The sequence below is a fragment of the Haliotis cracherodii genome, unplaced genomic scaffold (assembly GCF_022045235.1).
Source record: "Haliotis cracherodii isolate W230 unplaced genomic scaffold, xgHalCrac1.p SCAF_9, whole genome shotgun sequence".
NCBI lineage: Eukaryota > Metazoa > Mollusca > Gastropoda > Lepetellida > Haliotidae > Haliotis > Haliotis cracherodii.
The window spans coordinates 17,115,403-17,180,191 of NW_027266343.1; the positions used below are offsets into that span (position 1 = coordinate 17,115,403).

Below are 64,789 nucleotides of genomic sequence, written 5' to 3' on the forward strand. Positions count from 1 at the left end.
GACTGATTTGGACAGAGTTACTGCCCCTGTTTTACGGAGCTTCATTTGCCTTATTGTAAGAGAGGGTACTTAGCTTGTGAAATCAACTCCTCCTACAGTTTCCAGACAATATCCCTGACACTCTACACACAAGATGTCGACATGTTGATGATACGCATGTCGCAGTCCAGTTACGTTTCGACTAATTTTGACAGAGTTACTGCCCCTGTTTTACGGAGCTTCATTTGCCTTATTGTGAGAGAGGGTACTTACAATGTAGCTTGTGAAATCAACTCCTCCTACAGTTTCCAGACAATATCCCTGACACTCTACACACAGGATGTCGACATGTTGATGATACGCATATCGCAGTCCCGTTACGTTTCGACTAAGTTTGACAGAGTTACTGCCCCTGTTTTACGGAGCTTCATTTGCCTTATTGTGAGAGATGGTACTTAGCTTGTGAAATCAACTCCTCCTACAGTTTCCAGACAATATCCCTGACACTCTACACACAGGATGTCCACATGTTGATGATACGCATATCGCAGTCCCGTTACATTTCGACTAATTTTGACAGAGTTACTGCCCCTGTTTTTACGGAGCTTCATTTGCCTTATTGTGAGAGATGGTACTTAGCTTGTGAAATCAACTCCTCCTACAGTTTCCAGACAATATCCCTGACACTCTGCACACAAGATGTCGACATGTTGATGATACGCATATCGCAGTCCCGTTACGTTTCGACTAATTTGGACAGAGTTACTGCCCCTGTTTTACGGAGCTTCATTTGCCTTATTGTGAGTGATGGTACTTAGCTTGTGAAATCAACTCCTCCTACAGTTTCCAGAGAATATCCCTGAAACTCTACACACAGGATGTCGACATGTTGATAATCCGCATATCGCAGTCCCGTTACGTTTCGACTAAGTTTGACAGAGTTACTGCCCCTGTTTAACGGAGCTTCATTTGCCTTATTGTGAGAGATGGTACTTAGCTTGTGAAATCAACTCCTCCTACAGTTTCCAGAGAATATCCCTGAAACTCTACACACAAGATGTCGACATGTTGATGATACGCATATCGCAGTCCCGTTACGTTTCGACTAATTTGGACAGAGTTACTGCCCCTGTTTAACGGAGCTTCATTTGCCTTATTGTGAGAGAGTGTACTTAGCTTGGGAAATCAACTCCTCCTACAGTTTCCAGACAATATCCCTGAAACTCTACACACAAGATATCGACATGTTGGTGATACGCATATCGCAGTCCAGTTACGTTTCGACTAATTTGGACAGAGTTACTGCCCCTGTTTTACGGAGCTTCATTTGCCTTATTGTGAGAGAGGGTACTTAGCTTGTGAAATCAACTCCTCCTACAGTTTCAAGACAATATCCCTGACAGTCTACACACAAGATGTCGACATGTTGATGATACGCATATCGCAGTCCCGTTACGTTTCGACTAATTTGGACAGAGTTACTGCCCCTGTTTTACGGAGCTTCATTTGCCTTATTGTAAGAGAGGGTACTAAGTTTGTGAAATCAACTCCTCCTACAGTTTCCAAAGAATATCCCTGAAACTCTACACACAAGATGTTGACATGTTGATGATACGCATATCACAGTCCTGTTTCACTTCGACTAATTTTGACAGAGTAACTGACCCTGTATTACGGAGCTTCATTTGACTCATTAGAAAATTTCATGCGGGGGGATGCTGTGCTCTCAGAGCGCTCTTGTTCTTGTGTATATGTTTGAGTCAATATCTATAATCAGACACTATGTATATTGACTGATTCAGTCAGGCAATGTACATATGGACTGAAATTGTCAGTCACTATACATATTGTCTGAGAAATGAGACTGGATTTTGGACAGATTGACTGAAATGAATAAGACTCCTTAATTTAATCTTTTCATTCTAATTTGGTTCAGAATGAAGTTTACACAATATATTGGAATCCATCTGATGTATACAAATATCAAAACATCACGTATTACGTTTGTTTCCTTAAAAAATGTGTTTGTTTGTTGTATAACGCCGCACTCAGCAATATTCCAGCTATATGACGGCGGTCTGTAAATAATCGAGTCTGGACCAGATAATCCAGTGATTGATATCATGAGCATCGATCCACGCAATTGGGATACGATGACATGCATCAACCAAGTCAGCGAACCTGACCACCCGATCCCGTTAGTCGCCTTTTACGACAAGCATAGTCACCTTTTACGGCAAGCATGGGTTGCTGCTCAAAGACCTATTCTAACCCGGAATCTTCACGGGTCACATCACATCACCGGGAAAGCATCAGTAAAATGTTCATTGAATTTAACAACACAGTTAACATTGTCATAGAGAGATTGGATGGCATCGAATATTTTGCCTCTTATACCAAGTTGGAACAATTTAAAGCACAGGCATTCTCGATTAACAATGTCGAATGTTTTAAAAAATCAACAAAGCAAACAAAAGTGGAATCTTTTTTGGCTTCTCTTGTCTGAATTAAAGACGATAAAACATAAAGATAATCAATACAATCTCTCTTAGAACGGAACCCAGTCTGTTCATTGACTAAAATGTCATTTTCTCCAACCAATTGCTCAAACGAGTGTTCAGAATATCTGCATAAATCTTGCCTGGAATCGATATAAGGGTTATGCCTTGATATTCAAGTGGGTTACGGGGAGCACTCACACCGGATGTAGGTATGGGGCTAACAATACTTTCATTCCAATTGGGACCCGTGAAGATTCCGGGGTAGAATAGGTCTTCAGCAACCCATGTGTGCCCTCAAAGGCGACTATGCTTGTCGTAAAAGGCGACTAACGGGATCGGGTGGTCAGGCTCGCTGACTTGGTTGATGCATGTCATCGATCCCAATTGCGTGGATTGATGCTCATGATATTAATCAATGAATTGTCTGGCCCAGACTCGATTATTTACAGACCGCCGTCATATAGCTGGAATATTGCTGAGTGCGGCGTTAAACAACAAACCAAACCAAAAAATCATTCCAATTGGGGACCGCCTCCGTGGTCTAGTGGTAGAGCGTCCGCCCGCAGAGCGGAAGGTCCGGGGTTGGATCCCCGACCGCGTCATACCAAAAGACGTTAAAAGATGGTACTTGTTGTTACCCTGTCTGGCGGTCGGTATTAAGGGCCTAAAACAAGGACTGGTCGGCTCGGGGTCAGTATACTGTGTCTGAGTGGGGTATTCATGTTAAACTGCAGCATGGTATCTCAGTGAGCTAGCACTATAAATCGGCATCAGTCCGGACTAGTACAAGCAGCCACACACCTACATGCACGTCGCTATATAAGTGCAATAATCTTGGACGCGACGTTAAACCCCATTTCACCTCACCTCATTCCACTTGGAGGGGACTATTCCGTTATTAAAACAATGTTTGATGATTCTATACAGTAAATCAACACAGGCGGAATGTCTAAGAACCTCAGAGGGTATACCATCAAGGCCACACACACGCCTTATCACGTTTAGCATTAAAAACAGCTTTATCGACTAACAACCTGTCGGCCGGTTTACTTTAGGCAGACATATCTATATTTCTGTTGGTTATAGGGTAACGATCTTTCATAAAAGTAAAAACTTCACTTTGTGAATCTTGTGGGGAGTTATATAAGCGATGATAAGCGTATTTCCACTTATCAAGAACAACATTGTTATAAAAAGCATTGCTGTTATCATGTATACTTCACGGGGAATTCTTTGCTTTCTGTCATTTGCCAGACCTAATTTGCCAATATATTTCCAAAAGTCTTTCCTGTTATACCCTTAATTTAACGTATCAAGTCTATTTTGCTCTTCCAGAGAATATGCACGTTTTGTCCTTCGGTTCATTTTGTCAAAGTCTTTCCCGCACTCTCTGTAAACAGCACGTAAATGTCGTTTAGTTAAAGCAGTTTTACTTTTCAACCACCCCCTTTCAAGGTTACCAAGTAATTCCCACTTGTCTTGAAGTTTATTGTTCCAAGTTCATTGTAAGCTTTAGATCTGACCTTTTTGTTATTTGTATTACTTTTTTGTTTTTACCTTGTTTAGTTTAGTTTCGGTTTCATCAATAATAAGACTATGGAACGCACTATATGCATCATTGGCATTATTGTCCTCGTAAAAATCATTTTCTAACTTGTCAATAGCTTCTAAGACAAGTTGAAGTGACCGTTCGTCATTCAGGAATGATGCGAAACTATGTTTTTTTTGCATTTGTATACTCCTTATTTTCTAAATCATTAGTAGTATCAGTATAAAAAAACGTACAGTTGTTTCTAATAAAGAATTTCCGGGTATCTTTTGACTCCCGTATTGTTTGGTCATATTTACAACATCTGACATTTTATCAACTTCGAAATCAACAACATGACACAGCTGTTCGTTGGGTACAAAAACATAAGCATAGTCGCGTTTTACGGCAAGCATGGGTTACTGAAGACCTATTCTACCCAGATCTACAGAAGGAAGTTGAAATGCTCATGATGTCAATCACTGGTCCAGACTCAATTATTTACAGACCGCCGTCATATAGCTGGAATATTGCTGAGTGCGGCGCTGAACAACAAAACAACCAATCAAATTACAACGCATGGCATTGGACAGCGAGATATTATCAATACTCATAATAATTTATCAGCATAAAAGTTGAATTTTTAAAGCCTTTTTACGAACAACGAGCCTGATAATCACGCTTTTGAATTTAAAAAATCCAAAATTTCACTGAGGTGAAATGTGGGTCTGCCCAGGGCAGTTAACGAGTGTCCTTGACCCAAGGACATGTCAAAAAACGCGTAAAGGGGAAAAGACGTTTTTAAATCATATTTCACCTCATCCTATAGAATCTATTCTAACAAAAACAAATTAATTGAAAACTCTCCTTTTACCAGAGAGGTCTTATAGTTATGTTTGTTTGTTGTTAAACGCCGTTCTCGGCAATATTCCAGCTATATGACGGTGGTCTTAAAATAATCGAGTCTGGACCAGACATTCCAGTGATTGATATCATGAGCATCGATCCACGCAACTGGGATCGATGACATTCATCAACCAAGTCAGCGAGTCTGACCACCCGATCCCGTTAGTCGCCTCTTATGACAAGCATAGTCGCCCTGTATGGCAAGCATAGGTTGATGAAGACCTATTCTATCCCGGATCTTCTAGGGTCTTATAGTTATGTAGAGTCATGTCATTTTTACTACGGCAATGGTCGCCATATCCGGAATGTACAAATATTATGTTGTTTAGCCCGCCCTATAATGTCATGTGTGCGTAACATTCTCGTAAACAGGTTGTTAGTAAATAATGAGGAATATATCTAAGTATTTCGCAGTATTTTGATCACAGATATTGACACCTCTACAAGCTAATGTCATTGGATATTGTGCTCGCAGATCCGATTAATAGAGCGCTGTATTCATGGGTAATGAAAAACCTATTAGACACATCCTCACAGACCCGCAAATCAATGGGGCTTTTTCATATCGAATTCAGCAAAACTGACACACTTCCGTGTTTCAAAGTTCATTACACGTAAAAAGGAAAATCAATGGACTGATGAAAGAAACTGGACCACCTGAGCCGTTTTCCAATTGAGAAACTTTTAAGGACGATCCATTGTACATCGAAAGCTTTTCTAACATTGTGCCGTTCTTATACGCGAGTGTGGACGTTACAGGATTGTGTGTGTAAAGATTACATTAAAACGGAAATTAATATCGGTGATTTTGGCTTCAGGTTGACTTGATTATTGTTCTATAGTGTTTGTCTGGTGGCTAATTTGATGTAGTTCATGGCTGAGGGGATGTGTTTGTATGTGGAAATATCCAGTTTGTCTTCATATAAGAATGACATTGACAAAATGTACAAAATAACCAAATACTGTCAGCAGCTGAATACGTTTTGTTTACAGTCTCAAAAATGTCATATTTGATGATATGAAAATGAAATGATTGGGTGAGTGTTTGTTTGTTGTTTAACGGCGGTCTGTTAATAATCGAGTCTGGACCAGACAATCCAGATCTTGAGCATCGATCTACGCAATTGGGATGCATCATGCATCAACCAAGTCAGCGATTGGAATAGTATATCATCAGTTATATCACAGCTTGTCAGCTTGATGTGGTAGGAAAGTGAAGTGATGCAGATCTCAGACGTTTACCAATTTGGTTAAACCGGTGAGGTGCGTGCGTGCGTGGCTGTATTTATTAGTCCGGACTAACGGCGATTTTATAGTGCTAACCCACTGAGATACATTGCCGCAGTTTAACATCAATACCCTACTCCGACACAGTATACTGGCACCGAACCGAAGAGTCCTTGTTTAAGCCGCTTCATGCCAAGCGCCAGGGTAACAACAAGTATCATGTTTTATCTTTCGCTATGACGACGCCGGTGATCGAACCCCGGACCTTCCGCTCTGCGGGCGGACGATCTACCACTAGACCACGGAGGCTGTCTTGGAGAAACCGATGCACACGGGTATGGTGCTGACACGCCGAAACAAAATCGTGACCCGTGAAGATCCGGGGGTAGAATAGGTCTCCAGCAATCCATGCAATGATAAATCCACATTGCGAATACTTATACTACTTCTCAATATTTAAGACATGAACGATGTGCGAGAATTGTTTATTTCTTTTATTAGATATCAGCATCATGTACAGCCTCTTTAAGGATGTGGCCCGTGAAGATCCGGGGTAGAATAGGTCTTCAGCAATCCATGCTTGCCGTCAAAGGCGACTACGCTTGTAGAAGGCGAGCAATGGGATCGGGTGGTCAGTCTTGCTGACTTGGTAGATGCATGCCGTCGTATTCCAATTGCTTGGATCGATGCTCATGATGTCAATCACTGGATTGTCTTGTCCAGACTGGTTTCTGGAAACCTATTCTCTCCCGGATCTTCACGGGTCGTAGGTTTACTAAAGCAGAGTGAATACACTCATATCATGGCGTGTAGTGCCGATGTAAAATCACCATACTTTATTCAAAGGGTCAATCGATAATAGTTGATTGATTTCTCATTGTAATCTAATTCAATGGATTTATTTTTTTAAGAACCATGGACATTATGAAAATAGTTCTCACGTGGGCTTTCTCAGCTGACCTTTGAGATTTGACCCCTATGTGTCACCTATGCTGCACATGCGTGTAACACGGGACCGGGTTTCAGTTGAAGTTGGCAAATATATCAAATGAATAGTGAGCTAAATCAAAACAGTGAGATGTGAATCTCGAGTTAATGAGCCGCCATTGACCTGTGTTCACCAGACCATGAACACAAGGTCGGCTCGTCTTAATTAGTGTTCGGTTACTGGACTTTTATGGCATGAACCAATCCACATGGGTCAAGTCTGGCCATTGTGGCTACCCGACAGTAGAACAGTAGTGAATTTAGAAGCGAGGTTATTGCTAGGGGAACCCCCGAGATGACACGATTGTCGCGGGTTGGCAAATGTTCGCCATTAATGAAGTGATTGATTGTGGAATGCGGACATATGCGTTTAAAAGGGGCACTGATCTAAAGCAAGTCCCCATGAGTACCTGGATGATCCATGCAGAAATTTTAGAAAATTCTAAAATATTTTGGTTTCATCTTAGACTATGGTACCCGTTTCTGTCAGAATATCTATTCACGTCTCAAGTAATAGAATGCAGTGATTTAAATGCACACAAATATCATACTCATATTCAAAACTACCTGCTCCTGTGAAAATTCCGGGTTAGAATAGGTCTTCAGCAATCCATACTTGCCGTAAAAGACGGTTGAAACATGTCATCGATCCTAATTGCGTGGATCGATTCTCATGATGTCAATCACTGGATTGTCTGGCCCAGACTCGATTATTTTACAGACCGCCGTCATATAGCTGAAAAATTGCTGAGTGCGGCGTTAAACAACAAACAAACAAACTAATTTAATGTTTTATGTATAATAAAAAGATGAGAATACAAAACGTAAAGGGAGTGAGTTTGGTTTAACGCCGCTTCAAACAGTGTTTCAGTTATAGCACGGAATGTCAGCCTAATGTGGGAGGAAACCCCGACGTGATGCGGGTCGCCCATGTGAAACTGTGAGCTTGCATATGGTGCTGACAAACCGATTGATTTAAATATTAATGATGTCGATAACAATGGTCTATTAGTTTGTTATACGTCGGAGAAAAGCTTTGTAAATTGCTTCATACAACTCTGTTTGCAAGGTAAATTCTATCGGGAAATGATTGTTGTAAAGTCACGACACGCAACATGACGTTTTCGAAAAGAGCCTCGCTTGAAATAAATGTCCTTATTGTCTACGCAAGTAATGTGATGACAACACAGTGCAGGTGTACATGGTGGGAGCAGACATTATTCCACAGAGTTCTCGAAACTTGGAGCGTTTGCAGTCAATCTACAAAACAGATACAAATTAATTCCCCAAAGAGAACATGATCGTAATTAGGTCGTACGTTTTTAAAAAAGCTGTGTGAATAGAGGTGTGAACGTACTTGACATACCTGTTGTGCATCAAATTGGTACGCTTGTTGATATTCTGGCAAAGAAAATAGGTCCCCAGCATCCAATGCTTGTCTGGCCGTGGGGACTAGGGGTAAGAATACATGTCCCCAGCAACCTATGGTTGTTGGAAACTACTGGTGTGATCGAGTGGTCAAGCTCCGTGACTTGCAAGTGGTTGATTGCCTGTGATCATGGAACGATGCTCATGATATCAATCATCGGAATACATGGTCCATTATCGATTATTGAGAGACCGCCGTTAAATAGCTGAAATACTGCTGAATGCGGCATTAAACAACTAACAAAGAAACAACTATAAGAACCTGGTTGAGATTCGAAGTGGCACTGACGTAGCCTAGTGGTTAATATTGCGCGGGAATATTGCTAAAAGCGGCGTCAAACCAAACTTACTCACTCACTCAATATAATTTGAAACGTTAAGGCGAAGCTGCAGAAAGAAGCTTTTTGAAGAACCATTTGAATTTGGTATGAATCTATAGAATGGTCTTTAAATGTTCAAACAAACCAGTTGTCTCGTCAGTGCGACCATCCGATCCTCAGCTTAGTCGGCAAGCATTATGCAATCTGCGCCAGAATCTCTGTCAACGCATGGTTAGACTGCTATACCCCCAGGTCGCCATGGTTGCCGGGTGCGGTGTAAAACAACACTCACCCATTGCATTCGTAAACCGAGTTCGTCACGACGCAAAGTTTTATACTCTCTAAATATGTATGACCCAAAATTAATATTTTTCGTGTGAAGGTAACAATGAATGACGGTTTAAACTTAGTCCTTTGTAAAAAGACAAACGTAAACTCCATGTGGCTGGTAAACCTTTTTTTTAAAATGAACGCTCACACAGGTTTTAACACATAGTGAATTTCATAACGTTACAAGTACAAAAGTATAGCAACGTGAACTGTTTTGACACGTGAAAAGGTTTATTCATTACTTTCTACACAGAAGCTGATTGGCAATGATAAATCCACATTGCGAAAACTTATACCACTTCTCAATATTTAAGACATGAACGATGTGCGGGAATTGTTTATTTCTCTTATGAGATATCAGCACCATGTACAGCCTCTTTAAGGTTGTCACCCGTGAAGATTCTGGGGTAGAATAGGTCTTCAGCAACCCATGCTTGCCGTAAGAGGTGATTATGCATGTCGTACAAAGCGACTAACGGGATCGGGTTGTCAGACTCGCTGACTTGGTTGATGCATGTCATCGATCCCAATTGCGTGGATCGGTGCTCATGAAATCAATCACTGGATTGTCTAGTCCAGACTCGATTATTTACAGACCGCCGTCATATAGCTGGAATATTGCTGAGTGCGGCGTTAAACAACAAACCAACCAACTTTAAGGATGTTGATAAAATGTAAAAGCTTTAAAATATTCACCCAAATTTTAATACAGATGACACCATGAATAGAATCATGGAAATGTCGGACCAGTCCATTTTACGAACAGGTGGGTTAGGTTTGGTATATCCCGCATATTCTCACAATCCTCACGTCCACTATTTGTACCTTTTCCCCTAATACCCATTGTTATATATCTCATATGACCACTGCGTTTATCTGCGTAGCCCAGCTACATCTATGGGGAACAACTTTCCAGACACTTCCCTATCAGAAATACTGTCGTCCTGCAATATTCCAGCTATATGACGGCGGTCTGTAAATAATCGAGCCTGGACCAGACAATCCAGGGACTGATATCATGAGCATCGATCCACGCAATTTGCATCGATGACATGCATCAATCAAGTCAGCGAGCCTGACCACCCGATCCCTTTAGTCGCGTCTTACGACAAGCACTGTCGCCTTTTACGGCACGCATGGGTTGCTGAAGACCTATTCTACCCCGGCTCTTCACTGGTCGCCATCACAAATAAACATTAGCGTACAATATAATCCATCTTGTAAACAGCTCCATACAGCTTCCACACTGACTAGCTGCATGCAAGGGTCGATAGCTACTTTCTTATTGGCTCTGGTTTGCCGTGCTCTATCCCTGGGTATTTGATTGACAGGTTTGATTGACGCCTCCGTAATGCATAATGTTATCTTCGGCAAGGCGTCTTTATCCACATATTGTATCATTATCCACACCCCCGTCGTACAGCGATCGAGTCGCAATAACATACATTGATGTTGATCCCATACGTTTAGAGGATGACTTTTGGTTTAATATAGTGTCAATAGTTTCGTGCCAGAGGCCTTGTCAACAGGGATACGCAGACCAAGGATGACAATCCCAGACTGGGCTCACAGAGTGTCGTCCTGTAGACTTTGAGACCAGAGAATGGTAAAATAGTGGCCTCCTGACTATACGTTCCACAAGGTTCATTGATTAACGTGTATTCGTTCTTGACTGTCATAGTCCATGGACAGTCATTAACCCCCTCATCAACGCGGAATCCAAGAATCCAAATCCAAGACTGTTGATATTCCAGTATTTCATTCTCGAGTATGATATATGTCAGAGAGACTGCTGTCGACTTGTACAGTTAAAGGACACAACAAGTGATCGTATCACTTAACCATCAGCCTGGAATGTAAGAGTCATCATATAAGTCCAGTATTCTAAAAAAAGGGATTCATACTTATCAACAATGCTTATATTTGGACTATTTCTCCAAGCTGTGTTTTCCCAATCAGATTCACAAAGCATTGAAATTCCTACGACAGGTAAGTGTTTCTTATAAAGTATATATTTTTCTTATGAAATATACAGATCCTTGAAGATCCGGGATAGAATAGGTCTTCAGCAACCCATGCTTGCCGTAAGAGGCGACTGTGCTTGTCGTAAGAGGCTACTAACGGGATCGGGTGGTCAGGATCGCTGACTTGGTTGATGCATGTCATCGTATCCCAGCTGCGTGGATCGATGCTCATTATGTCAATCACTGGATTGTCTGGTCCAGACTCGTAATTTACAGACCGCCGTCATAAAGCTGGAATATTGCTGAGTGTGGCGTCAAACAAACAACGAAGCATACAAAAATGGGTAAACTTGATGACTGTTAGCCCTGCTCAATGTGTATCCTATGGATGAGGGGGCACGGGTGGCCCAGTCGTCTAAGGCGCCGCGATTCGCTGTGCAGAGTTGCGTCCCTTGGGCACGCCAGAAACCTATGATTGTGGGTTCGAATCCCGGTTCGCCCCGATTATGTCTCTAGGTTTGTCAGCACCATACCCGTGATCATGGGACTCACCGAAGTGGTAAACGTCTGAGACCTGCATTACTTCGGCCGTTCCTGCCACATTAAGCTGACACGCCGTGATATAACTGGAATAATGTTAAAAGCGGCGTTAAACCCAACTCACTCACTCCTACAGATCCTACAGATGAAGCGGCTAGACACGTTATTTCCTCGTGCAAAGTTTAATGTTTAAATCCTTTGAGAAGATAACAGTGTATTTGGCTTCGTATTCTTCGTACAGCTTAAAGGTGAAAATGGGCAGACAAGTCATATAACTCGTGCACCCGGTTTAGAGTTTTATCTCTTCAAGAAGAGAACAGAAAATTAAGGTCCCGTATTCTAGGAACATCTTAGAGATGTTTGTTGTTTAACACCGCACTCAGCAGTATTCCAGCTACAGTCATGTGCAACTTATATTGGCCCACCTTCAAAATGGCTGTGCATTGTTTACATTAACAACCTCGTCTTTCAAAGTCAATAACTTAAAATCTATTTGTCACATGACTTAAATATTTTGTGAGATGACATTTCATCTTTATAACATGCAAAATACGGTTCGGAATCGTCGAATATAATACTTGAACATACTCAAGCGGTATATTTTGCCAAAATGCTTGGATCTCGTTGAAAAGTTTATCAGGTGTAGTGACGTCATTGATATGGGATATATCGTCTTGGAAGACATAATCTCCATCGGGAAAATGACGGGCAATAACTGGTCACAAATTAGTGTCAATTACATCCATATATTTGTCAGCATTCATATTTCCTTCTACGGGAACTAAAGTCCCGACACCCTTAAAAGTGACGCAACCCCATATCATCAAAGACACCTTACGTCACTTATGTGGGCACACACATTAATATTCTGGCCATTCGTCACCACTCGCCCCTTTCCGTAACCTGCAAGAAGACTCGTCCCCCTATCGATGAATGTTATGTGCGAAAACACGACAAACCAATCAGAATGCGCGTATGATTTCAAGTTCTTCGTCAAAGAATCCCTCAGATATAATTTGTGATTTTACATATGTCTTGCATCTAAAAATATACCCAAGACACAGTTAAATGTGTTCAATCATACTGTATAATACCTTAAGTTCCGATGTGTCTTAAATAGCATCTGGGATGTATATGACATATGGGACATTTACGTGAATCATTACGCAGCGACGGAACCCAGTCGCAAAAAATGGCTACGAGAGGGGCACTAGTCGCTATTCGGCTTGTCCCGGAATAACACGAGTTGGTCACGAATGACATTCTGGCCTGTATGCTTCATCGGACTTCCTCCATACATACACACGGTTGTCAGTACCAATAACAATTTTACTTTCGTCTGAAAATATCACCTTTTTCCAGAAATTATCTACACTTTCTTTTCTCCGCTCTTTACACCATGAAACGCGTTTAATTCTATTCACCTGGCGCACAACCATTTTTTTCTTATCAATTCGTCTAAAATATCTTTCAGAGTGAAATGCATGCTGCATGATGCTGGACACTTCGTTCGGAAAAAACTTGATCCTTATTTGAATTAAATTCACTGGTAATTTCCTTCGTCATTCGTCATTCGTCGATTATTTTTCGCGAGTCCAATTGACGAGGTGCTATCACGCCCATCAATGGATTTTTTTCGTGCTCTCCGAGGTAGATTTTCGGCGAATCCAGTGCGGCAATATTTATGAACAATATATCTAACTGTAGATCGAGGAATCTTCAAGAGATCAGCAATTTGTCTCTGACTTCTACCGCTTTCAAAATTTTCTGCAATTATGACTTTGAGAGGCACGCCTAGCTCATTACTTTTTCGACCCATCTCGGCTTTTCGGTCACTCAGTCGACAAAAGCAGCAGACGACAAGTTTAGAACGTGTCACGTGACAGCCACGTGATGTGAGACGTAATGCACCCACTAACATAATTATAAGACGTCCGGTTGCAATACGCGAGCGCTTCAAAGAAGCGAGTTGAGCGTTACACGAACCACGTAATTGCTGGGTAGACCAATATTAGTTGCACATGACTGTATATGACGGCGGTCTGTAAATAAACGAGTATGGACCAGACAATCCAGTTAATGACAACATGAACATCGATCCACGCAATTGGGATACAATGACACGCGTCAACCATTTCATCGAACCTGACCACCCGATCCCGTTAGTCGCCTCTTACGACAAACATGGGTTGCTGAATACCTATTCTACCCCGGATCTTCACGGGTCGTGAAGATCCGGGGTAGTATAGGTAGAATAGGTATTCAGCAACCCATGCTTGCCGTAAAAGGCGACTATGCTTGTCTAAAGGGGCAACTAACGAGATGGGGTGGTCAGGCTTGCTGACTTGTTTGATGCAAATGCGTGGATCGATGCTCATGAGATTAATCACTGGATTGTCTAGTCTAGACTCGATTATTTACAGGCCGCCGTCATATAGCTGGAATATTGCTGAGTGCGGCGTTAAACAACAAACAAACAAAATAGTATTCGTCCAGGAGATCAGGTTCACAGCAGGATGAAGGTACATCTGTTTGAACAGTACGGTATAGAGTCAGTCGGTTTTGGTTTGGTTTGGTTTGTTGTTTAACGCCGCACTCAGCAATATACCAGCTGTATGACGGCGGTCTGTAAAATAATCAAGTCTGGATCAGACAGTGCAGTGATTAATATCATAAGCATCGATCCACGCAATTTGGATCAATGACATGTATCAACCAAGTCAGCGAGCCTGACCACCCGATCCCGTTAGTCGCCTTTTTCGACAAGCAATGTCACCTTTTACGGCAAGCATGGGTTGCTGAAGACCTATTCTACCCCGGAATCTTCACGGGTCCTTTACTATATACATTCTATATGCATTCTATATGCATTCTTAGAGTTGCCATCTCAGAAGACCCAGAAATCAACAGCATTCTTAGAGTTGCCATCTTGGAAGACCCAGAAATCAACAGTATTCTTAGAGTTGTCACCTTGGAAGGCCCAGAAATCAACAGTTATTTGACTTGCCATCCTGGAAGTTGAAGTCATATGGTCGTAAATGTTTCAGTACCAGAGTTCCCTTTACATATCGATCCACGCAATTGGGATCAATGACATGTATCAACCAAGTCAGCGAGCCTGACCACCCGATCCCGTTAGTCGCCTTTTTCGACAAGCAATGTCACCTTTTATGGCAAGCATGGGTTGCTGAAGACCTTTTCTACCCCGGAATCCTCACAGGTCCTTTACTATATACATGTACAGATTGAACTACTTACTTCAAGAGTTCTTTATAAGACTAACCATCCAGAAGGACCTTCATACTCATACAAGATAATTAGACCTCTTTGGTAGTACCATCAAATACATTGAAGACCTTTGCCATCCAGGAATTGCCTCCTCGCTGGGCCATTTGTAAGACAATACAATCCGATCGCATGACTCGGATGATTGCCTCAGGCATACTCTCAAAGCTCTTATCCGTTAGCCATCTTTTGTTAGCGTTCTAGTGCATTCTGGTACAGCTAGCGTGAGAAAGCCGTGGTAAAGTTAGAGCATTTAAACAATGTGACGTTGGTACAAGTATAGTGTGTGCGTGTGCATTCATGAAACATTCTGTCGCAATTCATGTGGATGTTCAGAGAACATTATCTGTCTTTAGAATATAAAATATATCATAAGTAGTTTTCAGCTCTTATCACCCTAATAGTTCATGTTATGTAAAGTAAGTACCTTTTTTACTTTATTCATGTGTAAAGAACACGCGAGTGGTTTGCATAGAATGTAGCATTGAATATAAAAACATACAGTCAGAACGAAAGTCTAACACACTTCAGAAAGCCATATGTTGAAGACCCTTGAAGATCCGGGGTAGAATAGGTCTTCAGCAACTCATGCTTGTCTAAAAATGTGACTATGCTTGTCGTAAGAGGCGACTAACGGGATGGAGTGGTGAGGCTCGCTGACTTGGTTGATGCATGTCATCGATCCCAATTGCGTGGATCGATATGTAAAGGGAACTCTGGTACTGAAACATTTACGACCATATGACTTCAACTTCCAGGATGGCAAGTCAAATAACTGTTGATTTCTGGGCCTTCCAAGGTGACAACTCTAAGAATACTGTCGCGTTCTGGGTCCTCCGAGAGGGCAACTCTAAGAATGCTGTTTATTTCTGGGTCTTCCGAGATGGCAACTCTAAGAATGCTGTTGATATCTGGGTCTTCCAAGATGGCAACTCTAAGAATGCTGTTGATTTCTGGGTCTTCCGAGATGCCGAGATGGCAACTCTAAGAATGCTGTTGATTTCTGGGTCTTCCGAGATGGCAACTCTAAGAATGCTGTTGATTTCTGGGTCTTCCGAGATGGCAACTCTTAGAATGCTGTTGATTTCTGGGTCTTCCGAGATGGCAACTCTAAGAATGCTGTTGATTTCTGGGTCTTCCAAGATGGCAACTCTAAAACTCGTATTCGACTTGTGGGGCTTGTATAGTCCTATGAGCACACAGAGGTATCCTGGAGCTGTCCCGTTCTGGTACTGATACTGCATGGACATTATCTTGAATCCAAGCTTCGTTTTGACCTCGATTAAAATGGCACGACTCTTAAAATAACGGTCCAATTAAATTATATGTAATGCGGTAAATGGTTCCAGGCTATTTTTCAAAATAGAATGGAGCACAATGATAAAAATAGCTGCCCGATACATTTTGACGAGAGAGAGAAATTCTTTGCTTCGCAAGAGATACGGTCGATTGAGATGGTGACGTCGACGTCACTTCCGAAAGGAAGCTATGACGGCCAATGGGTCCAGGGTATCTATCGCTATTGAATGAGGTAATACCTCCCTGGATAATCCAGGATGATGCAGGGCAGGTCTTAAAGCGTTTGTGAAACCGAAAAGAAATTGTCCCTGTGGACATTAATGTCTCATTGTTGTGATGAGTGAGTGAGTATGGTTTTACGCCGCTTTTAGCAATATTCCAGCATATCACGGCGGGGGACACCAGAAATGGGCTTCACACATTGTACCCATGTCGGGAATCGGTCACGGGTCTTCGGCGTGTTGTGATGAGTTCCCTGTAAGAGCGATCAGTTAATGTAAGCCTCATCTACATGAATGAACAAATCTAAAGAGAGCTGAAAAGCCTCAGATAACGACAATCATTCATTGGCGCCGTTGGCTAATTAGTGCAAGGTTTTGATCCAGCTTCAGAGAACTGTTTACCTTGCTGTACTTGTTTTTGTGGAAATACCGTAGGGTTTAGGTCAATACAAGTAGGCGCTTTTAGTGCGATCTATAGACATGTCACTTGGCGACATTGTACATCGTATGTACACATTTAGCTAAACAAATGGCTTCAGGTGAAGTAGACCAACACTACCCAGTGCATCCAGGTGCGAAATCACTGTTGACTTGAACCTTTTGTATAGTATTTCAAGTGCATCACGACGGTTTCGCATATTGTGTGAGGAAATGCACATTTGAACACGTACACTGAATGTAGGTGAAGTGTCGTTTTAAAGAACAGATCATGGTTTGCTTTAGATCCATGTTAAGCTAACTTCACCTGTGCTTCTGGGTGTTGTTCAATGGTCCGACGGCGCCAGGAACTCATTGATGCGGAGTTGAAGTGACCTTTCACTGTGATTGACTTTATCATCTTACTCTTATCTTGTTAACATTTATCAGTACATCAAAGCGTAAAGACGCTAGTGGAGCGTCAACCGATTGAAACTGTGTCTTTATCTCTGATGCCCTAGTATAGGGCCGTCTAAACCCTGACTGGTTAAAGACTGTGTGAACGACTATGTGTATTGCTGTAAAATTTACCTTACTGACCCGTGAATGTCCGTGGTAGAATAGGTCTTCAGCAACCCATGCTTCCCGTAAAAGGCGACTATGCTTGTCGTAAGAGGCGACTAATGGGATCGGGTGGTCAGGGTTGCTGACTTGGTCGATGCATGTCATCGATCCCAATTGCGTGGATCGATGCGCATGATATCAATCAATGTATTTTCTGGTCCAGACTCGACTTACAGACATATTTACAGACCGCCGTCATATGAGTGGAATATTGCTGAGTGTGGCGTTAAACAACAAACCAACCAACATACTTGATTCTAATTGGTATATTTTGTGCTGATTATTTCGTTGGCGTTATAACGCACTGCTGTGAACATTGTACGAGATCGTCGATCTGAAATTGTACCATACATGTAAGTGACCCAACGCCTTATTCTTTACTGAATCTTCTTCACATCAGATATCAATTGACGCCATGGCGACACAAATGAATTGTAGACGTGTTAATTAATTTATACTCTCGTCTTGGTGCTTTGCAAGAACTTAACATCTCTTGGGGTTCTTATTATACGCTTTGTAACGTTTGTAACGATAGCTGAATAAGATGGACCAGAAGCAATTATTGATCTGTGTAAAAAAAAGGCTTTACATTGCAAGAACAACCAACGGATGAATATTTATTGGTTTTTGTATCCAGTGCAATTCTCCTGACATAACGTCGAAGGTGTGTGTAATCATCTTAATTAGGACAGGTATTATCAGCTATTATTGATAGGCATCATATCCATCTGGTTGCTATGTTTAAACTGTGGGACTAACATGGTGACAAGACGCAAACAAATGATAGCGAAAGATGTACAAACAATAAAATAAGATGGAACAATTCTACCAGAGGCGAAACAGTTCAGAGTTAATCAATTTAAGTGAAGGCAGTGAAAGAAAGTGTTCACAAAGTAGAACATTGGTAATTTGAAACCACAATACTATGTCGATAAGGAGCGTTAAGAATGATATGAGTACACTGCCGGGCAAAAGAAGGTTTACACTTGAAAATTGGATTTGGCCAAATAATTTCAAACATTATCAACACGTTACGTGCTGAAAACAGTCGCAAAAAAAACACTGCAAACTTAAGGTTTAAAAAACAACTATGATACCTGTATTGAATACGTCATCATTGCACGGACATTTCATTTAATGCCTAAAACATTAGTGTATACTTAAAATCTTGACATTTATGCGAGTGAAATTAATGCGGAAAATGCGAGTGGTCTTTGCTCGCATTAATTAACATAAATGTGACATTTGCGATAAAACGTCAAGTTTACTATTTAAATAATGTTCCTCAACTAGGCATTGTTTAATATGCAGGACTGACTGCTATAGCCGGATATTTTGTACGTATGGAGCAGTTTGACTCGTCACCGTTAAAGCTTCGCGCGAAAACAGCATGTTGTCAAATAATATGGCATACAGTAGTTGAACTACAACAAATATAACACATTTTAACGAGTGAAAGCATGGCATTTATGATATATGTATCCATTCTCTGTCAACTAAGGTTCGTTTCAAGGCGTCAGTAGCGGTAGTCTGATCGTGATTGTTGTTATTAACGGTGAGTTGGTGCCTATCAGTTCACAAACGATTTCGACGAAATTAATTAAATTAATTTGGAATGAAATACGAAACACATTTGTGAAAACGGAAATACCAACTTCGATACAAACAACTATTTATTCCATATCACGGTATACTGAGCAGCAGTTGTAACAAGACCCGATCAGATCCGGGGTAGAAAATGTCTTCAGCACCCAATGGTGGCCGTAAAAGTCGATTGACTATGCTTGTGGTAAGAGGCGACTAACGGGATCGGGTGATCAGGCTAGCTGACTTGGTTGAAGCATGTCATCGTGTCCAAATTACGTGGATCCATCCTCATGATGTCAACCACTGGATTGTCTGGTCCAGACTCGATTATTTACAGACCGCCGAAATATTTCCTCGAACATTGGACCCATCTCGGGTTAACTTCCTGGAAGCATTTTTTTTTCTCTCTAAAATTACTCTAGGGTTGGGACTTCGCATTAACATTGAGTCGCATTTTTGACTAGGGGTCAGCATTCGCATCAATTTAGAGACGCATTATATAAGGACATGACCCAAATTAGGCCAGATTCCAGCTAGCGCTGCCAGGCAAGTGCTATTGACAAATATTGATCGAGGGCAACTGTTGTTGCCAACTGACCATCCTCTGTAAACGTAAATGGAGTGAGTGAGTATGGTTTTATGCCGCTTTTAGTAATATTCAAGCAATATCACGGCGGGGGACACCAGAATTGGCTTCACACATTGTACCCATGAAGGGAATCGAACCCGGGTAGCTGTATGACGCCCCGTATCACACTAGCTGCCAATCCACCAAAGAGCTCAATATAAATTACTCACTCTTTACAATAGTTTGGCTCCTGCATACTTGCAGGAACTGATAGTACCATTCGAGCCTGCACATTCTCTCCTATCAAACGATTAACATGTGCTAGTGGTTCCAAAGTCTCGTACCAAAACATATGGTGAAACGTCATTTCAACATGCTGGCCCACTCTGCCACAAGAAATCCGCAATTGAGCACTTGTTAATTGGAAAATGCGCTATACAAATTTAAAATTTAACTTAATTTGATACTTTCTCTGCGCCCACTCAAAATGAAAAATTTATAAAACATGAAATTTATTGAAATTGTTCATATGACTGATAATGTGTAAGAGTATTTTAGTCATATCACAATGCGTCAGCTTCATGTGGATGGAAAACGCAAAGTTTGTCAGAGCCAACTTCTACGACTTACTAGTACTAGTGCTGATGACCGCCTCCTCTAGTGGTAGAGCGTCCGCCCAGAGAGCGGAAGGTCCGGGGTTTGATCCCCGGCCGCGTCATACCAAAAGACGTTAAAAGATGGTAATTATTGTTACCCTGTCTGGCGCTGGACATAAGGGGCTAAAACAAGGACTGGTCGGCTCAGAGTCAGTATACTGTTTCTGAGTACTAGGGTATTCATGTTAAACTGCGGCATGGTATCTCAGTGAGCTAGCACTATAAATCGTCATCAGTCCGGACTAGTACAAGCAGCCATACACAAACACACACACACACACACACACACACACACAAACACACACACACACACACACACACACACGTGCATGTACGTCGCTATATAAGTGCAATAATCTTGGACGCGACGTTAAACCCCATTTCACCTCACTTCACCTCACTAGTGCTGATAAATCAAGGGTCTTAATCAGGTGCAATGATGGAATCGACCCCGCGACCTGCAGATCCTTTGTAGGGGACGTAAGGGACGATACCCAGCCAAGCCAAGCCAAGCCAATGCAGTGGAATGCAATACTCTGTCCTGTTGAATAACATGTGATACTGATCATGTAGTTTGTACATACGGTCCGTGCTATGCAATATAAAACTTTTAAAAAATGGACGTTACATGCAGAAGTATATATAAAGTGGTTCATGTTGATTGACGGTGCAAAACAATGTAATATAATACAAACAGGCTGCAGTCCTAGATGCCGCGCCAGTTAAACATACCTACGGCTCAGTGAAGTTATGATCGATATGTGAGCAACAATGAGTGACACACATTTTCGTTTTCCTTTTTGAAGTTATGTGCCATTAATGCCCTTTCTTGTAATTTCATCATCCGTGAAATGTATTTCATTAAGAAAATAGCATTGGAAATCGTGTAAAATCTTTTTTCTTGGATAGGAACATATTATCGACTCAGATGCATTGAAGTTTTATCGATTAAAGAAAATAAACATGTGCCAATCTATCGCCATTCAGCAAGTGTCGTTACATAAAAAGTACTTTAGCACACGTCGATATTGTATAGGATTATATTGAATTTTTTTTAAGTGTATATCAAAAGAATATGCATAACGATATGGAATGTTGTAATTGCCAATCCATAAAATCGGTCTGGAAGGTAACACATTGTGGAATGTATACCAATATCAATCATAATAATAAAATTTTGAATCCCATATCAATATAGTCGAGAGGGTGGAGTACGATTGCATTTTTTGTGAAAATATGTTTGTGAGACTTGATGCACGTTTGAGTTTAAGAGTGTTTTTAACCTTTCCATATCTATGCGGGATAAGAATAGGTCTTCAGCAACCCATGCTTCCCGTAAAAGGCGACTATGCTTGTACGAGGCGACTAACGGGATCATGTGGTCAGGCTCGCTGACTTGGTTCATGCATGTCATCGATCCCAATTGCGTGGATCGATGCTCATGATATCAATCACTGGCTTGTCTGGTCTAGACTTGATTATTTACAGACCGCCGTCATTTAGCTGGAATATTGCTGAGTGCGGCGTTAAACAACAAACCAACCAGCTTTCCATAATCATAAGAACTCTCCGCTAAACGCAATGTCCATTGTAAGATTCCGACCACATCAAGAGCATGTCTTTATCAATCACAATCAAATAGTGATGATACCAGATGTTCGCAAAAAGGTGAGCGTACCCTGTCCCACCGGCGGCACCCGCCACAAACACATGCAGAGGAAAGTCAATTGGTCACCTGAAAAAAGCCTGGTAACATATGGTACATAGTCTTCACCTGGACTGGAACATGGTCTTTCTTTGACACCGTCAAGTCTTGACAACGTTTCAATACCTCTATTATTTCATTATATAGAACCGTATCAAATTAAAAAAATCATTTTTCATTTGGCCAATTAGACTGTATGTCAGAGACGTAATTCAAATCAGTCATATTGAGGCCAGTGGCAAGGGCATTTGAACAGAGATGGGTCAGTTGTTTAGTCCCAAGCAAGCAACAATTTTCCGTTCGTAACTTTACTTTACCTTAGTGTTTAAACACTGACATGCGCAATTGTGTATCACTACATCTATCCGTTAAATCTTCCATATATATTGCAGTGACTGGTGTCAATCATTTGAAAAAAACATATACAGGGAAGACCTATTTTACCGAGTATGTTGTTACGCTATATATTACCAAAAGGGGCTCGAATATTCGAGAAATTATTCGAGAAGTTCGTTCCAATTGTTCCATTGTTTCATTGTTTATGAATGGGACCATAGCAACGTGACGTCATTGAACGCATTGCCGTAAATATTGAAAATGACGTAATACACTGGTTCAACACTGCTGTCATGTCATATCGTGAATATTTTATATATTGATATCTCTCCTTCTTAAACATAAGTAATTTACAGACCGCCGTCATATAGCTGGAATATTGCTGAGTGCGGCGTCAAACAAACAACAAAGCATACAAGAATGGGTAAACTTGATGACTGTTAGCCCTGTTCAATGTGTATCCTATGGATGAGGGGACACGGGTGGCCCAGTCGTCTAAGGCGCCGCGATTCGCTGTGCAGAGTTGCGTCCCTTGGGCACGCCAGAGACCTATGATCGTGGGTTCGAATCCCGGTTCGCCCCGATTATGTTTCTAGGTTTGTCAGCACCATACCCGTGCTCGTGGGTTTCACCGAAGTGGTAAACGTCTGAGAAATGCGTCACTTCGGGCTTTCCTCCCACATTAAGCTGACACGCCGCGATATAACTTGAAAACTGTTAAAAGCGGCTTTAAACCCAACTCACTCACTCGCACTTAAATATATGGATACAGAGCTTATTAGCCGAGTGTATTTCTGCATCGTAAATAGCATATACACGTACATGTATTAGGCATAACAATTATTCCTCATATATTATATTTAAGATACGGAGACAAACGAGGGTAATACCATATAATGTCTTTCTTAGGACAATGAATGTTTAAGAGGCCGTTTTTCACGCAATGAAATTGCTTAAGAAACAGCGTATGAATAAAATTGTTTGAGTGAACCGCCCAATGTAGTGCCAAATGACTTGCAGACATATTTGTCGCCATGTTTACCCGACACATTGGCCCCCTTTGTTAGCATATTGAGAACGTTAGTTATTGAGAAAGAAGGCATCGCATTGATACATGGGGCCTGAAAGTAGTTCCTGCCGAGATACCTCATCTGCATGATACCAAGTTTATCAGATTGGTTTCTCGCAGATTTAACACAAGCCTTGTATATGATAATTTGGTTTACGATATACCTTTCAGTCGTTTACAAAGGTACATTCCATGCACATGGGAAGTAATTTTATAAATCGACAGAACCAGCAAGGTTGATATTCTACCAGCCAGTGTTGTTCTCAAGCGTCCCATTGCACCTAAACTCATTTTCATGGGCTTTCCTAACAATACCAAGCCTGATCACTCTGGGCTGACCGATCGCTTCTGAGAAACATCGATGTTCTTGACGTCTAGGAACGCCGGCAAACCTGGCTGAAGCGAGCTTGGTCGATGTTTCTTCATCCGTAGTAGTAAAGTTTAACGATGCACTTTTTCCTTCAAGGTGTTATTCAGATTCATTGATTCAATGGCCTGAGGACGCCAGGAACTCATTGATACTGAGTGAGTTGAAAAGACCTTTCACTGCGATTGACTTTATAATCTTACTCTTATATTGTTAACAATTATCAGTAAATCAAAGAGTAATGACGTTTGAAGAGCGCCAACCGATTGGAACCACTTTATAACGTCTCTGTATGCACAGGAGTCCGTATCTAAAAATAGACGCCCTCATGCATATTCATGAGATGGTCATGAATATGCATGAGGGCGTCTATTTTTAGATACGGACTCCTGCGCTGTATCCGCCAAAACCCGGGTTAAAGAGGTGGATCCTGAAAACATTGATTTAATTAACAATTTAGAAATTTATGATATAGGTCCTTGCCAAAGTGAGAATAAATAAGAGTTCGAGGATCAAACATTGAGGGTTATACTCAAAACAAATCGAAGAACTACCACAATTGGAAGGCACTGTGTTGCAATACCAGCCTTGACAGATTAACTATAGTCCAATGAAAAAGTCGGGTGTTCTGTTACTTCTTTTCAGAGTTATATATAGCAATCACGGACCTGCCCAAATAGGGTTAAAATTGTCCCAAGTACTCAAATACATGTCGTAAGAGGCGATGATATGGACAGACTGGTCATCAGACTAACTCTGTAAGAACGTTGTTAAGCGACCACAATTGCCTTTGTGACCATCCACAACTCGCCTTCAAGAACAAACAAACAAAGCAATCACTGGTTGTTATTAATAATAAAGCTGCTTGAAGAGGAAATACCAAGTTGTTTGCGCATTTTTTCCATTTGCATGTCAGGACATAAGATTTGTTTGTTTGTTGTTTAACGCCGCACCAAGCTATATTCCAGCTATATGAGGGCGGTCTGTAAATAATCGCCTTTAATGGCAAGCATGGGTTGGGACCTCTCCTGTGGACAGTCTGTGTGTTGACGTTGATGAACCTTCTTTTGAATACCCGGCATTAAACTATCACTGAAATACATTAGTAAATTGCATTCAAAGCAGTTAATTCCAGACCCGTGAAGATCCGGGGTAGAATAGGTCTTCAGCAACCCATGCTTCCTGTAAAAGACGAATATGCTTGTCGTAAAAGGCGACTAAAGGGATCGGGCGGTCAGGCTCGCTGACTTGGTTGATTGTATGTCATCGATCCCAATTGCGTGGATCGATGCTCATGATGTCAATCACTGGATTGTCTGGTCCAGACTCGATTATTTACAGACCGCCGCCATTTCGCTGGAATAGTGCTGAGTGTTGCGTTAAACAGCAAACACACAGCCAAATCAAGCATACACACGTGTTTTCAACCAACTTTATGAGCAGCGGTTTCGAAATTTATCAAACCTGGTCCCTTCCAACGCTTGGAATCACAATTCAACCACACATCGCTGCGGCTAAAATAGATCTTGATGTATTACCTTACCGTCTTTTGTCTTCTTCCTCCCTGGCAGATGGTGAAACCAGAGGTTGACCTCGCCTTCACCCAGCTAAACAATCCGAAGCAAATCCTTTGGTATACCAACAGAAATATAACCAATTACGAATGAAATATAGTTCTCATAGATCCATTTTACAGACGGATCTAAGGATTGTGGCAAAGTTGCAAGTGCCATTGTCATTGCATCCAAAACTCAAGAATCCCAGATAATAGATCTTCACTTCTGAGGCTTAAGCTATGTTAACAGCTTTGACATCTATTAAACAACAAAATTATTCCAAAAATTTCTTTGTCATGCCTTCAGACACTGAAAAGTGTCTTAATCCTAGACATTTTAGAACTTTACACTGCTCTTTCCTTTGGCCAATGTGACTTTGGCTTGTGCTGGTTACCAAGTCACACTGGCACAGCAGGTAACTCAAAGACCGATGCTGCAGCTGAGCAGCTCTTGACAAACCGTTATCTCTTCTCCTTATCCCGTACAGTGATGTCAAACCAACCATCAAAAACTTTTAATCGGGATTTTACGCAAAAGAGGAATCAATAAACTATAGCCCGTATATTCGTAGTGTACGTGCATTTTGTGCGATTTGATCGTTGTAGCCACTACATTTGTAATGCACGAGCTTAGAATTAATGCCTTAGCTTAATATTTGCATTGCAGAGAGGTGAACTGTCAATTCGTTAAAGATAATCTGCTATTGAAACAATAGAGTGACGTCATAGCTGTAGTTAAGTTTTGGATCATGCTTGGTGCACTCAATTCTCAATTTATGAATATTTAATACATTAGATAACAGGGACTGTGTGAAAATTTAAGAAGAGAATCGCGTCATGACGATCTGGGTTAGAGTTGATCTTTAGCAACAAATGCGTCTCGTGACTAACGAGATTGGGTGGTCAGGCTCGCTGACTTGCGTAGATTGATGCTCCTGATGTCAATAACTTGAGCGTCTGGTCCAGACTAGTAATTCACAGATATCCTGAATATTTTGACAGCACTAAACAACAAAGAAATTGAACTGAAAAAGGGAATAGACACATACTTTGTTTTCTGATTTGCAGACAAATAAACTACAAGGGTCCACCATAAAATCGTAATATAGAATTACTTTTGAAATATTTTGAAATCATTTTGGTTTTTGATCAGCATATATTATTTCATTTTGATGTTGCAATTATATTGTTTTATATTCCAGCAAATTCTGTGAACGGGATGAGCGAATATATATTCTACAACCAGGGCCAGTCTTGGAACACAGCGCGAAGTGTGTGCAGCTCTATTGGGGGCTACCTGGCCCGATTTGACACACTCGGGTTATTTCAAATGGCTGAAGCACAATCTGCTGGTGGATTCCCTTGGGAAGCAGGGTTCGTTCATAAGGATATTATAGACAGATCATATGTGATACTTTGATTATAAAATACTATATACCCATTTTACTTTTCTTTTGTTTCATATATATTTTTCATTGTAAGGATTTATGAAACTCACAGTTCGTCTTTTTTCGACGCGACATACGATTCATGTTAAATTGGAAGTGGATTTGGCATTGGTCCCGTCTCTTCATAGTCTGTGGCCAAAAGGGTCAAGTGGTATATTAGAAGTTAACTTTCATTGGACTTTTTGTAACCAAACATAGAATAAAGAGATAAAAGACTCTCGTTTTACCCTTACACTTTGGGAAACGTCATGAAAAATAAGAATATTTTTAAACTATCTTAGGCTAAATATTTATTTAACATTATATCACTCTTTCTTACAGACGCTTTGTGGATGAATATATCGAGCTCAGAAAATGCCTATAATAGGTCATAACTGATTTACCTTCACATTTCCTGGTAAATCTAGGTAGCAATTTGGAGATACCTTCCTCTGATTATTACTCACAGATTGGAGTAAAATGCCCTTATAATAATGTCACAGTTTCAACCTACCTGGCTGATGTCGAGTAAAGCATTATTCGTTCACTCATTCATTCTAGTTTCCTATCCCTCAACATAACCTCATCGTTGTGAGCAGCCTGTCTCTGACAAAAAAATCAAAGTTATTACCTTACCGCCTAACCTGAGAACGACACAACGATAAAACACCGTGTGGTTCTCCGCCTGCCCCTGATCCGTCGAATACTATTCGAAGATATAGATTCACTTGTAAGCTGCACGGTGTGTTACTTTGTTCCCAAAATTAGGGTGTACAGTGTTTAACATTCCTGTCACATGTTCCCGCAAATGCAAAATTTGAAATAGAGAATTTGTCTTTTTCTCCTGCCGACCCTGTTTTTACAAAAAAAGATAACACTTAATTGGATGGTTTCGTTATTTTGACCACAGACCTAAGACCACATTCTCACAAAACTGAGATTCGAACCACGACTTTTGGATCCTGGCAGGAATAAAACAATTCAAAGCTACGAATGAAAAGCCTATGATAAAGCCATGCGAAATGACATGTAAGCTGCAATGAAACAATATAAAAATAAGGACCTTGTTTGTTGTTGGTTCTAATTCGTTTAATAATTGGGGAGGTCTGAAGCATGATTATGTTTTTTTCAAGCATTTTCTGTGACAAGTTATTTTTGTCCATAAAATCCCAGCACCTCCTCTAGATAATATCAGCCCCTCAGCCACATAATTAAAGAACCTTTTTTCTTCATGAGTAACAAATCTTGGTTTTAGTTGGGACCACTCATGGACGAGTCTGTATTGGAATGACGCCCAGGCTCGTGTCTTTGATGACAGTGATTGCAGCCTCTTCACTTCCAATCTCAGTGTCACTGACGTATTCAAGGATGCAAATAATGCCCAATATGACAGCGGGAAGAGATGCTTCAGACTTAATAAAGACTCGTTTCGTTTAGAGAGACATGCCTGTGACGGAAAATTGAATTTTATATGTGAACGAAAAGCAGGTAAGATCTTAATTCAAGTGTGGGCTGATCTTCTTGATAACATAATTCCTTTGCATAAGCATGTTGTGTATGTTTCTACCCCGTGGAGACACGGCGTAGAATGTATCCCAAGGACCCCAAAGCTTGTCGTAAAAGGCGACAAAATTGGGCAACCTGTTTTTTGGGGAACCAGGAACATGTGTTCCTCTTGTCCAATATACCACTTCGACCCTTAATTCACCTAGACGGTGGTAGAATATATGTATCATGTATATGATGACCTTGATTTGTGAAAAAAAAATTGCTATGCCAGAAGGCGGTGGCTCATTGGCCAAGCTGGTGATACGGCCCGAAAAATGCAATGGGTCATTTCTCCTTTTATTAACGACTGCTATTCATGTCTTTATTTCTTGGGTATACCACCCCTGTAACCCTGATGTTGCAGCCTGGCTTCCACTGCAACTTCGTCCTCGGTGACACTCGATGTGGGTGGGGAGCAGGGTTGCTGTATATCATCAATTTACCATGGCTACAAACATACCCTCTGGTTCAAAGACCAATAAAAGTAGACATCTTTCTACGTCTTCTGATGATGAGTGAGTGAGTGAGTTGGGTTTAACGCCGCTTTTAACAGTAATAAAGTTATATCGCGGCATGTCAGCTTAATGAGGAGGAAAGCCGAAGTGAAGGTGTCAGACGTTTACCACTTCGGTGAAACCCACGAGCACGGGTATGGTGCTGCGAACCTAGAAACATAATCGGGGCGAACCGGGATTTGAACCCACAATCATAGGTTTCTGGCGTGCCCAAGTTACGCAAATGTGCACAGCGAATCACGGTGCCTTTGATGACTGGGCCAACCGTGCCCCCTCTGTTGATGATGTCTCTCCATGAGCTCGAGATTCTTGCCAAAGGAGGGGGGGGGGGGCTATTTCTCATTCATATGAACACGGCGGTCTGTAAATAATCGAATCTGAACCACATAATACAGTGATTGACATCATGAGCACCGATCTACGCAATTGGAATACGATGACATGCATCAACCAAGTCAGCGAGCCTGACAACCCGTTCCCGTTAATCGCCTCCTACGACAAGCTTAGTAGGCTTTTACAGTAAGAGTGAGTTGCTGAAGACCTATTCTACCCCGATCTTCACGGGTGAAGCCAATACGCACCCTTATCATAACCTTGTTCTGTTTAGGTGAGGTCAACCTTGACGTATCAGTATGAACATTATCAGAAATGTTTAAATGTTTGACAACTTGTCTTGTTTTGTTTTCATACACTTGAAATTTTTTGTCGTGATCAAATACATAAGTGTAGCTAAAATGGGCGAAAAGGGCCGGTTTTAGTTTGTTGTTTAACGCCGCACTGAGCAGTATTCCAGCAATATTACGGCGGTCTGTAAATAATTTTTTTGAGTCTGAAGCATATATTCCAGTGATTGACATCATGAGCATCGATCTACGCAATATGAATAAAATGTCATGCATCAACCAAGTCAGCGAGACTGACCACCCGATCCCCTTAGTCGCCCCTTACGACAAGCATAGTCGCCTTTTGCGGCAAGTAGGGGTTGCTGAAGACCTATTCTACCCCGGATCTTCACGGGTCGGGCCGGTGTTAATTGTTTTAATTGAGTAAGACATCGAGGAGGCTACATGATCTTATGACTGCTATCTGTAGGGCGGCACATGTTCATTCCTTTTGCGAACAGCTGAGGTTTGCTAACATTCAGAAAAAAAAGCGATATGCCATCTGAATCGTCAACATCGAAACAAAATCGCACTATCTCGAACTATACTGTGCAAAAAAATGTAGAGGATATTTTGTTTTGAGGTGAAAGTAGAGGAAAATACACCAACATATGGCAATACAGTAAACTACGGTTATAACGAACTCAAAGGGACCACAAATTTTAGTTCGTTATAACAGTAGTTCGTTATAAGCATATATACAGCATATAAACAGCAAATGGCCGGGACCAAAAAAAAACAGTTCGTTATATACGCCAGTTCGTTATAAGCGTGTTCGTTATAAACGTAGTTTACTGTATATGTAAGTGATAACTGTGGCAAGAACATTTCTTGAGGAATTCAAGCGTCCAAACAAAACATTGTGACAGTTATGATGCACGTGACCTCATAGAGTACATGCCCAGACGTTGCGAAATCGTCTGCACGGATGACATATTCACGCACGACGTCGACGTGTCATTCCACTGTTAACTGCACGTCATTTGAATTAGAGTCGTCAGCAGTGTAGGGAATGCCAGCACTGCGATAATCGACGTTGGTGTAATGTCATGTTGTCTGACGAATCGAGGTTCACTTTCGACTTGGGATATGAGTGAGTGAGTGAGTTTGGTTTAACGCCGCTTTTAACTGTAGTCCAGTTATATCACGACGTGTCAGCTTAATGTGGGAGGAAAGCCCGAAATGATGCAGGTCTCAGACGTTTACCACTTCAGTGAAACCCACGAGCACGGGTATGGTGCTGACAAACCTAGAAACATAATCGGGACGAACCGGGATTCGAACCCACAATCATAGGTTTCTGGCGTGCCCAAGGGACGCAACTCTGCACAGCGAATCGCGGTGCCTTAGACGACTGGGCCACCGTGACCCCTACTTGGGATATGACCTAATTAACGCTTTATTGACGTTAACGTCGTACAACATGATCGTTTTGGTGGATGGGTCAATAACGGTATGGGGTGGTATCACATGTTGTCCATGGCAGAATCACAGGTCAATACTGTCGGGACAACATCATTGCACTACGCATGGTACCATTTTCACAACGTGTTGGTCAACATTTCATCATTCAAGATGAAAATGCACGTGCTCATCGGGGCAGGATTGTGACGTCATTGCAGACGTGTACGTCAACGTCAGTATATAATAATGTACCACTGACCCGATGTTTCTCAGTTCATTAATAGACGAATTGAAAACAAAAAACACCAATTCCATTCATACCATTTGTACCGCTATTTTGCCTTTTACGCCCTGGCAAATAATAGTGATTGGTTAATCTCTGGCGTTGACGCCTTATATTTAGCGTATTGTTTTGTTACAGCTCAGCTTTTTTCATCATTGTAATAATGAGTTTAGGTATCATCGTGACGAATTTTTAACAGTCCGCCGTGATATATCTTCAACACGAAGAAACAAACATTAATTTCGTCTACATGTATGTATTATTGCTTCCAGATAAATGTCTCTACTCTAGTGTAGGGACGGGGGCTGCTGTAGTTAGTCATGGTAATGCCACGTCAGATGCCTGCCAGGAGGTCTGCAACGCAGTGTCCGGATGCTTCTTGGCAGGCAACTACGAAACCAACCTCTGTGTCATGCTGACAGTACCTCCAGGCTCCAACGCTATGTATCAGAAAAACTGCTTTACAGGTGAGTAATTATTCGGTTGATAGGTGTGTGTGTCTGCTTGTACTAGTCCGATTTCAAAGTGCTAGCCCATTGAGATACCATGCCACAGTTTAACATGAATATCCCACCCTGACACAGCATACTGACTCCGAGCCGACTCCAAGTTCTTGTTTAACCTCTTAATGCCGAGCGCCAGTCAGGCAAACAACGAGTACCATCTTTTAACGTCTTTTGGTATGACGCGGCTGGGGATCGAACCCCTTGGCGTCCGCTCTCCGGTAGGACGTTCTACCACTAGACCAGGGAGGCGGTCAAGGATGATACACACATCCATTACAGCTGTAGCATCAGTTTGGAATTTGTGTTTGAAGAAGGCGTTGGAGGAGAAAGATGAAAATGCAGCTGTATGACAGCAAATGATTTGTAACCGGATGATACCTTTCGTTTGAGAATTTTGCACGGATAGTGAGTGAATGAGATCGGTTTTACGTTGCTTTTAGCAATATTCCAGCAATATCACGGCGCGGAACACCAGAAATGGGAAACAATCCCAAAGTGGCGCTGGTCGGAGAACACCACAGACAACTGAAGGCTCAGAACCAAGGCTCATATTCAAGATGAATTTGGGATTCGAACCCCTGACCAGCGGATCCTGGCACAAAAGACGGGTGTGCATGACTGTGAAACATGTTTCTTGCACGAAATCAATATGATCTTTTAAATCCACTGTCTACTTGCAGCTTCTCGGAACGAAAGCGACACTGACGGATATATAGATCCACTGGATAACCATGAGATTCCTTCTGGCTGCACCCCAAATATTGGTAGTTATATGTTTCACTCTATGTGTGTGTGTGTGTGTGTGTGTGTGTATGTGTGTGGTGGGTGTGTGGGTGTGTGTGTGTGGGTGTAAACCGTACATTATATCTTCACCAAACTTGGTACATAGATAGGTCTAGTGTTAACTTTGGAAGTTGTTTTTTTTCAAATTCAAGTTTCCAAAGCAACAACTTTGACTTAGGGACTAATGCCTTGCACACAACTGTACATGTCATTTGGTTGGGGATATGAGTATTTCATGTTTGTTCGCTTTTAGTTCAAGATTCAAGATGATGCAAGATGGTATAATGCAATAATATGAGACAGGGATATTACTATCGACTATCCTGCAATCCACCCATCAATCTGTTTATGTCTCTGAGAATGTTCCTTTCATTACAGTGGAAACCATTTTCGATCAAATCCCAAACTATTCATTTGGAACATTTCAGGTTCCGAGACTCCTGGGGCTCCTGTAACCAGCACTGTCGTACTTCCAACGATCAGTATAGACTTGTGTCCATCGAGCACGGCGAGTTATGTCTACATCAGCACCGAAACGCTTTCATGTTCTCCTGACTTCATCACAGTCTCAGTCTCTCAACCAGTAAGTTACGTCACAGTGACGGACATAACGTCAGTAGCAACCACAGTGATACAAACCCAGACAGCTACTGAAGTTCTCAGCACGTGCCATCTTCCTACGTCCGTTTCGACATCGGCGAGCCCTTGTGCGATCAGCACCGAGACTCTCATCACAGAGTTAACGTCGACTGTGCTTGTGACGTCAGTGGTGTCCTGCCCGAGCGTAAGTCCAGTCCAGTTGACCATTACGTCTTCTTGTCCAGAACCGATGACGGTTCTTCAAGAACACACGTCTTGCGTCTGCGCATCTGCTTTCATGACGTCAGAACTCACAAGTGTTATCTCCCCAGAATCCGCTTCGTCGATTTTATCATCCGATCTTCAGACTGCAATCCCTGGTCCTGTATTAGATCAGACCACAATATGTCGAACCTATAACCTGACGAATCTTGGTGAAGACGAGCTGAATGCACTTTTAGCATCCATTGTTAAAGAACTTACGATTGAAACAAAAAATCTTTCGAAAACTGTTCGAAAAAAGACAAGTGCTCAAGACTCTAGACCACTGTCACAGAGCATAGGGTATTCGGCCTTGAGTCTGATAATATTACCGTTTGTAGTCGTTATTCTAATGGACGTACCAATAATTATCAAGGATGTACAGAAGACGCTTGTTAATGTTAAAAAGACGGGAACTCCGTGATGTCAGCTGAAGGAACACAGACGATTGAATGGATTAACCGGCCAGTGCTGAGATTATAACATAGCCTTAACATTACTAGTATCCAAAACGAAACCCAAATGAAAGGGGCCGATATTGGCTGGTTCCACAGTCCTCCTGTTAACCAACGTTTAGTTTTAACTAATTTCTTTTAACAATCCATTTATATTATATAGCATAAGCTACATGTACATGCTAAGCCAAATTGAAAATTGTTCGTTTTGGACATGAATTGACTGTATATGTATCTATCAGTTATATACGATCTGTTCATGCTTGTAATTATAAAGGGGGGCACGGGTGGCCCAGTCGTCTAAGGCGCCGCGATTCGCTGCGCAGAGTTGCGTCCCTTTGGCACGCCAGAAACCTATGATTGTGGGTTCGAATCCCGGTTCGCCCGGTTTCTAGGTTTGTCAGCACCATACCCCTGCTCGTGGGTTTCACCGAAGTGGTTAACGTCCGAAACCTGCATCACTTCGGGCTTTCCTCCCACATTAAGCTGACACGCCGTGATATAACTGGAATAGTGTTAAAAGCGGCGTTAAACCAAACTTACTCACTCACTATAATCATAAAGACCCCATGTCTCCTAAGACATGTGCTCTGTCATATGCGCAAACACGACAAAACCATTATGGGTATACAATAGTTTGGGTTTGTTTCTAATAGTTTAGTAATTTATAAATGCATTATGATTGTCGTAGTGATTTACACTCAGCAATATTCCAGCTATATGACGGCGGTCTGTAAGTAATCGATTCTGGACCAGACAATCCAGTGATTGACACCATGTGCATCGATCCAGGCACGATGGGATCGATGACATGCTTCAACCAAGTCAGCGAGCCTTACCAGCCATCCCGTTAGTCGCCGCTTACGACACGCATATTCGCCTTTTACGGCAAGAATGGGGGGCTGAAGACCAATTCTAACCCGAATCTTTACGGGTCTAACATTTCTTGAATATGAGTAAATCTTCATATATTAACCAACATGTATGGTATTCGCGTTTCTTTTGTCGGTGAGTATACTTGTTTGTGCTGCTGCTTGCTGACGCAAAAACGACATACACAATATTATATTGTCAAATGCACATGAAACTGTGGTCTTGTTCTTGTTTGTCATATTGTGCCATGTATTTGTCATGTGATATTTAAAGAAACACTCAAATCAAAACTCCTCGCTTCTTCTTTGGCGAGTAAATGTGTATTGGAGTTTAACGGGGCTGGTCATGAAGTCTGATGTTTTTAGTTTATTATATACTTTTTTTCTCATAAGAGATGTTCGGTAAGGATAGAATGTTTGAGGTGTGATGTCTTGTTATGTATGAACAGGTAGTTTGTTGCGAAGAAAATGTGATAAATGTTTAACACCACAAAAGCAATATGACCATATTACTATTTTTCAATATCAATACATGTACATGTTTTTTCATAATTGTACCCTTGAACTCAAAATATGAACCCAAACTCTTTAAAATCAAATCGTTTACATCCGGAGAAGAATAGTTCTTCAGCAACCCATGCTTGTCGTAAATGGCGACTATGCTTGTCGTCACAGGCGACTAACGGGATCGGGTGGTCAGGCTTGCTGACTTGGTTGATGCATTTCATCGATCCCAACTGCGTGGATCGATGCTCATGATGTCAATCACTGGATTGTGTGGTCCAGATTCGATTATTTACAGACCGCCGTCATATAGCTGGAATAGTTCTGAGTGCGGCGTTAAACAACTTACAAACAAACAAAATCAATAAAGTGTAATAAAATAAGTAACGAAAATCCAGAGAAGTCTGCACACTAATCCTGTTCTTGATATTCATGAGGTATCCCACAATTTCCTTTTGCTTTTGATATTGATGGAAACATGTTTGCTGGTTAAGAACGGCTAAAAGTGGAACGATATATATATATATATATATATCCACTCCAAATCAAGGTTTAATACAATTATGATTAATCTCGCTAAGAATGTGACGATCCTGTTTACAGCTTTGCAAAACGCACCTCAATGCATTTATGTTTTATTGAGCAAAATAAAAATGCTTTACCATTATAGATACCATAAGCCTATCTAAACTGAATGAAAATGGCCCTGGGGTTTGATGAACTGGGTGTACGATGACTGGTGACATTAGTGTGTTTTGTCTAACCTGAAACACAGGAGTGTCCTTGCAGTGTCGTTTCCTGAAGTCGATACATTTTGTAGTTTTTTGTAGTGTCTGCAATGTGTGAACTATCAATAGCGCAATAGTATTACTCTAATAGCCGAGGTACTGTAAGTCCCCATAATCCCCAGCGAGGTGGCCTACTGGTAACTGGTGGCCTATAGCCCGTGTTTTAAAACTGTATACATGGTATGGTTATGCTCAAATTGTTTTTAAATATCGTATGCTCAAATATGTTTCATAAATTGTTTTTGAATATAACTTTTCATAAATGACTCAGTTGTGAATATATCAACTTGGTCTCGTGGTGTATGGCTGAAATAATGCCGATGCGACGTTAAATTTTAACTCACTCACCCATTCACTCTAATAGAAAACTTCGCTACATTGTTGATCTTTGGTGTACAATATGCTAGAGAGAAAAAATCCTGTGCATCACTACCATGGGAAATAATACATAAACGTATACAGAGAATGATTTTGCTACAGAACAATATATTATATTGCTGCCCATGAAACATGAATTCATCATGACACTGCCAACATATGTCCTCTGGAAACGTCAACTCAGGCTGAAAGAGGAGTGAGGTTAATTGTCAGTTCAGAAGTCACTATCGGGTATAACAACCGTTAGCACTGACGCAAGCCTGACAACGGCGCCTCATTGACGACACAAGATGGTTGAGGAAGGCCTGTGGGGTGTAATTCCGAAAGTCTAATGCACATCGATGACCACTAAAGGGGTCTTGTTGTGTGCTGTGATACCTCCCCACACCATTACGCTCCCATCACATAATGCCGAACACGTTCTATCCGACGTCGATAAACACGCAGATGGCCAGCACCGATGTCGGATAAAATCTGGACCCATCCGTAAAGAATGATAAACGTCCATTCCTGTAACGTGAACCTCTGATATTGTCTTGATCATGCCAGGCGTGTCAGTTTGATGTAGTGGCAGCAATAATGAATGAACAGCTGTTCTGTGGCCCATACCCGCCACTGGTGAGATCATTTTCCCCTGTATACCTCTATATTTTATCTGGCGGCCGCCAGAGACTTCCACTGGTGAGATCATTTTTCACTGTATGCCTCTATATTTTTGCCAGATACTTTTCGTTTCAAATTGGCATACCACGTGTGACCAGAATTACTTCCACATCAGTGCCCTGGCATTCGACAGATTGGAGATTGTATCGGTAAGATTGAGCTTTGATTTTAAAGTAGGTACCACTTGCTTGATGAGCCATTAGCAGAGATCTCACCAGTGGAAGTCTCACCAGTGCTCGTGAACCTTTCCCACAAATTAAAACAGTCGAATTTGGCTGAAATATATCCGAATTGTTACCTTGTTTCGTTTTGTCGCAGTGTGAACATCTGACTGCACTTCGTAACGTTATAGCAGGACAGGCCGACTGTCAACAACGTCTGACTGTGGTCGTGATGTCTCGTAGACTAGAGTTAGAGTAGCTTCCCTTTGATAAAGGGAAGTTACTCAAGCGGACAGACCGATTGATTGCCGCGAAAGGCAAGTACCAACAATTTGTTGTTTTTCATATAAGTAATTACGTCACTGTACATAGAAACAGGTTTCAGCTGGAACTATAATGGCTACCGTCACTGTCCGACTGACACATCACTTACCTTCTGACGTAATATACACTCTTCAAAAAATGAAACGCACAAATAGATTTTTAGAAAATTTATTGTACCTAATAGAGTCGATATATTTAATTTAATATCATAGATACAAATATGAAATTATGGAGCTCGATAGTCACATGTTGTCGTTGTCCGCTGGCATTGAAAACTATTCGTTGTCACGTCACATAAGGCCACAAGGTTGCGCTGAACTCAGTATCTCGTGTGAGCGCCCCGGGCAGCAATCACGGCTCTGCATCTCCTCGGCACTGACTGGATAAGTGTACGAATTCGTCCTGCGGAATTCCGAGCCGTTCTGCTTGTAACGCGTTGGCCAGTTGTGGGAGTTTCTGCGTCGTGTTTTGACGTTGACGTACACGTCGATCGAGTTCATCTAAGAGTAGTTCGATTGGGTTGAAATCTGGAGATTTCGACGGCGAGGGCTAATCGTTGATGTTGGCATTATGAAGGTAGTCTACCGTGACACGAGCTGTGTGCGGTGGAGCGTTGTCCCTTTGGCGGTCAATGATTGGAAGAAGGTAAGGTTGAAGAATTTAATTCATGTAGCGATTTGCTGTCAAATTTCCCTGAACCACAACCAAGTCAGATCTCGTTGTGTAGGATATGGCCCCCAACCATGACACTACCGCCACCGAAATTGTCGAATTCACGTACACAATGTGGGGCAAAACGCTCATTTCGACGACGATAAACACATTGTCTTCCATTTCGCCGGTGAGGAAGAAATCGTGATTTATCGCTAAACCACACTCGTCTCAAGTTTCTCAAATTCCAAGGCTGTAAGGTCAACGCAAGCGTCGCTCTCGGTGGATCCGTGTGACATTGCGATGACGTATGTGGAACAGTCGAATATAGCGATCCTGTGCAGGGGTGGTAACTCTTGGTCGGCTGGTTCTTGGACGTCTGCAGTGAAATTGAACTATGTATCGGTCCCAAAGGCGGCAAATTGTGCTGTGGTGGACGTTGAAGTGGCGTGCAACAGAAGATTGCGATTCCCCTCTTTGGATACGTCATATGGCAATGTTCCGATCGGCAGCGCATTTTCGAAATGCTGACAATTGAATGACAAAAACTATTATTGGCTTATGCTTGCCTTTTTATGGCCACTACCACGAGTTACGAATGCCATAACTTGCACGTGCACTTTGCTTTTCCTCCATGTTATTTTTGAACAAGTGTGAAAACAATGCCGTTTAAGACATTGCAAATAGACATTGGCTGCGTTTTGACGCACTGTTTGTCGAATATCAGGCCACCAATATTTTCAGGTCAGTCAGTCAGGTTCAATGAACTACATACTACTTGTGCGTTTCTTTTTTTGAAGAGTGTATATGAATGTGCACATTTAAAAAAAACTTACAATGTTTAGGCAATGTTTGTGAAAGATGGGAAGAGCATATTTCCGAGTACAGAATTGAAGAATGACATTATAGGATAAAGAGGTTATCACGCTTGTGTGTTTGGGGATGGTATATATCGTGTATTAGGAATAAACACTATGTATTTACCATCCCCAAACAAACTTGCGTGATAAGCTCAATTTACCCATGTAAGCAGGCATCTAATTTTAAGATATAACTTTTGAATAAATTTGTCTTTATCATTCATTGTGATTTATGTGTTGAAACTGCATCCTCTTTTTCATTTTGAGTATACCTCGTATATTTATCTACATCTATTTTACTATTATGTGTGCCGTCATATAGCTGGGATATTGCTGAGTGCGGCGTTACACAACAACAACAAAACTTTTCTGTATGTCTAGTTTGTTGTATTTTAACTCTGTGATATTCACTTTGATGTAATGTTTTGTGTGTTCGTTGTTTAACGCCACACTCAGCAAATAATCGAGTGTGGACAAGACAATCAGGTGATTGACATCATGCGCATATATCTACGCAACTGGGATACGATGACAAGCATCAACCAAGTCAGCGAGCCTGACGACCAAATCCCGTTAGTCGCCTCTTACGACAAGCACAGTTGCCTTTTACGACAAGCATGGGTTGCTGAAGACCTATTCTACCCCGATCTTCACGGGTCACTATATTTGTAATGTATGGATAATTTGTTCTTGTCGCTCTATATCTGAGATATTGCCGATGCGACGTTAAATATTAACTTGCTCAGTGATTTCTAAGTTTGTTTGTAACTTTGATTAACAATAACCTGTCCCAAGATGATCATTGATAGTGCGTGACCATTCACTGTAAACCATTATGGGTGTATAACGATTCGTTATTGATATAATTTGTTTTAATGAGAGGATGGTAAGTATGTAACGAATGAACTATTATGTGAATGTGTTTTGTTTGTTTGTATGTTTGTTTGTTTAACGCGGCACTCGTCTTTTGGCATGACGCGGCTGAGGATCGAACACCTGACCTTCCGCTCTCCGTGCAGACGCTCTACCGCTAGGCACGGAGGCGGTCCATAGTCCATCACATCTCCTAATTACAAATCTCCTTGAAAAATAGAAACACGTGTTCTCAGTTCTAAAGCACCAATCATTACATGACATCACCTTCACAACATGACGTTTTACAGACGAAGGATGTTAGCCAATCGCCACACAATAGTTTATTTGTCTGTTTTTTGTTTAACGCCGCACTCAGCAATATTCCAGCTATATGACGGCGGTCTGTAAATAATCAAGTCTGGTCCAGACAATTTAGTGAATGTCATGAGCATCGATCCAAGCCATTGGGATACGATGACATGCATCAACCAAGTCAGCGAGCCTGACCACCCGATCCCGTTGGACGCCTTTGACGACAAGCATAGTCGCCATTTACGGCAAGCATGGGTTGCTGAAGACCGATTCTTCCCCGGATGTAAACGATTTGATTTTAAAGAGTTTGGGTTCATATTTTGAGTTCGAGGGTACAATTATAAAAACAATCCCATATCGAACATAGATTCAAACCCAAAAGATACTGTGAGCGTGTACATGTATTGATATTGAAAAATAGTAATTATAGATATGGTCATATTGATTTTGTGGTATTACAAATTTATCACATTTTGTTCGCAACAAACTATTTAATTCTAGTTGATGAAATACTGATAGGCTGATGAGATGAAGTAACCCTAGTCTCTGTTTATGGTCGTCTTGAATCTATTGATCTGGATATTTCTGTTAGGTGTTTGAGGTTGGAGGCTAGGACGATGGGGCTGTTCCAACTATATGATGGAAGGGGCGTTATGGAATTTGATCTGAGATGGCGGATTTGGAGTCTTGTCTGTCAATTATTCTATGGTGTTCTTCCCTAGGGATGTTGAAAGGACCTGATTGTAGATAATGTACTTATCCTTTCTCAGATCATGGTAGCGATCTAGTGGTTAAAGCATTCGCTCATCGCGCCAAAGGCCCGGGATCGATCCCCACATGAATTAAAAAATAAGCCCATTTCTGGTATCCCCTGCATTATATTGCTAGAAAATTGCTCAGTCACTCATTTTCCGATCGTGCGCTTCACAGCAAAACAATGAGACCATTGTTTTTTAATTCAAAGGGAAGCTGCTTTGGAAACAAAGCTCTTGGGACAGTTTGCAAAGTTAAGCAATACATAATTTAACACTGTAGCCTGAAAATATATTTTTCTGTTTCCTACTTTAACAACACCTTCAAAAGTCGACCAGGCACGGAAAAAAACATTTCCATTAAGGTCAAACCTATAGATGTGAAATAGACAATCAATAAATACAGTTCGTTCGGTAATGCCAGTCACTTAAAATTGATTGATTCAGCCTGTGCTGAACTACGACCTTATATTCAGATCCCATAACCGGATTAATGTTTTTTACCTAGATTCCATTGTCTCAATCTGTACTTTCGGGGTTGGGGATGGGTGGGTGTGTTGGGGTGGCTGATTGTACTAGCCCACTGGGATACCATGCCGCAGTTTTAACATGAATACCCCACTCAGACACAGTATACTGACTCCGAGCCGACCAGTAACAACAAGTACCATCGTTTAACGTTTTTTCGCTATGACGCGTCTGGAGATCGAACTCTCAAGCAGAAGCACTAAGACTACACCACGGGAATAGGTTAAAATAGAATTAATGTGTACTTGATAGATAACAATAATACAATATCATAATGTCACACACAAAAGTTATATACAACTTTAACCATGTGGGTATTCCGGGTTAGCATAGGTAAAAAAAACTGGGCTTACGTCAGAGGCGACTAAATGGGTCGCATGATCAGATTCGGTAGCTTCATCGATTGCCTGTCACCTCATCCCGACGGCAAGCATCCTTGCCCAGTGCAACACTGTATCAATGACCGGTTTGTCTGGCCCGGACTCAATTATTTACAGTCCGCCGATACATCGCTGGAGTATGGTTGCGGCGCTTGAATAACAAACAAACCAAACATTCTGAACACAGACATAAATGGCTTCACATCATATAGTATTAATATTTGCAAATGGCGCTAAGCGCTTGAACAATCAGCACTCATGACACAAAGCAATGTTTTATTTCAATCTGTCGCTGCAGGTCGTTGTGCACAGTTGAGTGAGTGAGTGAGTTGGGTTTAACGCCGCTTTTAACAGTATTCCATTTATATCACGGCGTGTCAGCTGAATGTGGGAGGAAAGCCCAAAGTGATGCAGGTCTCAGACGTTTACCGCTGCGGTGAAACCCACGAGCACATGTATGGTGCTGACAAATCTAGACACATAATTGGGGCGAACCTGGATTCGAACCCACAATCATAAAAGATAATAACCCAAAGGATGCAACTCTGCACAGCGAATCGCGGCGCCTTAGACGACTGGGCCACCCATGCCCCCTTGTGCAGAGTTGAGTCCTCTAGTAATGCCAGAACCAGTTATCGTGGGTTCGAATCCCAGATTTGCCATTATATGGTTCTCAGCACCATACTAATTTACACCAAAGTAGGAAACCAAAATGGTAAACGCCAAAACAATGCTTCACCAGAACACTGATTTCTTTCAAGGCTAGGTGGCCTGTAAGAAAGAGTTGCCTCTTCTTCTTGGAACCTCCTTTCACCACGGACCGCCTCTGTGATCTAGTGGTAGCGCGTCCGCCCGGAGAGCGAAGGTACAAGGTCGTGTCATACCAAAAGACGTTAAAAGATGGTACTTGTTGTTACCCTGTCTGGCGCTCGGCATTAAGGGGCTAAACAGGGACTGGTCGGCTCGGAGTCAGTATAGTTTACCTGAGTGGGGTATTCATGTTAAACTGAGGCATGATATCACTATGGACTAATACTTAAATCGGCATCTGTCCGGACTAGTACAACACACACACACACACACACACACACACACACACACACACACACACACACACACACACACACACACACACACACACACACACACACACACACCTGCATGTACAATATAAGTGCAATAATCTTGGACGCGACGTTAAACCCCATTTCACCAAACCTCACCTTTCTCATACATACACTTTCAGCTTTCAGCGTTTGATTCATAGAGAATCAATAAATCGCCGTCGTGGTTGCTGTGCTACAATTTCTACCAGTTAGAAGCCGACCATTCGATATAGTGGTCAGACCTAGATTTGTTTTGTTTTTCAAATACTTATTCCGAAAATTCAAGTTTAATTCAGGTTTTACAAACTAATCGTACGTTGAACATGCTGCATGTTCTGAAAAAAAATATATATATATAAAATGTTATAAAAAATATATATATATAATTCTAAGTGAAGCGCTGTTTGAGAATATGTTCTATCTCAGCTTGTGACAATCGATGCATTGACGTTGATACGTGTTCTGTTGACAATTTCTATTAAGTATCAATGATGTTGCCACGGACGATGAAACCATAATGACAATATATGGACAGTACCAATCTCGTCTGACTAAAGGTATGCGTCGCCTGCCAGACATCTGATGCTGTATAGATTCAACCTATGATTGGCATTTTGTTCAAGATAATGGGAGTTTCTGTGACCATTAAAACCAACTATGCGTCGGTAGATGGTCAATTCATTCAATGTTGTGTGTATTTGCAAAATATTGTGTAGGTCTCATTTTCATTAAAAAAAATCTTCAAGGGTTTTTTAAAATTATGAATTCATGACCATAGTGTGTATGATTGTGTGGGGGTCAATTCTTGATTTCAGTGGATTTTTGTGGGAAGGGTTCATCTGCTTAGGGGGTGGTCGTGTAGCCTAGTTCGCTCGTCACGCCGAAGACCCGGGTTTGATTCCCGACATGGGTACAATGTGTGAAGCCCATTTCTGGTGTCCCCCGCCGTGATATTGCTGGAATATTGCTAAAAGCGGCGTAAAACCATACTCACTCACTCACTCATCTGCTTAGGTTTTGCATAACTTTATCCTTTGTAGTTTCTAGTTAACGATTATCTTGCGCCCTGGGCATCGGGATATATACGAGTGTAAAGAGGTGTGCTTTCACTTCGAATAAGATATATATTCTTTTAAAAAAAGTAGAGGGTATTCGGAAATAACTTAAACTTTACAAAATTGTAAGTGATATTAGTTTCCAGTAATAGTTGTATGATAACACTAAACGAATTGGGAACAACCGGTCGTGAAGTATGACAGTAGGTGTGAACGTTCTTGAAGGACCATAGGGGTAAGATAGGCAATTTTTTTAATTTTACGTTTTGGGAACAGTAACGCGTAATACCGCCACGATTTGTCAAACATTCATTCACTCGACGAGACACACTGCGTGTGAGTCTCCCAAAGACGATTTCAGGAAGTCTGTCCCACTCCTCTTGCAGCGTCTGGCCAAGTTCAGCCGACGTGGTCGGCGGTCTATGACGTTGACGCACACGTCTCCCATTCGTCTCCCAGACGTGTTCAATGGGGGAAAGGTCTGGGCTCACTGCTGGCCATGGCATTCTATGGATGTTGTGCTGCTGGAGGTGAACTTTGGTTATTCCTGCACGGTGATCACGGGCGCTGTCGTCCTGAAAAACAAAACGTCGACCCACACACCTTGCAAACGGGACAACAAAGGGTGTCAGTATGTTGTCCCAAAAGTACTGTCCGGTGACAGGTATACTGCTGTCCGGTATACTATGGAGTTGGGTTTGCTCAGTCATAGTGATGCCCCACCAGCACACAAACCACACCCCACACCCCACAACCCACAACCCACCACCCACACCCCACATCCCTCACCACCCCATACCACCCCATACCACCCCACACCACCCCACATCATGACCGATCTACCGCCAAATCTTTCATGAGGTCTTTAGTTATCATTGGCTTAGCGTTCATTTCGACGTCGCCATACATGACCACGCCTATGAAGTAAGTGCAAAGTGAATTGGGACTCAGCTAAAAACATGACACATGACCACCTACGATTACCCCAGTTTCGATATTGTGTACACCATTGACGTCCCAATTGGGATCGATGCCCATGATATCAATAACTGGATTGTCTGGTCCAGATTCGATTATTTACAGACCATCGTCAAATCAATCCGACGGACACTGTTGAATTGGTCCGGAGAAACAATTCAGGAAATAGTTCTAATGCATTGACATTTTCAAAGTGTAAAACTGATAATTGTATTCTCTCGATGAATACATGTGCTTGAAAATGCAATTTGCGCTCGACAGGTACTCGGTGAAAGCGTTAGAGTTGGCACCGGAAACAAAAGCTTTTACAATTTGACCTCCCTCAATCATAAAATGTGTGCTAGATATTTTCAGAATGTGCCAATCGCATAAGCTTTCACAAGGTTGATTTAATTTTTTGCATCGTCATGAAAGTGTGGCTCGATAATGTGTTTGAGGAACCAGTGAAATAGATGGCAGCACTTTAAATGCATTGACATATAACGGTTAAGACGTGAATGTCACAACAAACGACAGTGACAACAATTCAGTAAGCAAAACGTACTTTTCATAAATTCATTTTATATACTGGAATGAAGTGCTATTAGTATCTCTATAGTTATTATTTTTTAATCAGATTAAAGAGTGAGTGAGTTTGGTTTTACGCCGCTTTTGGCAATATTCCAGCAATATCACGGCGGGGGACACCAGAAATGGGCTTCAAACATGGAACACATGTGGGGAATCGAACCCATATCTTCGGCGTGACGAGCCCATGCTTTAACCACTAGGCTACCCGACCTAGACCTAGACCGATCGTCATTCTGTCACATGCGCCCTGATTATGTTTCTTAGTTTGACAGCATCATTCCCGTGGTTGTAGGTTTCAGCAATATGACAAACGTTTGTTTGTTTGTTTTTACTGTAGTATGACTCCGCAGCAATATTCCAACTATATAACGGCGGTCTGTGAATTCGAAGAAAATAACGTTTGAACAATTGAGATGTTCAGGGCAGTAATCTTCATTGTCTCAAACCATGTCCACTCACTCATTCAACGTAATGAAGAATATGCCTTTTGATTGTGAACCAAGATCTCTGCAAAATATGTCACAGTTGTAATATTGTAAATGTCGTGTAACTATTCTTGCAGAGGAGTGAGTGTGAGTGAGTGAGTATGGTTTTACGCCGCTTTTGGCAATATTCCAGCAATATCACGGCGGGGGACACCAGAAATGGGCTTCACACATTGTACCCATGTCGGGAATCGAGCCCGGGTCTTCGGCGTGACGAGCGAACGCTTCAACCACTAGGCTACCCGACCGCCCCTTGCAGAGGAAAAATACAAACTAAGAAAATGGACTATAATGCTCTCAATCCTCACACTATATCTGCAACAAAACCCGATGGTACGTACTTGTGTTGTCAGTCACAGCATGATGAGGTCATTTTACGACGATGTCGTACTGCCACGATCAGTTTCTTCAAGAACATATGCTTAAGAAACCCTTAATATCAAACATATTCCCTTGAGTGTGTGGTCTTTGCAATTTCAGGTGAATCGTAGTTTAAAGGAGAAACTTTGAAAGATCTCTTACCCGTGTTAGCGGGCACTTGTCAATATCTTTGGGGAAATCGGTCTGTATAATAAATTGTGAATTATTATGTAATACTAATAATAACGATCGTCATTGTAATTAATATATTTGTCCGTGTATGTTTTACTTTGAGGTGCATCTAGTTTGTTGTGTATTGCTGTAAAATGTACCTTACTGACCCGTTAAGATCCGGGGTAGAATAAGTCTTCAGCTACCCATGCTTGCCTTGAAAAGGCGACTATGCTTGTCGTCACAGGCGACTAACGGGATCGGGTGGTCAGGCTCGCTGACTTGGTTGATGCATGTCATCGTATCCCAATTGCGTGGATCGATGCTCATGATGTCAAATACTGGATTGTCTGGTCAAGACTCGATCATTTACAGACCGCCGTCATATATCTGGAATATTGCTGAATGCGGCGTGAAACAACAAACAAACGCTGTTCTCGTCGCTAAGATATTATCAATGCGACGTAACACTAAGACTCACTTACTGCAGGCTCTAAATCCACTTCGAATGTAAATGCTTGAAAGGCAATTATATAACCAATTTTAATCTTCATTGTCAGGTGCATTAAAGTAATCGATTCTTGTCAAAGGTTTGTCAAACAGAGTTATTGTCCAACATGCTCACTTCGTAATATTTAAAAATATAAACACTTTAACCTCAACGATACACTGTTTGGAAGCGATGTTTCATTCGTGTATGACTAAGTGAGGTATGTGTGCACAGTCAGACACGCTAATTGGTACAACCGTTAAAAGACAGATAGATGAACGCATCCGGCAACAAAACAAACACGAGATGTGGAAGAAAATAAAAATGAACGTGAAGCCAAACCTTTTCAGATTTTTTTACCTTGGGAAAGACCAATGGCGGAAAAACTGTTGTATTTGCTAAGAATTGTGGTGAAGCCCAAATATTCTTTAAATAAACTGACGTCCAAAAGAAACTTTACCAGAGTTTGAAATCACTCTTACTCAAAAACAACAAAACATACATGCATGAAGTAAAGTGTATTGAGAAGATCAATATATCAACATAATTAACACTGAAAATGACAATCATACCGCGACCGAGCATGACGTCAGAGCCCCCCAAAGTTGGGTGTGGTACAAAACTCGAGCTACAGAATCCTGGACAATAGGCAGAGTACATAAACAATCGCTCACGTTCAATAACAAGTCATTAGGTAGCGTGTGTGACCACCAAATGCCTCAATACACGCAAACACTCAGTCTGATGAGGTCACGAGGGATTTGACGCCATTCTTCTTGGAGGGCCAAGATCAGTTCTTGCCGGTTGGCTGGAGAGTGTGGTCGTTGTCGAACACGACGATCCATCAAGTCCCAGAGGTGTTTTATGGGGGACATGTCGGGTGAGCGTGCATGCGGTTGACGTTGTTGGCTGCGAGGAAGTTAGTGACAATTCTGGCTGTATGGGCTCTAGCGTTGTCATGCTAATAAATGACACCACGTGGCTGCTGTTGGAGAAATGGTAGGACAACTGGACGAAGAATGTTATCCATGTAACGCTGAGCTGTCAAGTTTCCGTCAACGATGACCAGCGGTGTCCTCTCCTGCCCACAGATCCCTCCCCACACCATGACACTCCCTCAACAATATGGTACGACCTCCCGCACGCAACACGCCGCCGTTCGTTCACCCCTTCGGCGGTAAACACGTTGTCTTCCATCAGCCCTATACATACAGAATCGACTTTCGTCAGTGAAGACAACCCTCTGCCAGTCACGTCGTTGCCAACGTCGTACAGTCCGGGCCCATCTCAATCGCAGACGACGATATTGCTCTGTCAATAGCTGTCCTCTGTATGGTCTAAAAGCTTTGATTCCATGAGCCCTGAGTCTCCTGGCCACTGTCTGTCGACAAACCATGTGACCTAAGGCATTTGTCGCCGATGACGTCACTGTCAGGAAGCGATTTCGGAGGTGCAAGGTACGCAAGTACCGGTCATCTGTTCTTGGGTCTATCTGTTCTTGGCCTGTCAGCGGTCCGCCCTGTCTGTCTGTAACGTTGCATCAAGTTGGTAACGACAACACGGGAGCAACCGAAGGTTCGTGCAATATGGGCGTGGGTGGCTCCCATCTGTACCATACCCAAGGCTCGTTCACGTTGTTCGACTGTGAGTCGTGGCATTTCTTTTGTGTGTGTTTTTTTATCACTGTGGATGTCTGACTTTCCGTTGCAATCGTTTTATCCCCTTACCCGCACGTGCATTTGCCGTTGTCCGCAAGTACCGGTCATCATGGGGCGTGGTCACCCTGGGTCTGTCAGTTCTTGGCCTATCAGCGGTCCGCCCTGTCTGTCTGTAACGTTGCATGAAGTTGGTAACGGCAACACGGGAGCAACCGAAGGTTCGTGCAATATGGGCGTGGGTGGCTCCCATCTGTACCATACCCAAGGCTCGTTCACGTTGTTCGACTGTGAGTCGTGGTATTTCTTGTGTGTGTTTTTTATCACTGTGGATGTCTGACTTGCCGTTGCGATCGTTTTATACCCTTACCCGCACGTGCATTTGCCGTTGTCCTCAAGTACCGGTCATCATGGGGCGTGGTCACCCTGGGTCTGCCTGTTCTTGGCCTGTCAGCGGTCTGCCCTGTCTGTCTGTAACGTTGCATGAAGTTGGTAACGGCAACACGGGAGCAGCCGAAGGTTCTTGCAATATGGGCGTGGGTGGCTCCCATCTGTACCATACCCAAGGCTCGTTCACGTTGTGCCGTGGCATTTCTTTTGTGTGTGTTTTTTTATCACTGTGGATGTCTGACTTGCCGTTGCAATCGTTTTATACCCTTACCCGCACGTGCATTTGCCGTTCTCCGTGGTGCACGTGTTTTTCACTTTTTCGAGTGTTATCTCGCAAACATGTAACAGACGATTAACATTTTCTGCATACACTATTGTTGTATTTAGGTTATGTGTCTTAGATAGACTTCATCGGGGAAAAAAATTATTGGTAAAGGTAAAGGTAAAGTTTCTTTTGGACGTCAGTTTATAAAACGTCAACGCATGAGAATAACCAGTCTCGATTTTCCCACGATTTTATTGATCTGATATCGTAAAGGCTGCTTGGCTATGAAACACAACCGTCTACATTGTGCAGAATTATTTAGTGCAATCATCTTTTATTCATAAGATCTTCGATTAATCTATACGTGTTAAGCGTGAGACCGTTAGGCATGTTTTTCATGTATCATTTTAATATTTTAAAAATAGTGAATGCTGTATTTTTATCCATTTACCTTTTGTTCCCATGTATATTGTCCTTCGCATACAGGGACCCATCGCTCAACAAGAACACTGGCAATTTACACAACATGTTGCTCGATCATCTTGAAACATAAAGGCGTGTGATGAAACGGAACACTTCCCAAATGACATTATACATGTAGCATAGGTGTGTTCTATTGCGGTGTAAGGGGATCAGATACGCACTGATTGGCGTATAGTGCAAGCAAGTCAGCGTTACCAGTTACCAGTGCATTGTTTGTTGTTTATCTCCACACACAGCTAGTGAGTGAGTGAGTGAGTGAGTATGGTTTTACGCCAATAATTCCAGCAATATAACGGCGGGGGACACCAGAATAGCCTCACACATTCACCCATGTCGGGATTCGAACCCGGGTCTTCGGCCTGACGAGCGAACGGTTTAACCGCTAGGCTACCCTCCTCACTCAGACACGAATCACGCTGTCTCGATATGGTGACAACCCATCAAGCACGCTGCCGAGCCTACTACGGGGGCACCAGGATGTTGATTTTTCGAACTCACTTCCAGACTTGTTTGTATTTTCAGAGTGAGGGGTTATGGTTTTACCCCATTTGGGACAATATTCCAGCAATGGTACGGCAGTTGACGCCGGAAATGGGCTTCACACATTGTACCATGAGGTGAATCGTACCGCGGCCTTCGATGTGACGAGCAAACGCTTCAACCGAGAGTCGGTTCGTGACGAGCGAGCGCTTTAACCACTTGGCGGTTCGTGACGAGCAAACGCTTCAACCGAGAGTCGGTTCGTGACGAGCGAACACTTTAACCACTTGGCGGTTCGTGACGAGCGAACGCTTTAACCACTTGGCGGTTCGTGACGAGAGAACACTTTAACCATTTGGCGGTTCGTGACGAGCGAACGCTTTAACTTAACACTTGGCGGTTCGTGACGAGCGAACGGTTTAACCACTTGGCGGTTCGTGTCGAGAGAACACTTTAACCATTTGGCGGTTCCTGACGAGCGAACGCTTTAACTTAACACTTGGCGGTTCGTGGCTAGCGAACACTTTAACCACTTGGCGGTTCGTGACGAGCGACCACTTGAACCACTCGGCGTGTCGTGACGAGCGAAAGCTTTAACCACTTGGCGGTTCGTTACGAGAAAACGCTTTAACCACTAGGCGGTTCGTGACGAGCGAACGCTTTAACCATTTGGCGGTTCGTGACGAGCGAACGCTTTAACCACTTGGCGGTTCGTGACGAGCGAACGCTTTAACCACTTGGCGGTTCGTGACGAGCGAACGGTTTAACCACTTGGCGGTTCGTGTCGAGAGAACACTTTAACCATTTGGCGGTTCGTGACGAGCGAACGCTTTAACCACTTGGCGGTTCGTGACGAGCGAACGGTTTAACACGTTGGCGGTTCGTGTCGAGAGAACACTTTAATCACTTAGCTGTTCGTGACGAGCGAACACTTTAACCACTTGGCGGTTCGTGACGAGCGAACGCTTTAACCATTTGGCGGTTCGTGACGAGTGAACGCTTTAACCACTTGGCGGTTCGTGACGATCGAACACTTTAACCACTTGGCGGTTCGTGACGAGCGAACGCTTTAACCACTTGGCGTTTCGTGACGAGAGAACACTTTAATCACTTAGCTGTTCGTGACGAGAGAACACTTTAACCACTTGGCGGTTCGTGACAAGAGAACACTTTAACCACTTGGCGGTTCGTGATGAGAGAACACTTTAATCACTTAGCTGTTCGTGACGAGCGAACACTTTAACCACTTGGCGGTTAGTGACGAGCGAACGCTTTAACCACTTGGCGGTTCGTGACGAGCGAACGCTTTAAGCACTTGGCGGTTCGTGTCGAGAGAACACTTTAACCATTTGGCGGTTCCTGACAGGCGAACGCTTTAACCACTTGGCGGTTCGTGACGAGAGAAAACTTTAACTACTTGGCGGTTCGTGACGAGCGAACGCTTTAACCACTTGGCGGTTCGTGTCGAGAGAACACTTTAATCACTTGGCGTGTCGTGACGAGCGAGCGCTTTAACCATTTGGCGGTTCGTGACGAGCGAACGCTTTAACCACTTGGCGGTTTGTGACGAGCGAACACTTTAACCATTTGGCGGTTCGTGACGAGCGAACGCTTTAACTTAACACTTGGCGGTTCGTGACGAGCGAACGCTTTAACCACTTGGCGGTTCGTGACGATCGAACACTTTAACTACTTGGCGGTTCGTGACGAGCGAACGTTTTAACCACTTGGCGGTTCGTGACGAGAGAACACTTTAATCACTTGGCTGTTCGTGACGAGCGAACACTTTAACCACTTGGCGGTTCTTGACGAGATAACACTTTAACCACTTGGCGGTTCGTGACGAGCGAACGCTTTAACCACTTGGCGGTTTGTGACGAGAGAACGCTTTAACCCTTGACGGTTCGTGACGAGCGAACGCTTTAACCACTGTGCGACTCGTGACTATGTTTCTAGGTTTGTCAGCACCACACCCGTGCTCGTGGGTTTCACCGAAGTGGTAAACATCTGAGACCTGCATCACATCTGGCTTTCCTCCAACATTAAGCTGAAACGCCGTGATATAACTGGAATACTGTTAAAAAGGGCGTTTAACCCAACTCACTCACTCACTATTATGAAAAGCGGATAACAGGGTCATTATGACGTCAACAATGCTGTGGAGCACAAATGCTGTGGAGTAAGTGCTGTTTAACACTATGGTCAACAATAGCCCAACTATACCACGAAGTTCTGTAAATACTCGAGTCTGGACCAGACAAACCAGTCGTTGGTGTGAAACGAGCCTGACCATCCGGTATATTTAGGTAACATAACGATAAGCACACGCTGTGGGGGGCTAACGCTGCCCCGAATCCACACGAGGTTTAGTTTGCGTCATATGAACAGTCAAAAAGCCATATTGCCACTGATGGTTAGTGATACATTGATCAAATGTATTTTATATTAGATATTACTCGCTATTGTCACAAACTAGCATATCAATCAAAAATACTTCTGAACTGGAAAAGGGTACTTAAACAATATGTTTTCTGTTTTGCGGGTGTTACGAGTATTGAAAATTTTGTATGCAACTGGAGGTCATGGTACATGGATGACAGTATTTGCTTTCATGACAACACAACCCGCCTTTTCAGTGGACTGCAAACTTAACGAAATAAGCTAACATGTACCTATGTGGAGAATCGACCTCGGGTTCTCGGCGCGTGGAGCAACGCTTTAACCACTCGACTACCCGCCGCCCTTTGAAGACGATGGCTAACAGGGGTTAATGGAACCAGCCCAATAGATCGATAAATATATTTGAGAGACATATTGAACGAAACGTGTATGGATCTTGAACGCTATAGGGGACATAGAAGAGATCGGTACGAGGCAAATCTGTATAAGTATTGGTACGATCGTGTTTTGTTAAATAATACAGGCGCAGTGTGTAAATACGTTGTTGACCATATCTTTGATACTACACGTGGACTGGCACAGGTCAATCGTTGGTAGCATCATCATCCGAAAAAAGATATTTGATTAAATCGACAAGTAAGATCATGTACAAACAGACTTGCCCAGTTACAATATGGATTAATAATAATATGACTATGCTACACATACACGGTTCAACGATCAGATAGCCGCGTGTATAGTTAACTCCAGGACAGGAATAAACACTTACGGCATGTGAAATCTTACAAATGCCCACTCATAATGAACCACTCGGGTACAATGTGGCCGTTATTTGACGTAGAGAAACCGTTTTGTTAAAAACGATATGTAATAGTGCAAACCATTTCAATATTTTTATTTAAAATTTCTTTTGTCTTTAATACCTTATTGGTTCAATGTGTTTTCAAGTGCACGGAAATTCTACGCCCTTTGTCTGTTTAATGTATTCAGCAAACATTCGGCGTATACCCTTTTTTCATGTATCCCCTCCGGGCAGGACCCTCAATCACCAGCGCTATCAATAAATGTCGATAAACACCTCCTTACGTTGCCGGATCTTACGTCAATGAGCTTGACCCACGTTATGTAATACCTCTATCTACAAAACCTGACCCACATGGTCAGTCAGGGAAGCGAGCCAGATCATCGATGTGTGTAAGTGACAGAGCAGGTCTCCGCACCCGGGAACACTGGCCACTCGGTCCCGGTGTGCGTTCTGTCACGTTATTATCAATCGGTACCCTTTTCGCCATTTCAGCCTTTCAACCTGCAACAATAAATGGCTGCTGTCGTCTTAAACTTCAACCCTGAGTTTTGTCTTCCGTAATCACCCTTAGCTACCATCCGAGGGCAGAAACGTACGCCCTTGGACAGATATATCAGACAATTATCATTTAGGTCATCTACATGTATATGTGCCCTGTAAACTTACTTTTTGCCGATACCGAAACCCGTTGTTTCGAAGTGTCATAAATGAAGCAGTGCTGCTTCATTCCATGTCCAACATCTTTCCTAGGCAAGGGAGGTAACTGACAATGGACTTGTACAGTCAGTTAACTCCCTTGACGCGAGAAGGACATACTCATGTCCGAGAAACTGATAGGCCGACCTGTAAACCATTTTATATTTTATTGGTGCTGGAAATAGTTCCAACTTACGTCCGAATCCATTAGATGCTACACGCTTCGTTGTCAACCAATGTATTGCCCAATGTATTGGTCCAGACTTGATTATGTTCTGGCCATTGGCACTAGCTTACATATTACTGAGTTCGGTGCTCATCAACAAACAAACAAACACACAAATGTAAATACTCTTGTAAGAAATTATGTCAAGTAGCCTTGATAAGCTTGATCATACCCGTGAAGATGCAGGTTAGAATTGATCTTCAGTAATCCAGAGGCGACTGACGACATCTGGTGGTCAAGTTCGCTGTGGCGCTCATCAACAAACAAACAAACAAACACACAAATGTAAATACTCTTGTAAGAAATTATGTCAAGTAGCCATGATAAGCTTGATCATACCCGTGAAGATGCAGGTTAGAATTGATCCTCAGTAATCCAGAGGCGACTGGCGACATCGGGTGGTCAAGTTCGCTGAGGCGTTCATCAACAAACAAACAAACACAAAAATGTTAATACTCGCTGGTTCGCTGACTTGGTTGATGCATGTCCTCGTATCACAATTGTGTGGATCGATGCTTAGAATGTCAATCACTGGATTGTCTGTTCCAGACTTGACTATTTACATACCACCCTCATATAGCCGGAACATTGCTGAGTGCGGCGTTCAACAACAAACCAACCAACCAACCAACCGTGATATATCTTCAACACAAAGAAACAAACATATTAATTTATAAACATGTAAGCTTGATTGATTGTTCACCATTTCAACAGATAGCCAAATGTACAGATGTCACTGACAGGGCGCGGATTACCTTTTATCATTGAAGTTCAATACTTATTAATAATGTATGCGCTTCTTTTGAAAACGAGTTATGTGCTATTAATGCTGGTGAGATGTAAACCCCACACCCTCCTGTGTGATGTAAAGGCAAAATTTGTATGATGAAAAGCGGATCTCTCGACTGTACATATTGATTATACTTACACCATCAATAACTTTGTGTCATATTCATATTTCGATTCAGTACGTGGAACGTACATACATTCTTCAAGGTTCGTATGTTCTGTATTCATGTGACTGAATGCAAAAAAACATTTGTCAATTCATAGTTGTAAGGGGCGGCGGGGTAGCCCAGTGGTTAAAGCGTTCGCTTGTCACGTCGAAGGCCCACCCACACCTTGCAATATATTGCTGGAATATTGCGCAAAGCGGCGTAAAACCCTACTCACTCATTCATAGTTATCACTGAATGCGTTTGGTCCACTTCAAACTGTTGTGTTATAAATTCTTGTTTCCGTCTTATTTCTAAAAGTAATCCAATTGGGACTTTGGGGGGGGGGGGGGGGGGGGGGTTGAAACCCATCCGGGATTCGAACCCACAATGCCAGAGTGAAGCCAGCACACAAATTCAGCGATCTAACCCTCTCAGCCACCGAGTCTTCCACAAAAACTGAGCCATGGGAGACGTGCCACTTGTCAGAGGGGTACACAAAGAACGTGACGTACACTACTGTTGTCAGACTTTCATTTTTTGTGGAAGCTTCGGTAAACATACATATAATTTGTGAATTTCATTAAAAAAGTACACTCCAAAGCCGAAACGTAAAACAGTAAGTACCATGTGCAAAGTTGGACTCTGAGCCCCTTAAAGTTTAAAGGTACAGCCGTGAAAACTGTGGTACCTGTGCTCATATATTGGAAGAATGACAATTTCACTAAAACAGACAAAACATATTCTTTGTACGATCAAGCATGAGCTTCCTGGAAAGTATATGTGTTGGTTGGTTATATCGTGAAGGAAACCACGCTTCGTTCTTCACGTTCTTTGCGACCCGTTTAGTTTAGTTTAGTTTGTTTGTTGTTTTACGCCGCACTCAGCAATATTCCAGATATATGACGGCGGCCTGTAAGTAATCGAGTCTGGATCAGACAATCCAGTGATTGATATCATGATCATCGATCTACGCAATTGGGATCGATGACATGCTTCAACCAAGTCAGTGAGCCTGACCACCCGATCCTGTTAGTCGCCTCTTACGACAAGCATAGTCACCTTTTACGGCAAACATGGGTTGCTGAAGACATTCTACTCCGGATCTTCACGGGTCTGGAAAGTGTATGGGATGACACTGCAGTAGATGTAGTAGTGGGTACTCCAGCCTAGGAAGCAATGACTCGTGGTGCAATGGTCCAGTGCAGTTTTAGCAACCTCAAGATGATTGTTTGACAAGTATTTATAGGATGACCTGGCACTGTCAAACAGTTGTCCGGGGTTACAGAGATGAGCTAGCAAAAGCGGATGGTCTATGCAACCGGAAGTTGTCCAAACACTTCATGCAGGTCACCGAGGTGGGAGCTTGGAGCTGGATCATGTGTATGAGACGGTGTAAGCAAAGACATCACACAATGCTTCATGCCTAACATGCCACGAACAGTAAGCATGCAAGATAGACATTATTAGAACCATGAAGGAAGCGAGTATCTGATCGTGGATAATTGCGAAATTACGAAGCTACGAAGCAACACAGCCCATGTACAAGCCATGTAGTTGTCAGTGTCAATGCGATTACCCTTCACCACATAACACACAAACTACTGGATTAAAAGGGCGATGACTGCATTTGAGAAATGAAAAGAAGATAACATGTACCCTGATATGACATAAATGTGCTTAAGGACCACGCCAATGGATAACAACCAACACTCACCTGGAGAATTGTTATGTGGAAGGATGTTATCTATCAATTTAGAATACACAACCACAACCCAAGCAGATCTTACATCTATTTTGACCTGAGACAATACCAACAGCTGCAGAAGCAATACCATGTCAAGCAAGCACTATCCACAAGACTGTATGCCAAGAGTATATAACTCTTCTATATTCTGCCAAGAAGACTTCAACTTTCCAGTTTTCTTCTTAGTCGTGGAATGACTCCCCCAGCTTCAGCCTTTGGTGTCAGCACTTCATAATTTTTGAGGTGCCTACCAAAGATACCAAGATTTCAAAGAGCATCAAACATGCTTCAAAATTGTCCATTTGTCAAAGATCACCGACTACTGCTTGTTCTACTGACTGCTCACAGGGAAACAATTTCCTCATTTGACGCAAAGTGTTTCTGGACATACCTCTATGGCATTATGTAATGTCCACGACAAAAAAATTCCCTATAAAGCAATTCAATCTACGTGGGGCTCAGGACTTATCAATCAATCCTCGTACTTTGTGCTTGGATCAGTAGCAGTCAGTGAGGTCGACAAGGACATGTGTTAGTATACTGACAATCAAATTTCTTTTTCAACTTCTGCTGAATGAAGCGGAAATGTAATTTGTGAAAAATGTTTTCGTGCTATTAGCGTCCCTTTGAAGTAGAATATTACATTTGGTCAACAACGCGTGGAAATCTTGATGTAGTGAATGTATGTTTGTACCTTGTTAAACACTTTTGTCTGTGTAGCATTGTTGTGAATTTGACTGAAAGTGAAACATCAATGGCATGATGATGGGTTATGGTCCTGTGTTGACCTAATTTAAAGCGCTCTTAATTCTAAAAGTAAAATGCCAATATTTGGCAAGGACGTTTTATGGTTTATGCCAAGTGATGCGATACACAATGATTAAAACATATAAATCAAGAACAAATATAGCAGCAACTTATTAAACAGGATCATTAATATTATCCGGAAACAAAACGAAACAGATATGGATCTAAGTGCACCATTGTCCTTGTCAACAGGACGTTCTAATGCAATGGCATTAACAGTGTTTAGGTTTCCATTCTAGAGTTTAATGACGCTTAGTTGTTTGAATTAGGTTTCATTTTGTTGAAGGGTGTTAAATAAATGTTAATACAGTAAATACTTAATTGCTCTCGCCTTCGTGTCCGGTTTAGTAATTAAGTGAGTTGTATTGGTTTAATTCAGCTTTTTCACATGGTAAAATCTCTAAGTGATGCAGGGTCTAGACGTTTACCAACAGATTGATGTTGGAAAGAGTCAGATTCAGTGCCTAAAGATTAAAATAAGAATTCTGCATAGCAACCTTTTACTTGAAAATTCAAAAAATAAACACTCTCATGGCACGGACAAACCAAAAATTTGGAGTGAAAATCACAGAAGTCTGGTTTTGACATATGCTAATGTACAGGGAACATAAGCTGCACGGGGTCTCTTAAAGACAGGTTCCTATTCTACATTTAGGCTGGGCGTGCCGCACATCATCAGGAAACATGAGGTGCACAGGATCTCTTAAAGACGGCTTCCTCTTCTACATTTAGGCTGGGCTTGCCGCATGTAAACTCATTGTGGGTGAATGGTTGTTGTTTAAAGCCGCACTAAACAATATTCCAGCTGTGTAAATAATCTATCTGGGTCAGACAATCAAGTGATTGACATGATGAGCACCGATCCACGCAGTTGGGATTCGATTACATGCTTACAACTTATAATTGTCCTCAAACGTGAATACAATGTTTCATATTGCGATTTATATACAGGAATCTTACAATTGACTCTAGTTTTAGTTGAGATGCTCATGCTTATCAGAATGTGTTTCGTCGCTTATACATACATATTCATTTAGTCGAGTCTCGCAACAAAAGATCCGAGCATAGTCCTTATCGGTACGAGATTCCCGCTCGATTATCCAAGATATTATTGGATTATGATAAAAACCTTTAACCCATTCACTACCACAGCCTCGTTTTGAGTCCGATTCGAGGAGCCGTCCAATGAACTTACTCCCACGAACTAGAGAATGTATGTGCCGAATGAGAGATGTGAGTGATGGAGTGAGTGAGTAATATTTCAGAAATTCGCTTTTAGTAATATTTCAGAAATATCACGGTGGGGGACACCGGCAATGGGCTTCACACATTTTACCCAGGAAGGGTATCGAACCCGGGTCATCAGCGTGACGGGCGAACGCTTTAACCACTAGGCTACCCCGCCGCCCTTATGAGCGATGGACGTAGTGATGTCACTTCGGTGGTGGGGAATTGGTCCTGGTTATTTATAAAATAGAATGGTGAGGTGAGGTGAGTCGCGTCCAAGATTATTGCATTTATATAGCGACGTACATGCACGTCGTGTGTGTGTGTGTGTGTGTGTGTGTGTGTGTGTGTGTGTGTGTGTGGCTGCTTTTACTAGTCCGGACCGATGCCGCCGATTTATAGTGCTGGCACACTGAGATACCATGCCTCAGTGTAACATGAGATCCCCACTCAGACACAGTATACTTACTCCGAACCGACCAGTCCTTGTTTTATCTCCTTAATGCCGAGCGCCAGGCAGGGTAAGAACAAGTACACTCTTTTAACGTCTTATGGTATGACACGGCCGGGGAACCGGGGTGGAAAAAAGTCATTCGAAATATGTATTACAGTTGGGTTGATATTTCAAACCAACTCGTCAATACGACGTACGGTGTCAATACCCATAAGATAACAAAATGTAGAAATAAGATTTTGTAATTTATAGTGGGATTACATCAAATTTCAAAACACAGTAGGTTTATTTCCTAATTGATAAGGCACGTCATATCGATAAGATACAATGAATTGTATAAGGTACAGTTATTGTTATCGTATGGGTATTTATAAGGTACATGTTATTGATAAGGTATAGGGTATTGCTAAGGTACATCGTATTGATAGAATACAAGGTACAGGTATTGTTATCGTATGGGTATTGATAAGGTACATGTTAGTGATAAGGTACAGGATATTGCTAAGGCACATCGTACTGATAGGATGTAAGGTACATGTATTGTTATCGTATGGGTATTGATGAGGTACATGTTAGTGATAAGGTACAGGATATTGCTAAGGTACATCGTATTGATAGGATGTAAGGTACAGTTATTGTTATCGTATGGGTATTTATAAGGTACATGTTATTGATAAGGTATAGGGTATTGCTAAGGTACATCGTATTGACAGAATACAAGGTACAGGTATTGTTATCGTATGGGTATTGATAAGGTACATGTTAGTGATAAGGTACAGGATATTGCTAAGGCACATCGTACTGATAGGATGTAAGGTACATGTATTGTTATCGTATGGGTATTGATGAGGTACATGTTATTGTTAGGTAGATGGCACTGCTAAGGACTAAGTCCCTTTCGTTAATCGGAACATTGCACAAAACTCAGGTTAAGTGTTAAGACGTGTACCATAACGTCAGGATAATACTATATCCAATTATCAGACGACACGCCGATTGAACACTGCCAACGAGTCCTGTTTTCTGATAGTACTTTATGGAACACTGGCTCAATAGTACTTTGACTCTCCGGAAACACTGGTCTGGTTCCGCACAATCCTTCTCGTTCAAAACCATGCACGAAACACATCAGTTCACAAGCCATTATAACACCGGACGAAATCATATTGAGTCATTATTTTATCTTCGGGGTACTAATAAATATTCATAGATTCCCTAGAGGCCCATGACGAAAGTTTTGTCCTTTCTTTCCGCCAAAAGCAGAAAGAAAAGTGTGTTTCTTAACATTGATCAGTGCAATCCATAATAATTCCATTAAAAAATATTTATGTATCACTGCTACAAAAATACACGAGGCTCCATCTCATTAACGGTTTAATGGGTTGTGTCTTGTATTTCTATCACATTACAAAAGAAGTAAGAAAAGAATGCCATCCACTGTGTTCATAACCACCGGATTTTGCGTGGATAAGAAAATGCAAGTATTCTGTCACCTAAGAAGAGGCGTTGGTTTAGCCTACTGCTTGGTCGTAATGCTGAGCACCGGGGTGAAGGTTGTTCTGACTGGAATGTTTGTAAATCCGCCGTACCATCAAACCCAAACATGAACTTTCTCGCCTAATAGTGAGTGAGTGAGTGAGTTATGTTTAACGCCGCTTTGAACAGTATTCCAGTTATATCACGGCGTATCAGCTTAATGAGGGAGGAAAGCCCGAAGTGATGCAGGTCTCAGACGTATACCACTTCGGTGAAACCCACGAGCATGGGTATGGTGCTGACAAACCTAGAAACATAATCGGGGTGAACCGGTATTCGAATCCACAATAATAGGATTCTGGCGTGCCCAACGGACGCAACTCTGCACAGCGAATAGCGGCGCCTTAGACAACTGGGCCACCCGTGTCCCCTCTTGCCTAATAGACAAAACGTTGCTTAAACTGCCGGACAGGAAAAAGTATTCACTTGAAAATTGGATTTGACATTTAAAAAATGCAAACATCATACAAATATTACTCTACTGATATTCATTTATATGTGTGGTATCGCCTATGATACCCGTAAATACAACACCCTCGAATAACCATCCCTTGTTTGTTTCAGTTTCAGCCGATTCCGGGGTAGAATAGGTCTTCAGCAACCCATGCTTGCCAAAAAAGGTGACTATCCTTGTCGTAAAAGGCGTCTAACGGGATCGGGTGGTCAGGCTCGCTGACTTGGTTGATGCATGTCATTGATCCCAATTGGGTGGATCGATGCTCATGATATCAATCACTGGATTGTCTGGTCCAGACTCGATTATTTACAGACCGCCGTCATATAGCTGGAATATTTCTGAGTGCGCCTTAAACAACAAACCAACCAACCAAATCATTTTCAGCCACATAGGTGTATACTTTCTTTTGCCCAACAGTTTATTGTAAAAGCGATATGTTTTGATGGCTAGTAATATTTTTACGATAAATCTTTTTATCAAAGTGTAACTACAATAATCATATTTTCGTGGGGATTCCGGGTTAGAATCGACCCACTGCAGTTTATTCTTGTGGTAAGAGGCGAGTTCATTCATCGGAGGGGTGGTCGGGTAGCCTAGTGGTTAAAGCGTTCGATCGTCACGCCGAAGACCCGGGTTCGATTCCCGACATGGGTACAGTGTGTGAAGCCCTTTTCTGGTGTCCCCTCCCCCTGATATTCTGGAACATTGCTAAAAGCGGCGTTAACCCATACTCACTCACTCACTCATCGGTGGTCAGAATCTGGATGATTGCGTGTCATCGCAACCAACCGGCGTGTGACCTTGGTCATTAAATCAATCAGTTTTTTTCTGGACACCTTTATTCACAGGCCATCGTCAAAAAGTTGGAAAGTGGGACGTTAAACAACAAACCAACTTATAACTTTCCCGATCCACCAATCAGGGGTTTGAAAGAATGACCTCTGTGTGAATGTAGACGTTTACAAAGTATTCATCTCGCAGGCGTGGTTTATGGATTAACGAGGTCTGGATGAACGAGTTTCCTCTGTACATGTCAAGTAATCACCCTAATGATATATTAACTTGAAATACAGGAATAACATAAACAACAATAACACCAATGCACAATAAAAACTAATCGAAGACAGGTTGACTAATGGATGTTATTTTTTTAATTTTTGGGTAAGATTTGTGCAGGCATGTTATAATTTACAACAATGAGGAGTCGTAGTCATATTTGTAGTTCAGATAAAAAGCATGCTTTCAAGGACATATATTTATCCGTTACATGGCAACAATCCAAACACTCGAGCAAAAAACAATGGCATTTCAATTATTGTGTCTGGGAAGTTTCTTTCACTGTGTTGTAGCTTCTCGAGAGTTTCTGTCAAATATAGTGCTTTTCTTTCAAATCATGCTTTACAAACCACTGTAATTAAAATTACATGATTAGTAAGCTGCATTCTTTAGATTTTGCCCATCAAGTTGTCACATTCACCATCATGCCAGAGGCGCATTATATTGATGCTTCATTGTATCGCGGTCGTAGATTAGGGCTTACCTTTCCTTATTGGTTGCAAGACAAGTTTAAACTTTTTTCTTGAAGCAATCATGAGATTGTGACATCAGGGCCCCGTTCCGCAAAGCCATCTTAGCGCTAAGGTGGTCGTAACTCCCATACTTTAACACTGACTTACGACAATCATAGCGCTAAAATCGCTTTGTGGAACGGTGCCCTGAAGCATAACTTCTTAATGTGGAGTCATCTTGGTACGTCACCTCGCATTATATTTACTTTAAGGCATTATATGTTTTGATTAAAAGTTTAATATCCCCTTCGTTCAATAATACCAATGACATATCAATACTTTACTGATTGTTTGTTTGTTTGTTTGTTTAACGCTGCACTGAAATATTCCAGGTGTATGACGGCGGTCTGTACATAATCACGTCTGGACCAGATAATCCGGTGATTGACATCATGAGCATGGATCTGCGCAAATGGGATACGTTGACAAACATCAACCAAGTCAGCATGCCTGACCACCCCATCCCGTTAGTCGCCTCTTACGACAAGCATAGTCGCCTTTTACGGTAAGCGTGGGTTGCTGAAGACGTATTCTACCCAAACCTCGTCGGGTCAACACTGCTTATAAATGTAGCTTTGTAAGAAATGTATATGTGAGAAAATGCTAACTTTGAATTCGTTTATTTTGTACTGAAAAGGGATTAATAGACAAATCAAAAATCACAATCTGGGCAAATCTCAGGTTAGAACCCGAAACCATAGATTTCGGGAACGCCTAAGGGACGCAACTCTGCACGACGAATTGCGGCGGCCACCCTTGCTCCTTCAAATCTAACACAACCCATACTTCCATGAACAAAACGAAGTGAAAGTCAGTTGTACAATAATTCCAATGGTCGAATAAGGACGTTACAAACAATGTATGTCTCTTAACCTATGGACTGCCTCCGTGATCTAGTGGTAGAGCGTCCGCCCGGAGAGCGGAAGGTCCGGGGTTCGATCCCCGGCCGCGTCGTACCAAAAGACGTTAAAAGATGGTACTTAAACTGTGGCATGGTATCTCAGTGAGCTAGCACTATAAATCGGCATCATTCCGGACTAGTACAAGCAGCCACACAAACACACACATGTACATGCACGTCGCTATATAAGTGCAATAATCTTGGAAGCGACGTTAAACCCCATTTCACCTCACCTCACCTTAACCTATTTCTGAAATATTAATGATCGAGATCCAATTTCATGAACATTAACACGAGTGTATTTTTCTTCTTTTCTGCAACAAGAAAAGAAAGATACGAAGACAAACGAATGAATGAAACCAGAAGGAAACCTTTGAGAAGAACCCGTTCCTGTTTATTGTAAACGTTTTAAGACTTCAAACGATCCTGAGAATGAAATCATCACATACGCTGAAGACAAACAGAAAACATTAGAACAAGGTTAAAGTCGTCATGTGTGGGTGAGTTGGGTTTAACGCCGCTTTTAACAGTATTCCAGTTATACCACAGCGTGTCAGCTTAATGTGGGAGGAAAGCCCGAAGTGATGCATGTCTCAGACGTTTACCACTTCGATGAAACCCACGAGCACGGGTATGGTGCTGACAAACCTAGAAACATAATTGGGGCGAACCGGGATTCGAACCCACAATCA

At 42.1% G+C, this 64,789-nt stretch overlaps 1 protein-coding gene across 1 annotated transcript; it reads left to right on the forward strand.

The window, feature by feature from the left end:
- The first annotated feature begins 10,632 nt into the window (after positions 1-10,632).
- Positions 10,633-39,140, forward strand: LOC139453053 (uncharacterized). Its single transcript, XM_071234677.1, has 6 exons — positions 10,633-11,195; positions 26,602-26,773; positions 28,082-28,314; positions 31,511-31,705; positions 32,425-32,508; positions 32,956-39,140. The coding sequence occupies exons 1-6, from the start codon at positions 11,120-11,122 to the stop codon at positions 33,789-33,791; spliced, it is 1,596 nt and encodes a 531-aa protein (XP_071090778.1). The 5' UTR covers positions 10,633-11,119; the 3' UTR covers positions 33,792-39,140.
- Positions 39,141-64,789: the final 25,649 nt, after the last annotated feature.

What these genes read in the sequence shown, in the direction of transcription:
- LOC139453053 (XM_071234677.1), top strand. Translation starts at nt 11,120, where the DNA reads ATGCTTATATTTGGACTATTTCTCCAAGCTGTGTTTTCCCAATCAGAT. An exon ending in CATTGAAATTCCTACGACAG is followed by an intron (nt 11,196 to 26,601) that starts GTAAGTGTTTCT and finishes TTTATATTCCAG; the next exon opens with CAAATTCTGTGAACGGGATG. An exon ending in TGGCTGCACCCCAAATATTG is followed by an intron (nt 32,509 to 32,955) that starts GTAGTTATATGT and finishes GGAACATTTCAG; the next exon opens with GTTCCGAGACTCCTGGGGCT.